This window comes from Homalodisca vitripennis, chromosome 2, assembly GCF_021130785.1.
Source record: "Homalodisca vitripennis isolate AUS2020 chromosome 2, UT_GWSS_2.1, whole genome shotgun sequence".
Classification (NCBI taxonomy): Eukaryota; Metazoa; Arthropoda; class Insecta; order Hemiptera; family Cicadellidae; genus Homalodisca; species Homalodisca vitripennis.
Genome location: NC_060208.1, coordinates 124,626,263 through 124,698,351, shown reverse-complemented (window position 1 = coordinate 124,698,351; position 72,089 = coordinate 124,626,263). Strand labels below are relative to the sequence as shown.

Sequence of the window (72,089 nt, the reverse complement as noted above, 5' to 3'; positions counted from 1 at the left end):
CACACACCACACACACACACACACACACACACACACACACACACACACACACACACACACACACACACACACACACACACACACACACACACACATATATATATATATATAATATATATATATATATAAATATATATATATATATATATATATATATATATATATATATATATATATATATATATATTACAGTCTCCTTAAACATTTCCTAATTATTTGACTTTCAGTTTAAAGAGCAGTGAATAAGACACCGAAATGAGAAAGAGAAACTGGATTTATATCTAATAGATCTTGCTGCAAAAACCCATGAAATTTGATACAATAGCTCTAATGATTCTGTAACTCTTGAGTTTTTGGGCTGATGTGACATATTAATTAGTCAAAGTTGAAAAGTGAATATAATGGATGTGTTATCTTTATCTTTTTCCTAATATAACAATTAGATCCTATTCAATATAGTGTTTACTCTGGTTCCCACTATATCCACTATACTCTTGTTGACGTACGTATTTATTTTGTTTGTAAAGTCTTTGATATGTTGTTAGTGATAAATTTGGTTATCAAAACCAATGATTGAAACGCTAAAATTTTGGAAACTAAATAAAAAGAGAACCACAATTACCACGATGTTGCGAGTAACTACGATACTTCATAAGCCATTATTAGGACAATGAAGGAGTACACTACACGTTGTGTCACGTAACAGGCTTCACTCTGGTTGCATGAAATATCTCAACACAATAAATTATTTTATTCGCGAGATATCTGGCAAACATATTGACAAATTATTATACACAGATTTTATTATTATAACTGTATCAGCCGAATTTAATGATGCTTCAACCATTTTGTGTATTTATAAATATGTTTCATATACGGTTTAAAGTCTGCTGGTGAGATCTGGAAACCAAATTGGCTACCAATATATTAAAATAAAACTAGTAAAATAAAACTAGTAAATTCCATATTGGAAAACTGTTTTAGTTAGGATTCATCAGGCAGACTTATCAGGCCGCGTATCAGTCAATAGTGTAACATATCTTATTCACTAAACTTTTATTGTAAAAATGGACTTTGGTTAACACCTTATTATAGCAAGTTCACTATCTAACTTCCAGTAATCTCCAGTAGCCCCTTATATCACACTAACTTTCAAACTACCATATCTGGTATAATCCGGCAATAATTAAACACCCTTCGGCTATAAGCTAATACAGAGCCTCTGGTTCGTGGATTTTGAATTCAATCTAATTGAAATAACGCTTAATTTCTACTCACTGTTTAGGTTTTATACCACAATACCTTTCTTATCTGGTATAATGTGTTGATAATTAAGCAAATTTCTGCTCTAAGCTGATAAAGAGCTTCTGGTTTGTGGTTATTCTTTTTACTATTCAACTTGTAGCAAAATATCTGTTAATGTCTACTTATTTTTGGTTTTTATACCAATATCCAATAAGTATATATTTTAAGGCGTTTAGTTACATATATTCACAGATGAAAAGTTTAATTGATACTATACTGTACAAAGTGCGAAGAGATAAAGCAACCAAGTGCACTATTTAAACAGAAAAGTTGTATCGCTATACCTCTCAATAACAGTAATTGATAATAATTACTTCTAAAAGATAAATTATTTATAATCCTATATACAATAAGCGTAAATATGTTCTAGAATGCATATTATGTACATCAATGTAAGGATGGAAATATATGCTAGTCCTACAATGCAGGCAGATGTACAACATTATAAAACCATCTAGCCATATAATAATTTATAAAATTCGCTCGAAATCATGAATTCATTTATAAGACCCAAATGTTAGTTAAAGTGTTTTAAAGGGAAAGGACATTTTACTGATTCAGCAAGAATAATTTTATGACAGTAAGAATTATTTGAGGAAACTGGAATAAAATCATTGATGATATCAGGTACAAGTGTCTGGAGACCTTTGCATACTATTAAATGTGTGCTTGTTGCAAAAATGGATTTTAAAACCGTTTATATATTTTTTTTATTCTAGAGATCAGTTTTAATAATAATGATTATATTACAGTTGATGCACAGTTCAAAAGATTTACAGAAGAATATTACAAAAATAAGTTTAATAATATTGACATCTAGTTCAAAGTAAACAACTTCTCCTAGTAGTGAATGTAAAATATATTTTTAAGTAAATAATACAATTTTAATTTTAATCTTGCACGTACAATATATACGTTTTGTATGAATAAATTTTAAATAGTTCTGAGGAATTAGGTAAGTCATTAATAAATATTTAAGCTATATAAGTGTATTAATATTTAGATTTTATTCAACTTTGCTTTTTAGTAACATTACTACATTCAGAGAAAACTTATTTACTTGCCACAACCAATAGTATAAAGCCTTAAAAAGGTTTGTTTTTGCAGCTAAGACAAACTAATCCACATAGGAGAAAAACAAATAAAAGTGCTATGTAAAGTGCCTGCGTTAGTACGGTGCCATATTGTGTCACGAGAGTGAGACATGAGAATTGAGATAAAGGAGCATTGGAATATCTGAAGGCGTAGTGTCAGCTGAAGACTTTCCTTTAACACCTCATTGACACACGTTCAAATTAAACCAGCTGTTATGTCTCATTCGTTTTATAATGCCAGAAATTCGTATATTTTTTGTTATCTTAGGAGAAGAAGCTAAAATATAGCACTTTTTCAAAAAACGGACCGTTGCGCTGCTTCTGAAGTGACGGAATATTTTTGATAGGTAAGATCCAGGAGGAAAGCTTTGAGGGCATTAATCTCAGTCTTGTGTCCTGGGAAAAAGGGCAAGCCGGTTTTGAACCAGACAGTAAAGTTAAAACAGGCAAGAGGCGGCTCGCCCTTGAGCTTATGTGTAGGCTTTCAACAGTCCTTAACATTTGGGTAGCCTCACTAACTCCAAAACTCACCTGCCGCAATAGAATACTCCTATCAAACTAATCTTAAACCCTGGAATATCTAAAGTGGTGTGACGTTCATGGAAATCCATTAGATGGTCCAGATTTAAATGACATTGTATCTCCATATATACATTGTAGGTTTTACTAGCAGCTGTAAACCAGCCAGAAGTGGAACCTCCTGGTATATTTTTATTAAAAGAAAAAAAACTATTTAAGATCTGGCAGGGTTCTGTCTTACACAAAATGTGTTGTACAAATACGGTATTCATATGAGCGTTATAGATAGTGAGACGCGCTACGTGGGTAAGTTTAGTTTTAACAATGTGTGTGTTTCAGATACAGGGCTATGGTCATCAGAACCGTATATGGCTTCCAATACAATTGGCGAAACTATAAAATGGTATTAGTATTGTTCTAATATGTGTAGTCTAGACAGTGACATGTGCTACGCAACTGAGTTTTATTTTAGCTATGTGTACCGGATATAACGCTGTTCATCAGTTCGTATAGTCCTTCCACTACAAGTTGCAACAACTATTACATGTTACTAGTATGTTCGTCAATTCCGTATAACACCAAAACTACTAAAAATTTGTACCTAATAATAATTTATTTACATATATTTTAATTTTTATTATTTAATTATGTAAATTATTCTTAATATATAATATTAATGTGAGAGATAAAGATTTGAAGATAAAGATGTGGAATAAATTATTTATTATTAATAATATACCCGACATTACATATTAAGCATTAACCATAAAACTGTTAACAGTCTAGTATTAGTTAGAACATTTAAGTTAGCACTATTTAAATACCAAGTGTAATTGTAATATTTCGTTGGCTAGTTGCCTGCTTGCTAACTCGTGATATAGTTTCAACCTATCAGTATTGTCATCAGTTTCGTGTGTTTCTCACATTACTGACAGTTTTACTCATAACATATGACAAATGGTGTCTATGAATACGTTCAATTAAATTTTTATAGACTAATCTAGTACATATTTAGGATTATATTATGAAGTCTTCTAGAAGTTTCTTCACTAATATTACTATTAATTCCTATTATTATTAATGAAATTAGGCTATAAATGTTTTTTCCACATGAATTGTAATACTATACCCTTCATATTTACACGGTTATTTCACTAATCTTTGTAAAATTATAAACTTATTTTACGGTTAAAAAAGCCAATATTTAGTCCCAAAATTTTGTAAGTCTTGCTAAAATTATTGTACCAAATGTGATGCTTCCCCTTATGTTAAGCATTTTAATTGTTTCTCGTAAAATAAAGTCTCCTATATGGTAATAAGTATTTTGTTATATAAACATGTATTCAAATAAACATCGTTGTTATATTAAATAATTTATTGTACGACAATTCCTCTTAATTAAAGTGGTGAGTTGCTGTTTTTTGAAATTGCATCCCAAAATTGTAATATATATATTGTTTAGTCTTATATCATGAACAATATTCCAAATTCGGTTTTTTCCCTGTAAATATCATATATCTAAGTAGTACGTAGAACCCAACCATCAATAAATTTATAATTGTCTATAATTTACCATTTATAAAGTAGCAATATATAATTTAGGTTGATTTAAAAACCTGAGATAAATAAAGTAGGAGATTTATTTCAAAGAATTCAGCGAAGAAAACGAGGCTTTCCTTTGAAAGCCCTGTGGACAGAGAAACAGCTTGTACATGTGCAGCGTATGGATTAGATAAGTCCAACAGGTTTATATTATGTAGGTCAGGTACAGAGAGTGTTGTAATGGTCATTGTCTTGAGCAGTTACATCTAGCGATAGTAATGACACTGTATAACAGTTTAACTATTCTTCATATACATTTACAGTTTAAATGTAGTTTTCTAACATAAATTTAGTATTTGTATATATGAACATGAAATAATAATAAGTTTTAATATGAGGCTCTATGAAACTCTGTATTTATGATACTGAATGAATAAGCCATAGCATTTTGGTCAATAGGATTCTGTAACATAATACAACTATGGAATAGTTCTTTAACTGAAAAGCTATAATATATTGCCAAATATTTCATAGTTTAAACAAATTAAATCGACATTTCCAAGTATTTAATTATAAATCAAGTGAAAGACAACAACAATATTGTAACATTCATTTAAAAATAATTCGTTTATTATTGTTTGTTAAAGGACTTCTAATAGTTTTAAATTGGCCTCTATTTTTAAATACGTAATGTTTTTTGTAATTATAATTTTAAATATATTATTATACAAATGTTGCAAAATCTATATTTAATATGTAACCAGTTATTAAAGTCTAGTAACGTAGTAATTGTATATAAAAATATATAAATTAAAATAAATAAATTATAATATATATTCAGTTTAAATTTACAAAATATAAGTTACATTACAATTAATAGGAATTTTCCATAGTACATAGGCATATTACTTCTATATAAATTTACGCTTTTAATGGGATTATAAAATATGTATGTATGTGCCTAGATATTTTTTATTTTCCAAATTTATATTCGAATGAACTGCTAGAAGTTTTGAAATATTTTATGCGTATTTAATATAGATTTGTGTGTGTGAAAGAAATACATCTAATTAGCAATAAATCGAAATTGATAGAATACTTACAATCGATCCCAATATTAATGTAAGCATACGTATACGTGATATACAAACATCTGATAAATAAATTGCTAATATCGATTAAAAATTTAATGTATATCCAGTGGTAGAACTATAAGCAATGGACTATAACATTTTGTATAGTATCTTCTGGAATAAAAAAAAAACAATCATTGAATTAGGTTTGTGGAGTTGTTGTGTGCGCGCGCAGAAATAATTATCAAGTGGTTCCGGAGCAACCCACTCTTCATGTAGGGATTTCTAAAGTTTTGAACCTTTCCAATTCCAAAAGATTTTAGATGTTCATGTTTTAGAATTCCAAAGATACGTAATGCTTATTATTATACCCAAAACTTATGCTTCACAAATGTGGGATACAAGGTCAGTTGTATATTCTAAAGAACAAAGCCTCGCATAAGTGTCAGCTTACAGTATATGAAGAGGTTGAGAATAGTGGGAAAGAACTATTTATATTTTATAATCCAAGAGTTCGTTTACAAACCAAAAACGAAATCCTGTTACATCCATATTACTGGTCGGATAATTTTTTATGTCCATTACCTTAGAATCATAATCATTACATATAGAATACATTTTTAAGTTCTTCCTGTAAAGTTTACACAATGTGAATTTGTTACGAAAGTGTGTCAGAGTTTTTTCTAAACAAAAATAATATACAAAATAAGACAAAATATTATAAATTTTTATTATAATTATAATGAGAGTGCTCTTATAGGGTCAAATGCAAGAAGTTCGATACCAAAACAGGTTGTTTTGAGTTTATAGCAAGTTACGTATTCCTATGATTGTATTTTGTACAAATACTTGTCATAAACTAATATACTATTATAATAAACAACACAAATAAAAATGTTTATATGGGTTTTCCCTTCTTTTATGTATAAATATATACGTTTTATTGAGAAATGAAATATATAACTTTTATCTAAAGGCGAGACATGTTCTTATAGGTAAATAAATCCAATATCAACACTCACGCTTTTATGAGACGATCCGTAGACTATTAAGATTTAAGAGTAGTTATAGAAAGTAGAAATGGTCGTCATATAGTCAGATTGTTACCGATAAAAATGTTAGGCGTAGACATAACAACAGGGGTTTTCTAATTTAATTGGTTATTTTGATTATCGAATACGGTTATAGATTTATTTATCCAGATGATTGTTTATATAATGTTGAAATACGTATATAAAACATACATTTTTGTTGTCTTGTGTAAGTTCTTGCTTAAATTATTAGAATAGTACACAGTTGTTTATTAATGCGACAAACAACTACAGGTTACTTAATAACATAAAATTTAAATAAAACCACACAATTGTGCAGGTATATGTTATCTTTTGCAATTGAAACCCACAGTTACCGACTGAAAGGTTAGATATTCAGCTGATTATACGTAAACGTAACACACTTATACAGACCGAGGCTACATACAATATTGATTTGTTAGTCATGATTGCCACATCAGAGACAGACAAATCTGAGCCTAAGGTACTATTAACAGCACCCAAATTGGTATTTCCAACAACGTGGCAAACCCGACAGTTATTCACGTCTAATCTATTAGTTCAGTCACGACCTGCTGTATTTTATTTACTCTTGTTCTAGAAACATAAAATTTGCGTTCTCCAAATACTTTCTGAATTTACGGTGTAGAATGAAATAATAAATTCTAAAATTTTTAAAGATATAAACTAAAATACAATGATATATACCTACATCTTTAAGTAAGATTATTAGCTAATTTCAAAATTACGCTTTTGATTATGAATTTTTGATTGGAAACCAATTTGGCTTTTGGAATGATAAAAACATAAATGATCATTTATAACATATATTTATAATGCAATTTTGCAACAATAAAAAATTACTTATAGTTTTCATGTCTTGTAAAACATTTGAAAACTGTTAAAAGTGAGGTATTGGAAAAATTGGATTTTAGAAATGTTATAAGTATGGCTTTGGAACTGTTCTGGCAATTAAATGTAATTAAAGAGGTTGAATATTGTGTTATTCAAGGCAGTACATTACGACCACTTTTTTATTCTTTCTTTAAAAATATTTGTAAAATTAACTTATTATATAGCCAGATCTTTCTATATGTATATTATTCCGCCATGTTGTTTGAGGGTTCCAGCTGGAGCGGCGGAGCGGAGGCTGTTCACTGTCAGACAATGGTTTGATCAAAATCAGCTCACAGTTAATTTACTTAAAACTAAGTGCATGGCAATACTACTGAGACTGATGGAGATACTGTAAATCTTACTAGGAAACTCCGTACTTGTGTAGACACAATGAATGTGGCTATTAAACTGTGTCAGATTACAACTATCTCGGTGTAATATTTGATGTAAGCTTATGTATTAACTGGAGTAGACACCTTATGTGCAATAGTTAAAGAACATACTGAGACATTTTATTTATATACTTTATGTTTTACATCAAATAATAAGAACACTATTAATCAACCCAGTCCATCGTGCGTTACTACAAATCGGTATTTCTGCTTGGGTTGGAAAACATAAAAGTATTCTTCTACCGTTTGTAAAGTTGTGGTGAGATCGTATATGCAACGTTTGATTGAGGGTTTACCAAGTCAGGTTTGGCTGTGAAATAAGATATATTACTAGCTAGGGCTATTGCGAGACGATTTAGTAAGTAGGTTACATCGGCAGTACAACACTTTCACTTACTTTACAGCTGCATATATTTTACTTATTCACTTTGAATTTTCCGCCTTATGAAGCCCCCGCCAGGCTCGCCTAACCACGCCCCTACCTAAACTTTCGATGGTAATTGGTTGGTACCAATATTTTTTTATCAGGATGGCTGCCTGTTCTTGAACGCTCTATACTTTATTTCTAGTCTGGGTAAATGGTTCAGCGTTGTTGTTGAAGACAATGTGGTAGTATTTCCTGTTTGTGTACCGGTGTCTGGAAGGACGCGGATATCCACTTATATCCGGAGGATGTTTGTTTCGATTTGTAATGCGGGACTTTCCTATGACGATCCGTTTTTTAACATCGATCTGTATGGATTTTTAACACTAATAATTATATTTCGCAGGCTTAATGACTGGCTCTACCAATGTAAAGAGCCTTTCTCTTCTAAATATGTTTTCCACTGTGTAATTTCATTCGTGTGCTGAAGTTTTAGAAATTAGACTTTGTTGAAGTGTCTGAAATAGAGGGCTAACAATGGAGTACGTTGAAAAGTAAAGTAAAGATTATTCAAGGGTAACTAAATGTGCAACATGAATTCCGTGTTGTCCACTATGCTGTTGTCGTCGTGTTTGAGCTAGAAGTGTTGTTGTATTTGTAGATTGTAAACGAAGTAGATGAGTCAAATTTTCATTTAAGACTTCGTTGAGTTGTTGCAATTCTTGTATCCTTTCTGTTTCGAGAGGCGATGCTGTCATAGATGGAAGTTTTGACCAAGATATGGGTAGGAAATATGTTATTTAGTTGTTTTGAGGGTTTTTGGAACTTTGTTATTACAGTGTTTACAGTCTTCGTAGGGTAGTGAACATTCGCCGGGTAGGATCATCTCTAATGTTTCTGTTTTGTTCGGTTTTTGGATGTAGTGTTGTTTCTTCTTACGTGAGCTCACTACTTTTAGGTTTGATTATTATTTGTTAAGACAAACTTGTTTTGTGAGACTTGGGGTTCGAATGGCACCGGATTTTCGTTGAAGCAGGTACATAATTAGGTAGCTTGTATAGGTAAGTTTTTATGTTGAGTATGCTGTGTAGACAATTACAGGCTAATCACTGTTAACTGTTTCCCCGGAAAGTAAGAAAAGTAGGAGTGTATGTTACAACCATGTTATTAATAGGGATAGCTGTCTTCTGTGCAGATGACGATGGATTTCTCGTGTGTAATATAACTTAGTTAGTCTTTCCAATGAAGAAGGATCGGTATGTTCTGAAATTAGCTTGTATGGAAGGATGGATTGTTTTAAGGGAACTTTGATATTTAGAAGGATGTACAGTGATAGTGCAGGTGTGAATTTTATGGCGTATTATAAAATAATTTGAATAGCTGGGATCACATGGTTGTGTATGGTTAAGTATTTTCAGGTCACTGGCGAGGTTACTTTGGGTTATTAGAAATTCCAGTATGTTGTAAGCAAGAAAACTTATTCGAACTTCTCCTATAAACGTGTTAATAATTGTAATAGATAGAACTCAAGTCCGTTGTTTCCAATCGTAGGTTTGTTTCAGAGTTGGGTTTGAAATTCTTTATAATTAGTTTTATTCGTTCTTTCATGATTTTTAAGCTGCTATGAACCTTGTCCGCTAATGTTGATACTTCATTAACCAATTACTTTATATTATTTTCAGTAAGTAGGAGATCTTAATAGTAGGTGTCCACTGTAGCCATAAATCTGTTAGTATGATGTGTAACCTATTTTACGTTGTCTACCATGTCATGTATTTGGCATTCTGTCGCAGTGTCACGACTTAATTCTAAGAAACCTCCGAGGTACATGAGGGATCTTCTGTTTCTGTCTGATTGTTGGTTTTGTATGAATGGGAGGTTTTCTGATATACTTTTATGGTGCCTCAGGGTTTATAATGTCGAAAAGTTGTTGTTTATCTGACCATAGGTTCGGGAGTTGTTGAGGTTTTAATGGCAGATATTTTTATAGAGCCCTCGTTTTCAGATAAACTTTCTGATTGTTAAAACAAGTTTCGTATATGATAGGGAATATTTTTATCAAAATTACTACACAAAGTGAAAACTCTCAGTCTATTCAGATTTTATTCATATAAGAAAATATTTAATATCTGGGTAATAGATATAGATTGAAGAGGTATTAATAATTAAGTCCACTTACAGGCCCACCTAACTGCTAGAGTATTTATATATCTTTAGGTATTTATACTTAGATGGTTTGTGTGTGTGTGTGTGTGTGTGTGTGTGTGTGTGTGTGCGCGCGCGCGCGCTTTGGTGAGCATGGTGGGATAATGAAAACGAATCTACACTAAACTTGTAAACTTTATGATTGTGTCTGCATTTGAAACCAAAATTTGTAAGATGTTTTATATTTATGAATATATTACGCAGAAAAAAAATATTTATTTTTCAATAGGCAAACATTTTTTTACGTATTTTTACCTTACTATAGATAGAGTTACAGTTTGTAAAGCAAGAGAAACTGTTTCTTTTGATCCCATTTGAATAAGATTTAATGTTTACATCTTGTAATAATTAATTAAATTATACCAATTAGTTAACTCATAGTCGACTAATCAAATTCGATTGTCGTACACAGGTTACGACGCGTACGATTATACTTTTCGAAAGATAGAGGTTATTGATGTTAAAGTAACTTTTGTGGCTGAAAATATGTATATTTTCTTTACTTCTTTCTTCGTTCTACGAAAATATCCTTCACGAATTGTTTGGTAAGTTTTAAATAAGATTATCATGGACATCATCTTCCCCAGAAAATTAGAATGAGAAAGGTAACTTTAACCTTTTTACATAAAGCTACGGAATCGCGAAGCTTTAAATTAAAACTGATTTCTGATTAACTAAGATCAACAACTGTATTATTTGATATATTTACTTAAATATCATGACTTTTTATTAGACGAATTATCATAAGAATAATAATGGAATCATTACATAAAAACTGATAATTCTCAAAGCATATACAAAATACACATATCATATACATTATATCAACTATATGATATGATAAGAATTGATATAGAAACTATTATTGTATGATCTTATTTGCTATTTTGTGGTGTTATATATAGTCTTGAGAAGTGATTGATGTGAAATTGGAAGCACTTATAAATGTACAGTATAATCATTGCACAAAAGACGATTTACAAACAATGACGATTTTTGGTTTAACAAAACATTTTATAAAATTTTTATTAGTGAACGTTGCAAAATGGTACGTTATGTATAGGTGATTTAGAATTATGGTGTGATAAGTATTTGTCATCGGTTATTTTATAGACCACTGCTAAAACTGTAATTTTAATGACACAGTGATGTATATTTTAGTAAAGAGATCATTCTCAAGCTGTATTATCCCCGATATTTAGCGTCGTTGCAACAATTCATGTATGATTAACTATATAAAATGCAATCATCGTTTGGAAAAATTAAGCTAGAAACTTAAGTAGGTCACAAAGGAAATAAATCAACAACGGATGTCACTGACACTATGAGCCAGGTTTGACAAATGATATCCGTGACTAAAAGTTGGAAGCCTCATTTGTGCCATGATCGTATCTATACCACCACCTGGATGTTCACATCTTTCGGTTTAAGTGGCAGTATACCACCACGTATTTCAAACGAAATATATAATACACGGCGTCTTGCGATACATTACTTCCAGTCCATAACTGTAATCTTAGATGACTCTTTTTATATAGATTTAAAATATGCCTTATGACATTCAAATAATACATTGTTGGCTGATAGGTAGAAAAATTGGTGGGTATTATTTTACAATACATTTTCGGCAGGATTTTTAAAAATTTCTTGCACCTTACATAATAAAGTCTATGAATTAATGAGTATTATTTAACTTAAGTAGTATATTAATAGTAAATGATAATATCTAAATTAATATTGTTATGCTATCTTGTTTAATACCAATCTGTACTTATTACACCATATTACTGCCACATGTTAGAGAGCTTTTTTAAAATACTAAAAAATTATAACTACATATACGTTGAAGTAACCCTTACGTTAGTTAAGCCATAGTTAGGTACGTTGTGGAATTTGGGCTAGTCAACGTTTCTTGTTCCACCGCTCTTTATGATCATGTCTTAGATATTGTAGTACTCTCAATGGTTTACATCATGTGAAAAAGCATACGTCTTCATAAAAATTACACTTTATCGTGTTTTGGTAAAAGTTTTCACACTTTCATATTACTCTTATTATTACCTATATTGTAACTTTTTTAACATTATATCTGCATGCATTTTCTTCTAGTTTTTAAATATCACAATGAAAACATTTATACGGAATTACACATAGCACTGGGTTGAGGGTTCAAGTCTAAAATTTCTAAAATACAAATACCTATGTTTTACTGAATAAAAAGAGTGTTTTAATTATTTTAAAAGTACGAGGGTCGTCAAGAAAGTAAAGAACGTTTTGTTATAAGTCAATAAAAACAAAAGATAAGAGCATGAAAATTTATTTATAAATACTTATAAACTTACTCTATTTTTCTACAAAATCGCCGGAACTTTCAAGGCACTTGTTGTAGCGTGGCACCAGTTTTTCTATACCGAAGTTATACTGTTCTGCCGCCAAGGAATGAAGCCACGTTTTTACTCCTTCTTTGAGGTCTTCGTCACCCAAAAAGTTTTTTCCGCCTAAAAACACTTTCAACTTTGGAAACAAGTGATAGTCACTCGGAGCCAGATCTGGACTATACGGAGGGTGTCCGAAGATTTGCCATTTGAAAGAATTGAGTTCTGCTTTGGTTCGTGCACTGCAATGAGGCCGAGCATTGTCGTGGATCAGCACCACTTTCGACGACAGTATTCCGCGTCGTTTGTTCTGAATAGCGCGGCGAAGCCGATGCAAGGTCTCGATGTAGGCCTCTGAGTTGATTGTTTCGCCTCTCGGCATGAACTCCACATGGATTAGGCGTTTTCGGTCCCAAAAAACTGTTGCCATCAATTTCCTGGTGTTCAAATTTGGTTTTTCTTTCCTGTTTTTTGTTGGTGAATTCGAGTGATGCCATTCCATTGACTGGAGCTTTGTCACCGTAAACTGCCTTAATTTGCCTATAAATTTCAATAGGTCGAACATTCTGTGCATTCAGAAACCGTATCACACTACGCAGTTCACACTTGGTGGGATTTTCAATTAACGCCGCCATTTTAAACTTTCACAGGAGACGCAAACGTGACCTCACGGTACCGCTACTCAGCTCACACTAAGGCAGAAGGTGTGGCTAACGAACAAGCTATCTACCGCGGTGGTGGGTGAACTGCGCCGCCCGTGATGCGCAATCGTTCTTTACTTTCTGGACGACCCTCGTACCATATGTGATATACTTTCCTTGTGCTTTCTTCAACTAAATCCTAAAACAACGTTTATAGAGTTATTTTATTTTATCACTCAGGTGGTTGGTAAACCTGACTGACCACCTGATAAAGTAACAAAAAAAATCCATCGACCAACATAAAAAATAACAAAAAAACCAACCACAAAAGAAAAACCAAAAAAGTACACATCAATTAGTATGTGTAGAAAACTAGATCGTACAATGAATTTAATATGAATATTCATAAAAAAATCAAATTATATGTTATTAATTTCAAAAGTTAAAAAATATACGCAAGGAACAGATTTGTAGTGAAAAATATAAGTATAACGACTTGGATTGTTGATAATAATATTCCAGAGTATTAATATTTAAATCATCAATAATACATCCAAGACGATATAAAATATTTTTTGATTAGTAAAGATTCTAGTGAATATTAAGTACAATGTATTACTAAATTTGTAAACTATTAAATATTATCTGGTTTATCTAAAATAAAAATCACTGTTCTAAAAAAAAATGGATTTATTTTTAACTGGCAAAATAATAAGTTCAACGTTTCAGAATTTTTATCACTCTATTTTCCACAAAGAATTGACAAGCCTTTTTGTAAATTTAAAAATTCCTTTGGCAAGAAATAAAAATATTAATCAAATATATCAAACTAAAAATCAGAGCTCTCTTCTAAAATAAAATAATAAAGTTTTAAAATAAGAATGAAATACCACTTGGAAATAATAAAAATAAAAATGTTCACTTCTAAGTTCACTCTAAATTCAAAATAAAAATTTCAACTTCTCTTTACACTATATGAACCTTAACTTTCAAGTCTCTGCAATTCAGATTACAAGTCTCTCTCTAACAATTATTAAAGTTCAATTAATTTTCAATTAATAATTCACAATAAAACAGTTCCAGTTAAATATTAATAAATTACTACCTTTTCAAATCTCAATTAAAGTTATTAACAAAGTTCAATTTTAATTCACTTCTCTAGCAAGCATGAACCAAATGTAACTTGTATGATTCTATTATGCTCTATTGTTCTTCGAAAATAAGTTATTCAGAATGCTCTGTAGTTTCTTTGAATTTAATTTTTTCTTATAAAAAAGACAACAAAATTAATTTAAAATCAGATCAGGATGACTATTTCAATAAAACGTACAATAAAGAGGTGCTTACCTCAAAATCACTCGCGGAAAAAATTTAAGAAAAACGGCGCACTGCAATTAACTTTACTCACGAAAATAACCAAAAGAAGGGCGAAAATTATGAGCGGGCGCTTAAATACTTCCCTTTCCAATCACCTTTGCAGGACATCCGTGGAGCTCTCTCATTGGTCCAGCTGTATCAAACCAGGAGAACAATACTCACAATAAGACAAGTTCTAATCAATTCAAGGCAGTCAACCTAACAATTTAAAACTACCAGTGCTAACTTGCCAAAGGATTACATGTTCGATTTTACCCTGACATTTCACAATCTAATCTAAAATTAAGTCCCAATATTTCGATCCCAAAATTTTTATTTAATTTCAGTTTTAATTTAAAAAAATTAATCAATGTAGCTTTAAAAACGCTACAATAAGGTAACATAATCGTTTGTACATTTTCTCGGCATTTTACTTGTTAATTTAAATATTTACCGAAATTTTTATAAAGTATTTTAATACTAGTTTCATGGTATCATGGTACATTATTCACTAGTTGAGTAAGCTTTTTACGGTAACAATCGAAAATTTATTTTTATCGATTTTTATCTATCTTATTTTATAACAGGTAAATGGACATTAACAGTGTTGTTTTTAAAGTTTCGCATTATAATGTTTCATGTGCCGAATAAAATACTCAGTTTATTATAAACACTACTAAGCATTTAAACAATTAAAACGATGCAGGAAAAAAACGTTTTCTAAAGATTTTTCATTTCCAGTTGTAGTTAACAACTAAATAGAAATCTTCTGATAATTTTATGTTTTCTGAGAAAATGGTTCATAAGTTAAAATTTGCGAGACACGTAAAATCTTACTACCTTATTTTTAACAAATAAGTGACAGTAATAGTTGCAGAAAAGTTAGATGAGATCTAACTTGAAGCTATCTATACATATTTGTATCCCGATCATTGTTCCTAGATATTGACACCAGCCAGCGCAATAGTTCCTATACACTCTCAGACGAGCTATTGCACTATGTTTTCTGAATGGTGACTAAAAGTCAAAATTCCTATTTTTTATACTCATTAAAATAGCTACTGCAGTTTTATTTAAGTATTAAATATACAATTTTAGATTGCTTTAAAGTGAAACATAACAATGTTTAATTATAGAGATGGTATATACAAGACGTGACTTATTTGTAAAAAAGGTTGCTGTTAAGGAAAAACTTGATAATATTATTTATATATTCCTTATTAACATTTTAATGTTAGACCATTAAAATGCTACAAAAGTATATGAAATAACCCTTTTAAGAGAATTCAAGTTCTTATGGGCGTAAAATAATTTAAATAATTATTAAGGTTAAATATTTTAACCAACGCGTTTAGCTATAAATGAACTACTAGACACCTATTACATTCCTCTAACCGTTCTAATATTTCATTCATGGTGGCCAGTAATTTAAAATGAAAATGATTACAATAAAATTATACCAAGATATCTGACAACTAAGAATGTAAAACACAAAAATCTTACAATAATAAACACATAACGACGAGACTTACGTCAAGTTTTACAAAGTTATATTACATTACAAGTACTTTTACGAAGAAACCTATGAACTTTGAATTCCTTTAAATTGGTTTGAAAAGTTGCTATTGAAATATTGGGAGCTATTGTATCAAATACAAGGAAAACATTATATTGCTTCATAAAAATACATGTATACAATTTTTTCATCTTTTTCTCTGAAATTCCAGTTATTCCTCCATTATCTTGTTATTCATAGTTCATAAGTTTAAACTAAATAAACACGCGAAACGTAATAAAATATTTATTATAGGTATGGATAATAAAACTGCACTATGTTTTGCCCAATCCAACAAAAAAAAAAATAAAACGTTTTTTTTCAATTCATAGATCTAATAAACGGGAGCTTTGAAGTGTAAATAGACTTACGAAGCTGTTAAAAAATAAAATTTTGTTTTACGTGATTACACAGGTCGAGGTGAAACCCAAATAATTGATTTTGAGTTCTTTTTTACTGTTACTAAGTGAATTTCTAAAAGTGTGTATTTGGGAAATGATTCGCTCTAATGATATTTTACGTCCTGAAAATACCAATATTTATATCACAACACAGTAATGCTGAATTATTTATTGGCGCCGGGTGCGTGAAAATGGAAAGTAGGGTATTTCCATCCTGTAATAAATAGACTGTATCAAAAGGCCCACAACAATCAACCTTTAGCATTCAGTTGAACATCGGTGATTTTAATTTATTTATTGTTCTTTGCTATATATTATATGATTTTACACCTCGGTCCAACATACTCAAAAAGAGAATATCTTCTAATAGGCCTAGGAGTCAGTGTTTACGATATAATATTTTGTCGGAATTATTTTCCTGTTATTATTCGATTTAATTTTTATAGTTTCCTACTATATAAAAATTTACTATAACTTAAAAAAAAGATTATATCAAAATTATTTGGTGTGATAATAATCAAAATATAAGTGTATTAAAATATATTTTAAGTAACTAATTAGCTTTAGTTTCATTTTTCTATGATATGGGTTCAAAATAAATTATATAAGCTCAAACTCAACTATGTTCACAACAGCTGTTACACGGTCAAACAAGTAAACTAAACTTTCGACAACTGCACGATTTACTTGATATTTGTTAACACTGAAGCATATTTATATGTATCCTATATTTCTAGATGTTCTAGTCAGATAGTTAATATTAATTCTACAAAACTGCTATATTTTTATTCGAGTTTCCAAAATAATATGATATTTTTAATTAAGATAAAGATATTATCGTTAGTAAGAATAACATTTTTATGCTGTTTAAAACTATTTTCTAATATTTCTTTCATTTTAACACTTTCACTGCCGCCTCCTAATTTTGACAACTTTCTTACACTGCCGCCCATTTTTAACGATTTTTAAATATATATAATTTTTTAACTAATTATAAGAAAACCATAGGACTTACATTTTTTTAAAGCTAAGTTCTTCCTCTTTCTACACAGATGCTCATGCATAAATATTTTCAAACAGAAAGTCTTGGTTGAAAACTTAAAAACATAACGTTTTTTGTAAAAAATAAAAAGTTGACCAAAAAACATCACCATGTACTAGTCTGTAGCATAATATATTTTTTATTATTTTTTTCTGTATTTAGAATTGTCATTACTAACACTATAGCTACACATGTTTACAATTAAAATTTACTTATGCTGAAATATTTTTTTTAGTGTGGAAAGTCTTGAATAATAAAAAATAAAAAATAAAAAATAAATAAAATAAAATAAACAATAAACTGTAAAATTCTGTAATAAACCAATTATTTACAAAACACAAGAATAAATGTTTTTATTACTAATTTGCTTATATTTGTTATTTGAGTAAAAAATACAATGTCAACAAACTTACTTGCATCTCCAAGAAGTCCATCAGTAGTAAAATCGGGATCATTATCTGTGTCATCTTGGAATAAATCATCACTTTCACTGTCACTTGAACATCTGAGTAACTCTTCTAGAACTTGATTGTCTTCAATACTGTTACGATTCATTGTATTTACTCACAAAACAATCATAAACAAACGTAATAGCAAGCAAAACAATAACGACGCAGACGACGAACTACGGTAGCAGAACGACAACAAATAGCCGACGCCCGACGCGAAGCGGTAAACAAACCACTTTTTTTCCGATGTTACAGATGACTGCCAACAACATTTCATAGATTATAATACATAGAGTAAGAAACAAAAACATCGAATTAGCGAATGACTATCAATGCCGAATTTCATAGTCGTTTAAATGAGTTTTTATTACTGTAAAAGTCGGCGCCGTCAAATGACGTTGTCGGCAGTCTATAGAACTCCTTGCGCGACGTCAAATTACGTTGTCGGCAGTGAAAGTGTTAAGGTTAATTCAAACAAGAAGTAATAAGAAATTCCTTTAAAACCAAATTAAATATATATGATAAATCATGTTATTCGTTGAAGTTGACGTTTTGTGAAATATCCATATAAAAACTGTGTCAATTATAAACCACATTTATATTTTCAATTAAAATTAAGACAGTGTATTTTAATTTTTTAAATCTAATGATACATACATTTAAATTATTATTTCTTTTTTAAGTTAATTTTGATATTTGTAAAACATAGTTTGTCGTATTCTCAAAAACATTTAGTAAATAGCATTTTTCTTCTAAATTAAATAAAAATCAAATGTGTTTCATCAAAATCTTTTTGATAAACTAGTTGACTAAGTTTTCCGCATCCAGTAGATTTTGAGGAAGCTTCACATGATCACAGGCAGTTTGGCAAATTGACCATGGAATATCGGTTGCTCATATGAACACATAACTTAGTAATGACTAAGTTAGCTACAACTTATGCGGCAAAAATCGTTGTAACCAATAAAACACACATATATACATTTATTCATATAGCTGAATAAATATAAATGTAAAAATATAAAAGATAACAATTTAAAAAACGTAAAATATAATTAAGGATAATTATACAGTATTGTAGAGTGGAATGTCTACACAATCGATACTGAGCATTACGTCTGACATTTTAAACATAGTATATAAAATCATAGAATCATATATTAACTAACTCAATCTTAAGACAACAATATTATTTTCCTCAGATACAATCGGTTAGTGTAAGTCATATAGCTAGCCATTAAAGTCAATTAAACCTATTAATTTTTTATATTGATTAGTTAAAATCGTTTAATTAAAGTGTATCAGACACTTTAAGCATTAAGATGGAGGTAGAATGCCTATGTTTTGGAAATCAATGGATTAGAAATAAAATATATTTTAAAGTTTGATATTTAAATATATTGAATTAATGCGTGCCTGAGAAACATAAAATATCATATTTTATAAAGTGGATTTTAAAAGAGAAGACGAGAATCTTTGCACATTTAATAAATATTGTAATATAACCTGTATTCAAAAGAATATAACGAATTCGTAAATACAATCACATAGTATGCAATATCTTGAAGTGAAGCATTTCAATACATGTCAATCAGCGTGTGTTTGAGAAAACCCCGATATTGGAACTGATATCGGTTATTTGCTTTGAATCAAGTTTGTGAAGTGACTTCGAATTGCAAATACTCTCCTACTCAGGCGACTAAAGGCAAGTAAAGATATAATTTATTTGATTCACGATATGCAAACTCCACTCTAGATATATTACATTTGGCCAATTATTCTAAATTATTGGATATGTCGACATAAATATGTATAAAAGATATTGATGCATCTCTGAATTTTTTTCAACTGGAAGAAATCATTTTATGGAATTTTAGAAATATTTATAATGTTATAATATTGTTTATTATTCTTAACTTGCTTTATAGATACTCTTTAAAAACTGTTATGCTAATGAGTTGAGTAAAAAAATGTGACTCATTTAATACCGTGATAATATATTATATTATATCTAGTTTGTTGAAATATAGTTTAAAAAATGTATTCAAGGTATGATTAGATTCTTGTATTTGATATTATAAGACATTTTCAGAATTAGATTACATTAAAGTATAATTCAGGTATAATTCTAGACGTAAAGTATATAATTATAGGACTCAAACTTATTAAGCTTGTCCTGTCCCGTCCTTACTGTGTGTCTAGATGTTATTAATAGGAAAAATAACCATACCTAATACTTTAAAAAAGAAATACTAGCAAATTTCATACATTAAGATGAGTAATGACTAGCTATTTCGTATCTTAACGAACCAGTTCGTGGTTCTAAGATCCTCAATGAACTTTTACTAAATGATTGTCCAGAAAAACATTGTCAACATTGATGAGTTTTCTATCAACCATTTTCATATGGTTTGTTAATTTAGGGTAGTATATGGTTCCATAAGCTGTATTATACTCAAGAACGTGCTTTTTGAGAATTTTTCCAGATTAGAAACGAGTTCATTGTGGTAAAACACAAGCAAGTGGCATTGTAATGACAATTATGAATTGAATAATGACTAGCTAAAGTGGTTTTAAGTCTTAAATCATTACTATACCAGCTTTGAAATGAATACTGTTAATTAAAGTCTGTAGGAAGAAACTGGGTATTACATAAGAGCACTACAGTTATTCATTTATCAACGTATCGCTTACTCTCTAATCAAAAAAGATACGTGTTAAGGTGAACACCAAACTACAAACAAATAGCTGTAATGATGCCAATTTAACCAAGGTTCCAGCACTGGCGGATGGACGGTTATTTGTTTATAATTTTCAATCCCCAATTGTATGGGAATAAAAGGTAGAGTTTCACACAAAATATGTACCCTCCAGGTCAACGCGTTTGACAGTCATTGTGCATACAGATATAGAGAAATAGTAACAGGGATTTAGCTAAAATTTTTGCTTATACAGTTATCCTAGTATGATTAAGAACTCTGTAGGATAAATAATATTGTTATAAGCTTAATTCCTTAATTTGCAGATTACGTATAATAATATAATATAATATAAAAAGTATAATATTCATTAAAATATTCTCGATTTAAATTTATATGTACCTAAGGATTTTTAATCCTTATAATGTAGTGTTGATGGATATTATAAAAGTGTGTAAATAAAAATGATACTAATCTTAATAATATCATGGAATTGTATAATTGATGGGAAACATAAGACATACCGTAGAAATTTTCAGATTTCCAACGTTAGAAGAGCTATTATCAAATAAAAAGTGTTCTATTACCATCTAATTGTTGGTTGAAAATCTAACAAATTAAATAAAACTATTTGTAAAGTTTAACGAAATGACGGCATTTAAGTTAGGAACTATAATATTTGGTAGAAGAGTCAGACCTGAACACTGCGATAAGGTCTCGAGGTTTTGAAATTTTGCATTTCCGGATCTCTAGGCCTATATTTGCTGAAAATTTTCAATCAGAGCTTAATTGTTTCGTTATAGTTAGAACACATAAAATAAAATGGTTGAAGTTAGTAGTATATTAAACCATAAAATCGGACATGGTACTTAAACCAATTTTGTTATAATTCAATTATTTGTATTTTAAAATACGTTTAAATTACATGATATAAAGATATATTACCTGTAGATAAATTAAGGATAATAATGCAAACAACTAATTAGTAACGTTCTTGTAAGTAAATCAACTCAGGATAGAGGCTCAGTAAGCAGCTTTCCAACATCCGTTGTAATAGGATTATAGGAAATACCTAATCTAGTGCTGCCTTGTAACATATAATATTGTAATGTATGTAATAATAAAACTATATGCAGTTAACATGTAGTAGTAGTACTTTTTAATATAAAATCTACTATCACGGAACTACCTCCAGTTCGGTAGTGAAAGACTTTTTGTTCTATTATTGAACATTTATAAATATATATAAATAATTTAAATTTGAACATTAACTTTAGTTAAGAAGACGACAAGATAAATTAAATAAATCAGTGATAACACTGTTTTTATATTGGTCATTTAGAGAAATTAACAAACCCCCTGCCCACATAACTAATATTTCAAAGATGTAGGCGTATTTGAATTAAACTAATAATAATAAGTATTTATTATTTTAAATTTAATTAACAATTAACTTTCACAAACAAATATTTAACCATAAGACATGATACTTGGTTGCTGCAGACATATATTATGCTATGTATTTATAACTTAACCATAACAACATATACTGTGTGTGTATGTATATATTCAAACAATTGTGTTTAGTGCTTTACTATTGCCATTTTTAAGTGTATTTCATATACAGTTGATGGAATAGACATTCATTCATATATATACATATATTCAAAAAACATTACATCCGCCGGGACTCGAACCCATATCTCTCACTTATATATAGATTAAATTGTATAAATGGCAATAGCCCTATTTAATTTCAATAAACATTTAATCAAAAAAGTACTTGCTCCGCCGGGAGGCGAACCCGGATCCCTCACTTGCCGGGTGAATATGCTACCATTACACCACAGAGCGCTTACTTTATATTTCCGATTCAATTATTTTGGATTTGGGCGTATCTGTCACATATGAGTTTCAATAAGCAAACTAACATATGATCGGAAGACCAAATACCAGTAAAACGACTTTTGATATTAATTAAATAAGGCTATTGCCATTTATATATGTATATGAGAGAGAAAGAGTGAGAGAGCAAAGTTTAGCCTTAAAAATAGCTTATTATAATTATAAGTAATATGACTTTGGACTTTAATGGTGGCCACTACAATAATACAAAGAGACGTTAATTAAGAGTAGAAAATCATAAATAAATTACTCCAATTAAGGTTAGAGCTTAAATTACAAGGCACAACATTGGAGCTGAGGCCTGGTTGTAGAATAAGCCACTGATGACCCGTCATAAATATCCCGCGTTATGTGGACAAAATATTCAGTCTCAAAATCGCACAATGGACTTATAATTAAATTCAATATAGATTGACTTATTAGTTGAAGTTGTCACTGGTCCCTAATGTAGGTTCAGTTAGCTGCTCAAGGTGCAAAGAGGTAAGCAGACGTCATGACTTGCATACCGGCAGATGGGCGCCGCAGATCATATGCCGACCTTTTTTCGTCAACTATAACACTTTACCTCCTCGTTCTTGAAATCTAAATAAACGCATACGAAAACATACAAGGTGTTTGAAAAGTCTGGGTACGGCTTAATATTTTACAAACCATAGGAGATAACATCTATAAACTTTGCGCAGTGTCATATGGCTATGTAAACTATTTTTCCTTGCTATGACCATGACATGCCAACCATGGGGGGACGGCCCACAGAGGAAAACATGGAAATCTTAAATGAAAGAATGGGTCGAGTGATGAAAGAGCTCACTTAGTAGAGTTGAATGCTGCAAACCGCATCTCAAAAGGTTTATCCAATCAGTTGTTTTAGGTACACATTGTGAAGTAAATTATGCGCAGCCATTTCTGACTGGATGGTTGTATTCTGATGCAGTAGGCGGCGTTTTTTTTTTTTAAATTGAAACATTTTTCATACCTGGGTACAAGCTTCTTAATACCTTCTTCATAGAAGTTTGCCGCCAGTGATTTGGGACTGATGTTTCGTTTCTGGGGTGTCGTACAGAACCCATGTCTCATCTCCTGTCACAATTGTGATCAAAAAATCTTCGCCATCAGCTTCATAACGGTTCAGAAAAGACGTTGCTGACGCCATTCGCCGAGCTTTGTGGTCATCAGACAACATCTTCGGCACCCATCGCGCACAAAGTTTTTTATAGCCTAACTTGTCAGTTACGATAGAGTATAGGGTTGACCTTGAAATCTCAGGAAACTGATTGGATAGCTCCGTAATCGTAAACCTTCGATTGCTTCTTACACTTTGGTCAACTCGATCAACGAGGTCTTCGTTTGCGACCGACTTTCGTCCTTGGCCCCCTTCATCATGAATGTCAACTCGTCCATATTTAAATTTCCTACACTAATCACGCACTGCACTGTCACTCATAAAGTTTTCACCGTATATTCGTTCCATTCTACGGTGAATTTCTGCTGCAGATAACCCTTAAGCTTGCAAGAAACGAATGACACGTCTCAACTCACACTTGGCGGGAGATTGTATCATGGTAGCCATGTTTATGTGTCGCTAGATAAATTGGAAATGGCGTCGGCCGTCCGAAAATGAGTGAAGTTGTAGTGGGAGATACCGCTCGCCCAGCCATCTAGCGGCACGATCGGAAGTTGAAAAAAAAAAACAGCCCTCGTATATTATTATTATTATAAATATATTAAATTTATTTCTATAACTGTTAACACGTATTGTTATTCAATCAAATTATTTAAGAATGATTGTTTCTTTTCTCTTAATTTGTTTACAGAAAATAGTAATAGTTTATTAAAAGGGTACTACATTTTTAAATACTGCTGGTTAGACGTAAATGTAAATTTTAAGGAGCAACATAAACCAACCACTATGAAACGTCTAATTTGGAATAGTTGATGTTTTCTTTCTACTAATATGGTAGATTAGTTATTACGTGAGATATTTATAAAAATATTGTTGCTAATGGTTTAAAGTATAATATTAGGTAATTAATACTCACATGGATATATTTCTTTCATTTATTGAATTTAAGGAAATTTTCAATTGTATTATATAAGTATATAAATTTCAACTAGCCAGTATTATGCCGTATTTTAATAGTGGAATTCAACAAGAACATTATCGAATCATGTAATGTCCAGTGCATCGACGATCATTATGTTCTGAGTGTACATGCATTGTTTATCCTAGCTGTACATGAAGCATCAAGCCTCAGCAAACATGGTCATATTAAACTCTACGTCGAACAAGCTAATCCTGCTTAAACATGCGTGTATGACGTCAAATAACTTTATGCAGTTTGCAAAGTATTATAATTTTTTTTGTTTTTTTATAATGTCTTCCGCACTGTTTTATTTTCAGAATATTAAACAAACATATACTACCATATGGAAAATACTTTAGCACTGATTTTATGTAAGATTATAAAATATGAAACTTAAACCTCGCATATTTGTAACACCTACATATAACTAAAATATTGCATTATATCTTAAAATAAAATAGAACCACAATGTTTCCATTTGGAATTTATTTCTTAAAACTTCTAAGTGTTATAACAAGAGTGAAAATTACTCTTTATCAGAGTTAAGTATTTTATAATTCTAAAAAGTAATATAAAATCTTATTCCATGTGTGTGTTTCAGCTTAGGTGACTTACGAAAAGACTTACTCCTATTTATATTAAAAATATGTTCTTCGACAATAACCTTAAGGCACTTTTACAGCAAATTACTTTGTCTCGTAGATAGTATTTTCCGTTATGATTCTCACCACTGTTATATTCCACCTTCAATTCTCAATCAGTTTTAAAACCCACGTAATGAAAAGTGTATCTATCTATATATGGAATAACCATACACACAAAAGTAACAAACACATTTTTACTATTGTTGAACATGAATCAAACTAGAGATAAGTATTCAGAGATATAGTTATATTTTTGTTTTTCATCTTCAGTGAAAACATAAAAATTGTATTTAGTTGTAACCAAAATGTTATGCATAAATACAATTCATTGTTCGTAACATTTGTTCATTGAGTTATATTTTCTTTAAAAATAAAAGTGAATGCATTAAAACAGCTTTTTATTCCAGTATTTTACTGAAATTATAAGCCTTAACCGAGACGCATGGATGATATATTATTGCGATTGTTTTGGATCAGTCAATTACGGCAGAGACAGTTTTATAGGCTGACGATTCTTTTTTTAATAATAATGGTGCATAAGCGCAGTGTAACTAAATAATTCCAATTTGTAAACAGTTATGTTTACCTAACACGTTCTTGTCTTAATTTGTAATAGTTTGATGTTTATATATAGGTACTTATTTGAATAAAAAAATTCCACCTTCTTAGGTTTCCTGAATTACTGTCTTCAAAACTATTGTTCTGGCCATAATAATTTCGTTTACGTTTTCATGTATTAGAAGAACATGTCTTTTTAGAAATGTCATGTGGACAGAAAAGAGAGAACAGTTTACGCCCGTCCCACGTTTTAATATAGATAAACAGTGTCAACCTTCTGGGAGATAGATAGGTTTCGAGGTCACTCTGCTAAATCCAATGGCTGGACATGCTACATAGTAGAAAGGAAAGTTTTCCAGCCCTACTAATGATAGGCTGCGCTTATTATCAACCTTAATTTTGAAAATTTCCTTAAATTCAATAAATGAAAAAAAATATAATTTAAATCTGTAGCGACAATATTAAAAAAAACTGAATAAATCAATAATTTTAATGTATTTGATAAACCTCCACAAACAGTCAATATTAAATACTTTTAAACTAGTAATAGATGTGCATATTAACTAATCTAAAACATTTTATTAAAATAGTAAGAGGTATTGGTTGGACTTTTGCTTTACTATAATTGGTTATCATTCCCTTTCAATTTGCTCGTTTTCACATATTCCTTAATAAATTACAAATGACTTTCGTTTACTTTGTAGCCAATATACTTACTCACATTCAAAGTAGTTAACTTATTGGTTAGATTGTTATCAATAATCACAATCCTCATTCAATTGCTAAGTTTGCTGAGATCCAAATTACTACTCCAAGTTGATTAAGTCCTACGTACACTTTTTGTTATCTCATGACTTATTGAATGCTTATAGAGATCTTCGAAGAAAGTACTGTAATCGAACCAAGTATTTAAATGAATGTTTGCATAATGTTTTGGAATTAATATATTTGTTTCTAATGGATTGCAAAAACAGCCTATTGATTTCATTAAATGTTGTTATTAAATGTAGGAAATACTTATAATTTTCTTAGAGTCTAACACACTTAAATTGCTCCGAGACAGATACTGCAAATTTATAAAGTTCGTAAGACAATATTATTTAAATTTATCGAAAGAAAGATTTTATATATATAAGCTACACTTTATACGAGAAAAGAAATATGACATGTTTTATCATAACAGTGTCGGTTATTCTGAGAACCACGTTACCATGTCTATGGTTGATGAGCATTACTTGAAATCCAATTCAATGTATGTAATTAAAGGAAATCTAAATATTTAATAGTGAAAATAGAAAACCGTTATAATATAGTATATCGCAAAACACTTGGTTCTTTATTTGTCTGTGTTAAGTTTTTTAAACAGAAAACATTTTGTTTTGAATTCGTATTTAAAAACAAAACTTTATTGACTCTTTTGACGTTCTTTGTCTTTACTTATCTTATCTTTTAGGCTTATTTGGTTGCGGTTATGTCTAAAATAGTGGGTTTCAGTTCATTTACAGTATAAACATCTAAAAATAAATCCACAACAAGGAGTACTACCTTCAGTAAACAACATTAAACAGAAACCGCCATCACTATTCATCCCTTTATAAATTTAACATAAAGGGGTGGGCGCTGTGTCGTAGTTGGCTAAAGCTTAACGAATCAACAGTCATTATGACGTCCTAGCAACCTATATGGCTTACAGGCAGTAACATAACACAGGTTACAAACCGTATTATTGTCTTTGCCAAATATATTTTCTCTTGACTATTTCACCTAATATACTTAACGAGTCGTATGGAATCTTTCTAGGAACTTTTTTCAAACTATCTTACATTTTGGTTACTAAAGATCAACAGTAGGCTAGTTACAAAACTAAATATGCAATAAAAATTTACAGTAATATGTTAATTGTAATTATTTTTACTAGTATGCAAGGGGAGTATTAAAACGTGCACAACCTAAATTTATACTTGTTTACTTTGTATTCTGCACACAGAAATGAATATGTAATCAACTAATGAGTGATATTACGAGAATACAACAGATAGTTTTTTATGTAATAATAAATAATAATTACCTTATATGTGTTACTGTAACCACTAATATAAATCAATCAATTTGTTGAAAAACTAAAGTTTAATGTATTAAACCAGTAACCAATTATGATAATATGATTTATATCAATAATGCTCTTGGTAGTAAACTAATTAGACACTTGTATTTGATTCATCATTGCTGATGGCTTTACCTCACGATGATATTTAGGAGTTATTATTAAAATTTTGCTTAAAACACACATACATCATTTAATGAATTCATACAAAATTAATATCTTGGTTCTATGGGATTTATCTTAATGAAATCTATATATTTTAAATTATCGCTAATTAGAAATATTTGGAATTGTATTACACACTGGATATTTTTTACTCTCACGGATTCTCACACAAAAGATAAATCCTTAAAAAAGTACTTAAGCATTCACATTTAAATATCTTAAGAAACATAACTATGTAAGATGGTTCGCTTGATTTTTACAAGTGTGTGTGTGTATGTGCGCGCACGTGTACGAGTGTAAAAAATTAAGTTTCCTCAGTAAGGTCAAGTAAAACAAAATTTTCTATGCCTAATATTTAAAACATTCTAAATTCGACATACTCCTGTGAAGTAAAAATTACAAGCATACAATTAACATAAAATGAAAGAACATGGATGTATAAACACATTGTGTAAACAAACATTTAACTTTTCGAATTAAATAAAACAATGTATGTAATTATATTAAACGGGACGAAGAAAACCTTTTATACTGAGATGAAACTAATTTATCATAAATCTAGTAAAATTGTTATTCAATTATGTCGCTGGGTCAAATAATTAAGTATTAATTGCAACTACCGTCTTCACTAAACCTAGTAGAGGGTTAAATTGGGGTACATTTAAACTTTATGACGTTAAAACTAACCCTTCGGTTCTTTAATTTTTAATTTATATCTTATCCAACTCGTATTCTTAGTAAATGTTAATAATTTCTAATAAAGTTTAAAATAAAATATATATTATATTGATTTCTCATGACTTTGTAAATTATACCAGGTTTTTTCAATCGGAATAAAAATACTGAAGTATACTGTTTGATATTTTAGGTAAAATTTTGCTGTTTTGAAGATAATGCACAACCTTATATTATACACAATCCCATACAATATTTATTCCGATAGAGAAAAACTGACTATCATTAACAAAGTCATGACAAGACATTATCCATTATATAATGGAATATGATTTAAAAACTATTTATCTAAGTCTTTTCCGTTTCAAACATAATATTTATTTCATTAGAGATAAGATATTTTTGTGATAAGACTAAAAAAATTAAACCACTAGGTTCCAATAGAGTGAGAATCAAAATGGATCTCATTCCTGAAGCTGAGTATCCTGAAAAAATGAAGCTCGATGGATTATCTTTTCCAGCAACACTTAGAACCAGTAAATATGCAAGCCACAGAACATAGAAAAACGCTTATTTAAGCTTGTGTATTTCTTATATATTTCGTAGTACTGTGATTGAATTGAATTGCTCACATAATATATATATATATATATATATATAAAATCGCTTACTTTTACTCCAATGATTAGTGTAAAAACTGTTATTTTTCTAAAAATGCAAAATTTTACAGGAGTTACCAAATTCTTGTGAACCTTCCTTCGTAAAAAACTTGCCGTGAGACACGTACAGTTTATTAGCTTCCTTATGATATTATTGGAGTTTTGGCCACGCCCTTTTTGTTGATTGTTTACATCACAACCAGCGAAAGATATTGTTCTAGTATAACATTAACATACGTGATATTTTAAACATGTTTCCAATACATAAATTAGCAAGTCATACATTATATTTTTATACGAATTATCGTAATCTATATCATAGGATAAGAACAATAAATTTGATACATATAACTATTATAAAAGGTTTAATATAGCAAAAAAATACATGAAACTCCAACCTTTTTAAGTTCGAGTATATGTTTATTTTCAATGAACAATCGTTCTTGTTAAATTCATAGTTTTTGAAATAACGTCCGTAAATACGTCAAATTATGTATATATTTTATTACCCATATACGCATTTAAGCTCACTTTAACCAGGCCCAAAAAACTATCTGAAGATAATTACGTGATATCTTACATTTCGTTTTCCGAAATTACTCCTTGAAGTTCGTATATTTGTAATGTTCCAATATTTGGTTTTTTAGGTAAATTGTACTAAAGAGCTTTGAATTTTACAATAAACATGCAGTATATTTTTCAAAACCCAGAATCGATCGCATGACTTTAATGAACAGTGGCTTCCTGATAACAGTATAATGGAAAACACAGTCCTAGTACAGCTCCATTCAAGAGTTGCCTTTATTATTACAGCTTCAAGATAACGCCTTTGAATCAAGACGGTAAAAAGGCAATAAGGTGTTTCCAAAGCTGCTACTTTTGTTGTCAATTTATGTGCTAAAACTTGCTCACTCACCTTCACAATCATAAGAACACTAATTAATATATACGATCTTGTTTGTGGTAATGTACTAAAGAATAAAACACTTTTGCGAAGCAACTTACTCATCAGCATATTTTTTTCATTTTTAATTGTATAGTGAAATACTTGGTTCTTGAAGAAGAGAACGGATAAGAATATTCTGATCGTCATGTTTGTTCTGCGTAACGTTGGCAAATATCTTGAGTATTTTTCTTCTTCCAAGTAATTGCTGTTAATGGACTATTTTAAAATATTATTATTCTTATATTGCCATTATATTTGTTGGCTGAGCGTAATGCTTGTTATTCTAAGGACTGGGCACATTTCATTCTTTCTTTCTGTACGTCTGTTTACACGATATTTCATTAAAGGTAAAACTGAAACCAATGAAATTTTGCATGCAGCTTAAAGTTTATATAAGCAACGATGTCTTACCTAAGTTTGCAAGAGTTTGAGGCCTATCGCCTGGTGTACCCCTGGTTATTTAAACCTTGCAGAACCAGATAAAAATTTCATCCAGGTATTCTATCCAATCAATCCATCGAGGTTCGAGTTTTTCCAAAAGAAGCCGGTGCCCATGTAGAAGCTTTGTTACTGAGATGCAGTGTTGTTTTTAAATATGGTATGTATTAGGCAAATTTAAAATGATTAATATTGAGACGAATTCGGAAAAAACCTGTGGTATATGCTTAAAAAAATTCGTCTTGACTATGAAGCGGAAGTCTAGAAAAAAGCTTAAAAATCCTAAAATACTACTTAAAGAGGGTTTAAAAATTTCTTTTTAAAGAAGAAGAAGCAACCTGTGGAACTGGATTTGTATTAACACTACAAGGCAATGCAAATTCACTTATTTTTATCTTTTGAAATAGTTATTTCTAAAAATGTAGTTTGATAATAATTATTTTTAGTATTCACATTATACCTTGCAATACAACAATAGAAAAAATATAATTCAAAACAACAACTATTCATACAAAACGTGTAAACAATTTTAAAACTGTACATATAAATAATTTTTTTACTTCCTTTTAATCCTGGTTATTATAAAAATAAGGATTTTTAAAATAGTTTAATTAGTATAGCAATGTTTATAAAAGTCGTGTTTACCTAAACCTGAAAGTTTCGAATTTACGAAATAGGGAGTTCCTATATACAGTATGACCTAAGCTGCCTATATCTCTGTAAACAATTAGGAGGTACATACTCATGATTTGATGTTTTCTTTCCGTGGGCTCAGTTTTTTTTACAAATCTACATATAAGTAATACTAAAGAAAATTGTTTTTCAGTTCAGACATTTTTATTAACATTCATCTGATTACAAGATAACTAAAGGGATTGTTTATATATTGGTGTTGATAATATGACAGTAAGAACACTTAGAGCTTAAGCAGTTAGAATTTAGTCTGGATCATTATTAAGGTATATCGCAGTATACTGATATAAATTGAAAAAAATATATTGCAAATAATATAGTTTATGTACTATACTATATCACTCGGATGTATGTGCTTAAGAGCATTCTTTAATAAAAAAGTTGGAGTTTTAAAACATAAGAAAAATTTGGATCTAAAAAGCAAAAAATATTTACGTAAAACTTAAATTACTCGAAAATCTATTAAACCATGTTTGAGTACAGTAATGTAAGGTCCAAATATGTTCTCATATAGCTAAAACAAAGATGGTAGTTATTAAAATTGGCTTTTAATTACAAATTGGTTAAAATGCATAAGGTAGTACAATGTATACGGGGCCGTTCAAACATAACTTTGATGAATAAAGTGATAGTAATTAAGTATTTACGAAGTATTAGGATATTGAAGAAAATTAATGATGGAGAATCTCAAAAAAAGAAGGAAAGCTTCACATCCTTAGACGAAATAGTGAGTGAAGACATCTATATACTCTAGCAGCTATTAACAAGCTCTTCCTTACTATCATTCTTGGTCAAGTACATCTACTGCTGGTCCGAATCCAGCCGCATAGCTCATTGCGTAGGGAATGACTGTTTGCTCATAGTTGCCGACCAGGAGATGGGCCCAAGGACCTCTAGCGAACACAGTGACGTCCTGTCCATCATGGGTCTCAGCCTTTAGGAGATTGATTGTCTGGAAGGTGTAGTGCGGATCGTCTGGAACACAAAGAAAGGTGAAACGATATAGTTAACGTATAATTTGACTGTCTTGAATGTTTTGTACTTGCATCGAATAACTGTCTCGGACCGGGTAAACTAACAATAACGTAGCTCAAATTAATTAAAACGTGTTTTTCAATGAAATGATCACTTTGTAAATTGACTTTAAACTAAATAATTCGAAAGGATTTAACAATCATGATAACAATAAAAATATATAGAACCTGAGAGACACTATTAGTACGTTCGACGTAACAGTATCGACGTACATTTGATATTTATGTGGAGGGAATATATGTTAATTTTTGGTTGCGTCTTTCACTCGCTGTGCTAAAAAATCAGATCTCTTATTAGTAGGTATATTGGAAAGTTTTTCAGGCGAGATCTGCGTAAAATTTCTTCTACTTTTAAAATATTATAATAGAAAATATTTAAAGACGAGCAAGCATGGTTGGAGTAAGTTGTTTTTAACGCTAAGAGCCATTTTTACCTAATAGAAAGAGTTCAGATTTCTACTGATTTTAAAAATACCATATGTTTTGTAATACTTTCCTAGTAATTTTCATTAAAAAAATAATACAAAACCGTTTGTTATAGTTTTATCACGTGAACTTTTATTTTACCGTTTGCGGCACTCTTACTAACTAGGCAGGTTACAATATTAATGATAGTTTTCACATTCTTGTTCCCTTAAGGGGAAAGGGGAGGGGTAACTAAAAGTTATCAAACTATCACTTATAGTCTTTTAAAATATCAATTTAAAGGTCTTAGTTATTCAATAAAAATACATTTAAAGTAATGAAATTAGACCACTCTAAAGATATGGCAGCCCTAAACGGAAATGATCATTAATTTGATTCGTAACATAGAGGCCTAATTTAACAAATAACAAAAATCAATTAAGACATAACTTGTATGGGAAATTGCAGATAAGTATTGTCGTATTAGAAATAAAGTAGTTGGAAAAACTGATACCCTCTTGTATGTGTGGTTCACTTATGAAATGGTTTTATCCAAGCAGTTTAACAAATGTCTAAAAGTTCGCTCGAAAGGTCCGACTTATTTAGTTGCCCAATACTGAGTTCCTACTGAGTTTAGTTTTTAATTCAGAGTATGAAGTAGGTACGTTATTATTAGGATAACACACAAAACGTAAAGTTTCAATGTGTAGTTTAGGAATTCCTTTTCTATAAGGAATCGAGATAGTTATATAAACAGCTGAGAATTTTTGGTCAGCTGAGCGTATGTTGGCATAATAAAGATACATACATAAACAGTGGAGCATTATTTGACAACTTAGAGTATGTTTGTGCTTCGTTCGATTGCAGTCTTTTGTAATGTTGTGTTGTTTTTTATATAAATCTACTTACCAATTGATATTGTGGTGTATTGAAGTCTTTCTTTAGCAAGGACGATAAGTAGTGCGTATAGTTTTAGTAATCGAGTTTCTTGGGTACTTAAAACCTGTTTTTTCTGTATAAGAACGTGTAGATCTCGTCCTACTCTATGGACAAGTAGGAACTTACATTGGTGCTATAGAAGCGTTTAATGAAATTCACCGTGGCCATACTATTAATAGCACAGCCGTCACTGAATTAATTCAGAAGTTTCAGCGAATTGTAACTGTTGCAGACGAGCCCAGAACAAGTTGACCCAATACAACTAAAGTAGTCGATGTAGGCGTTTTACCAGATTATTTTACCACCCCACGACAGTCAGCTAGAAGTGATATGCGTAAACACAACTTACCAGTTAGGTTAGTCACCAAGTTGAAGAAGGCATACAAGTGTAATACATTTTACCCTTATAATATCACTCTGGTCTGAATGGAGATGATTTAGATATAATGTTAGAATTTTGTGAGGTCATAACGCAGAGGCTCAAACCGAGGGCACAATATACTTTTTACTTCGGAAGCATAATTTAAACTTCATCTAAACTTCAAATCGACAAGTTAACTGACATAATTGCAGGTATTGGGCACAGGAGAACCCTCAGTGGTACTAGGAAGGTCATATCCAACACCGACTGAAATTAAACATGTGGGTCGGTATGATTGGTAGTTTATCTTGCGACCATTTGTTATAAATCGCAACTTGAATGGCGTAACCTACAATAACTTGCTAATTACACAGATTGTATTCATGTTTAAATATAAATTATTTTTTAAATAAGTTCGAGTCCTTTGCCATAATTTGACAGCCCCATGTAAGAGTTGTCAGGTATTCGTTAGACCAGCAATTCCCTAATCATTGGATTGGCCGGAGAATGAGTATCGAGTGGCCTGCTCGGTCACCTGACATAAACTAACTAGATTTTTTTGTGGGGCCATTTTAAATCAGTGGTATACAGCTCAAAGCCAGAATATGTTGAACAGTAAAAAGAGAGAATGGAGACTGAATGCAGAATAATTAGAAATGTAACATTTCTAAATGTCCGGATCATGTTTGAACATATACTGAATTACTGCATGGATTTCCATGGAGAGCAATTTTCAAACTTAATTTGAGGCATGGAAGTGATCATCTCAAAATTATTTAACAAAAATATTCATGATATAGTAGTCATAACCGATTTGATAAAAGATTAAACTTTTTCATTGTTTTGTTTCCATTTGAAATAATTTGTAAATAAATGTAAAAGGTATAAGAAAACATTAAAAAGTATCTTCTCCATGAAAGTGATCTCTGTAGTAAAAAAAGTATTGTTCTTGACTTGTTAGCCTTCCACTTCATATTCTGAATGATTGTAGTAAGATATGAAATTAAAGCAAATAATTTTTCAAGATTATACGTTTGGGGCTGCCATTTCATGGGGACAGATTCAAATTCTTTAAGTGTATGTTTTATTGACTAACCAAGTCTTTATAAATTAGATGTTACAAGATTTTATGTGGTATAAAAAAATTTGAACTACGACTCACCCCCCATTGAGGGTAACAAATTGAAAATATATCATTATTAGTGTATGCATTTGTAGCTAGTATGATTGACGAAAACGTGATTTTAGATATCTAAAGTAATAAATATCTCTCTCTCTCTCTCTCTCTCTCACTCTGTAGGTGTTCCACAGGGATCCACACTTTCTGCTTTGCTTTTTTCTTTATACATTAATAAGATTGGTAGTTATGTTATATTTTGTAAATATATGATGTATGCAGATGATATTCAGTTATATTTAAACAGTAGGCCTAATATTCAATGTGTAAATGATGCTGTTAACTGTATGAATGCGGATTTGGGTACATTACATACATGGTGTAAAGATCATGGATTACAGCTTAATATAACAAAGTGTAAGCCGGTATTGTTTGGATCCTCAAGGTTGCTACCTCACATTGATGTTAAGAGTTTGACACCTTTGATGATAAACAATGTACATTTAAATTTAGAGAGCTCAATTGTCAATTTAGGTTTAAGAATGTCTAATGATTTATCATGGCGTATACAAGTAAATTATATTGTTTGGAGGGTATTCCAGTGTTTGTATAAATTTAGAAAATTGAGCTTTAATCCTCCAATTTATATTAAGAAGCTTCTAGTAGCAACACTAGTATTACCTATTTTTGATTATGCAAATACTGCTTATTGTGACATAAATAATGAGTTAACTGATAAGTTACAGAAAGCGCAAAATGCATGCATAAGATATATCTATAATTTAAGGTGGGATCAACATGTAACACCATATTATAAAGACCTTGGTTTATTGAAAATTAAGGAGCGGATGGAATTGAATATAATGAAATTGGCAGTTAAAGTACTTAAAAATGAACAACCAGTGTATTTGTTTGAAAGACACAAAAGAATGACTGATGTACATGTTAGACATACTCGTTTTTCAGGGATAACTTTACAAATTCCGATTCATAGAACTGTTATCTACAGTAAGTCCTTCTTAGTGACATCTATTAGATTATTGAATGTACTAGAAAGAGAACTACGGGAAAGTGATAGGGAAAGCAATGCAGCTTTGTTAAGAAAATACAAAATGAAACTTTTAGAAAGATATGAATTATAAGTTCATAGTACATCAATACTGTGTAAATTATTCTTTCTTGTGTAAGATTAATTTTTTCTATACATATAGGAATTTAGAATTGAAACCATACAAAAAAAAGAAAAAAAAGAATGTTGGTATTGAATAAACATATAAAGTAAATAGTAAAACATAGAACTGTACTGTAAGTAGGGTATATTTAAGTGATAAGATTGTATATATATATATAGGATATATAATTTAAGTAACAATATTGTTGTAGATAAAAAAACAGATAGTTTTATAACACATACTAAAATAGAATAAGGTAATAGATATAAAGAAATGTAATTTGTAAAATCAGACTACTGCTCAAACATTGTATTACATATGAATATTTGTTGCCTTTCATGGTGGTGGAGTGGACCATTGGTCCAAACCATGGAAGGATAAATAAATAAAGTATCAAAGTATCAAGTCTCTCTCAATTCGGCACGAAGAAGCTCAAGAAGAATGGTAACATTGTTTTCACTTCGGATATACCTATAAAAAGGTGAAGTGGTAGTCTCATTGTCTTATCAGGTGCACGGTGCACTCAGCGAAGCCTGTTACTCAACACATGGTGAAGAGTACTCCTACCTTATTTCGTTGACAATAATATTATCTTTTGGGTAAGATAGACTTTTATAGTGTGTAAAAATGCAGTTATATAATTCTATATCCCTAATATTAATTATGGTATTCATAAGGTATCTATTTATGTCATCGACCTATTACTATAAACTATTTTATTATTTGTTGCCTTATAATCACTTCCCATCCAAATAATTTTCTATCTTACGTTAGTTTAATATGTAGGAAGGAATCGTTACCTACAGCGTTATTCACCGACTGTTGACTAAGGGACTAGATTCCTAGCTCATAATGTTTTTAAATACATCTGTTATAACTTTTGTATCTATGAATGTTGCATAACAAATATGGCAGTAGGAATATTCAACTCTATTTATAATCATATGTATACATACATATATATATATATATATGTAATTTCAATAAACATTCAATCACAAAAAGTACTTGCTCCGCCGGGAGTCGAACCCGGATCTCTCACTTGCCGGGTGAATGTGCTACCATTACACCACAGAGCGCTTACTTTTTCGAATAGAGCAAGTACTTTTTGTGATTCAATGTTTATTGAAATTATATAAGGCTATTGCCATTTATACAATTTAACGAAAATAAAGGTCGTTTGACAGGTATTTGGTCTTCCGATCTCATATATATATATAAATTTATCAGAATAGCTCTTTCTCACTCTCTCTCTCTCTCTCTCTCTCTCTCTCTCTCTCTCTCTCTCTCTCTCTCTCTCTCTCTCTCTCTCTCTCTCTCTCTCTCTCTCTCTCTCTCTCTCTCTCTCCCCTCCCTCTCTCTCTCTCCCCCTCCCTCTCTCCCCCTCCCCCTCCCCCCCTCTCTCTCTCCCTCTCTCTCTCTCTCTCCCTCTCCCTCTCTCTCTCCCTCTCTCTCTCCCTCTCTCTCTCTCTCTCTCCTTTCCCCTATCTTTCTTTTTGTATGTCTGTCCATGGAGTGATCGTGGTGAAAACCATAGAATTTAACTAGACAGTATCAAATATATTTTATTGTTGTTATTGAAATACAATATAACAGGAAACGTTTAGGAGAAATAAAGAAATTATTTGACTAAAGTCAAACAACTAGAACTACCAGAACTTCAAATTATAGCTTTTTAACAACAAAAAATATATTTATGTACACAGTAATATATACATACATAAACGCAAGCTTTCATCATTACTTACGTGAAAAATCTACTTTATTTACGTAAATTATAGTCAAAGGTTACAATTTTAAACGTGATCTTACTAATTCTTCACGAATCAGTGTTAAACATAATATACAAAATCGTATTCAACGTATCACTGTAATAAGAAATTTTAACATATACATTTATTATTACAGTGATGAAATAAAACAAAAAGTTATTTACATGTACCAAACTAAAGACATGTTACTATTTCATGTATCAAATTATTGTATTAAACTTTTGTTATATCTTTTCTTGTTGAATATATCAGTATGTCAATACAGAAAAGAAATCAGCGTGATCGCAAAGATTAAAGATTGGTGTTCCATTTTTGTAAAATCCGGAAAGTGTTTAGTTACCTATTGTACTGTAAAGTCATTCATCGCTAATCAAATACAATAATCCGTCATTGAGTCAAATATTTTATTTTTTCAGTTAATGAACGTGCAACCTACGTTCTGCTCCTTTTCGTATACCTTTTGATAATAAAAAGTCAATAATATCTAAGATACTTCAAAACCGAATTTTACTGTCACGAAAAATGAAGGAAAATAGAAATTTGTAAGGGTGAATTTTATTTTAAAATTTATTATGTATTTAAAAATAAATTAGGTTTTAATTTATCACTTTCCGACAAGTTTCAATTTAACCTTTACTGTGTCTGACTCTATGATTACTGTGTCATCTAATCTATTACTTATTAAGTTAATTGACCCCTATCGCATACGGTTGGGATTGAAATCATGCTATGATTACAAGAGGTCAGTGTTTCCAAGATATTTTATTGTTAAGTACATCGATTGTTGTTTATTATGCCCAAATATTTAGGAAAAAATGTAATAAAGTTATTATAATTATTTTTATACTTATGAATTTTGCCAATAATATTTGTGAAAATATTTAAACTATTTTATCAATTCAATTTACTAATTATATTTATTATACATAAATACACACACACACACACACACACACACACAAACACACACACACACACATATACATGTGTATATCCTGTTCGCACTATAATAACATGCTTTAAAAATTAAATAATTCGTAGTTTTCATAAATATTGTAAAAGTCTTATCTTTTTCTATCCTTAAGGGGTAAAGCTAAAATAGGCCAATACATCTGGCACATAACTATAAAAATATTTTTAAATAAAATACAAACAAACTGTTCGCTGTATTTCTATTATTTATGTTGTTGCATTATGTATTTATCAAATTCAGGAACTTTGTATAAAAAATGCTACATCATTGATTTTAACAAATATTATAATGTCTTATACAGTGTAAGATCATTAAGACGTAATTTAAGTAAACATAAGGACAAAACATCTTATTATGTCAGGAAAATGGTATTATCGACGCCAATGGTGAGTTAAACTTGCTACCAATATAACTCAACCATGATATACGCTATAACTCAGCTATGGTGTCGATAATACAAGAAGTGCTCACAAACGTGCATAGCCTTAAATAAAATCTATACGCAATTTTTCTTTACAACTGAAGCTCTTAGCTACGGACACTGTAATAATATGTACCAATTATAAGCATAGTTCCGTTAAAAAAAACTTTGAACCCCACCACTATATTACTTCATATTTATGTAAACTCATAGGCTAAGGACGTGGGCTAAAGTTATTCATTTGCTACTTACATAATTGGATCTATTTAATTAGACCGTCACAAATTAGACATACATTTGACTCATTAGAGAGGTACCTAAAATCCCTTTACTCTCCGAGCTCATAGTACCAAAAAATTAGTTTTAAAATTTAAATCTTATATTTAACTGGAGGTTTTATATATATATATATATATATATATATATATATATATATATATATATATCACTTATGTTGTTATATATCATCATTGACTATCACTTATATCAGGAGAGTTAACAATGCCATTTATTTTAGAAATATGGCGAAGTTTGCCCTGTTTTCCAGTCGGAAATTGCATTCTAAGCATGGTTAACTCCTGACGTATATTTTACGTTATTCTCTACAGACGTAACAGGTAATCTCATAGCCTAATAAACAGTTTCCTTTAGAACCAGTAATACTCACACCAAATATAATTTAATAGTGGATTTCTGATCACACGTTTCTTAAAACAATAATTTCCCAAAAATAATAAGAGTAAATTAAAACAAATTTGATTCAATTAACTCAATAATGTTTAAGTACGAGTTATTAAAACCCATGAGAATTTAATTTGTGGTTTAATATAACGACATTGATATACGTAATAAATGTATAAAAATATGTATAAAACATGTGGTAAAACATTGCGTGACCTCTCCGATTTCACTTTCTGAATAAACTTCAGCATGGAAACTATAATGAAAAAAGTATTTTCCTTTGGATTCTGTGAGTTTTTATATTTTATAAAAATAGATTTAACGTATATTACGTGTGGTAAAATACCTCAAAAATACTTTAGTAGTTACTTATACTTACCACCTGAATACGAAATATCATATTTACATTCAAATTAGTGTACCTTATTGCTTATGATTTTGGTTTACATGATTATTCCATCTATGTATATCAAATAACATATATGAAGCCATCTTTACTGTACGGTACTAATAGTTATTTTACATACCTCTTTTATCAGTGAAAATATCGTGCTGCCCGTTCCCCTCTTCGTTGAAGCGTGGGGTATTAGGTCCGTTGGCATACGACAAAGTAGAGTACGACAATTGGTCTTCGGTGCCTTGAATATAGGTAAGGATATCACCACCTCTTTGGGGGTAACCGTTAATGTTCATTGTATGTGCGTGGTCTGCGGTCACCACAATGAGCGTTTCTTCTTCATCTGTCATACTGACAGCTCTCTGCAGCATGGTAAAGCATGACAAGTTTAGGTTATTAGATCGAAGGGTAACCTACTTAATATCTTAGAAAGAATTTAGATCAAGTTATTTTATTTGAAAAATGGAAACAGCCACTGAAATATAAATACCTCGACAGCTTTATGCAGCTCCACAGTCTCATCTAGTGCTAAGTGAGCCTTGTTCTCGTGGTGAGCAACGTCTATCCTACCGCCCTCTACAAACAGCACAAAGCCTTTGGCTTCTTTTTGCAACATCTTAATTGCCAACTCCGTCATTTCAGCAAGTGTCGGTTGCTGCGCTTTATTTGAAAGCTTATGGTAATCCATGTTACCCGGTTGGAACAATCCTGTCAACAATAATTACTGTAAATAGATCAATGTACCATAGAATAAAGACTAAATAAAACTCGTCTTTATTCCCATAATCTCATTAAATCTTCAGTATGTAATAAATGTGTTAGCCATAGCTTAAGCCATATCGTACCAAGAACATAGTCGGTTTTATTTACATCCAGCCCTAGCAGTTGATCTCTGTTGCTTATGTAAGACGCAGACTTTTTCATATTTTCCTTAGATTTTTTCCACGTCTGGATCAAGTTTTTGCCATCACCTCTGGAACCTGTCATACTGGGGTCATGTTTTTCTGTATTGGGCAGAAACGCATCCCGACCACCTCCCAAAATCACCTAAAAAATATACAGTTATCTATTTACAAGGCCTAGATTACATTAAGAAATTAAATTATAAATGAGAAAAGTAGTGTTTTGACAATATATCGTTATTTATTATGTGATTTTTTTGCATACACCAGATTTGGCTCACAGGAATATATTAGAGTAAATCCAGTTTTTTTAATTAAAAACTGTTGGTAGTCAGTTTCACCTTGAGTATTATGGGCATTGTCATTAGAATTACGTACATTAATTCCAGTAGGGCTGTAACTGGATAGGATCATAAAGGGTGGTGTTAAAATACAACCGTGGATAGAATGCCATAATTCTTTACATATTTAATTATACTATATTTTCGGGTCAAATTCGAGAATGTAAAATATCTGTGTTGTTTTGTTTTTGGTATAGAACATCCTGTATTGACGTATTTATAGTGTTAAATTTTAAATAAGCCTGAATTTTAGGTTAAATTTACCTTAAATCCTGTGCCAGGACTATTTTCCATCAACTGCGAAGCTATATCCTTCACTCCTGTAGCATTGGTTGCCCTATAATCTGGGTCATTTTTAATATCCAAGTCTGTCTGCCATAACCTAGAAAACCATAAAATCGTTTTTGGAAATAGCATGGTGCCTGTGACTTGCTAAACATTTTTCTACATTAAAATGCAAGATGGATCATAACAATAACGTAAATGTATATAATTAAATCAGTTTTTTTTTAAATTTTATAATACGAGAAAGAGTTACTGAGAAACGGCTACTGCAGTCTGCACCCTTGTGAAAAAACCACACTCGTAACAATTGTGCAAAATATTTTGAAACGCCTGTCACTTTTTAAATACTGATTTGAAAAATAAAATAAAAGAGTGCTGTTTTAAAGATTTAATCAATTAGGAACTCATATGTTCATGAAATAATCATAACCGATCTTAACACACGTTTATAAGTGTTTTTTATATACATTGCATTTATAAAGCTAAATAAGAAATTTTTTTAAAATATAATCTTACAGAAAACTAATATCCTGTAACATGTAGAAATTTACGTAACTGGATGTAAAATGTCCTAGAAGCCAAATCTGTTTGTAGTAAATAAGTAGTAAAGTTAATTTATTAGTCTTTTAAACCATCTGTAAACTAATCGATATATAATGTTTAAACATTTACTTGATATAAATAAGGTTATGTTTCAATCATTAAACACCTCACGCTTAATTACGCAGTAACATATAATAATAAACACAAAGAAGCGTACGACAAACATTCCCAAATATCCATGCTTAGTTTCAATCCGTTCTAAATATATAGCCAAAATTACGCATATACTTATCAAAGTACACAAATATTATTATAAAATAAATAATAATAACAGGAAAATATACGGATATTGATTAATCCAATCTAAACTAATAAAAGGATTTTAACAAATGCAATACTTTGGCTAATCATGGGCTCATACTAGGCTAATATATCGAAATTTGAACTGGGAGGTTTCCCACATGTGAATGAAACATCAAAATTTACTTCACACAGTGTAAATTCAACTGGTGGGTTTAATGTATCTAGAAGTGACCATTATGTACACTATCTAATGTTGAACTGCCTTATACCATCAACAAGACACGATTCAAAAACTGTAAAAATATGTGCCAAATAGAAACACGTATTCTAGTGATTACCATAAACATTAACTATAAAATTTGTATATATATATATATACAAATATATATATATATATATATATATATATATACTTTTGTACGGAATGAAACGTGTAAAATATAACGAAGCCTGTAAACAAACATCAGTTCTCTATAAACAGATTTATTGTAAATGCTTTCAATTACTAATTGAACTAAAATACACAGGGGAATTCATAATGGGTTATTTGTTTCACTGTTAAAAGATAAATGAGAATTGAGCGTTGTAAATTCTTCTAGTGGAAGTGGACACCTCCTGTGAAATTGCTACTGTATTTATAAACAGTGTGAAAAACTGATCTAACACTGAATCTGGAATGATATATGTTTAATGATATTCTGAGATGTATGATGTTTTGTGTTGACATAGAGTGCTGTATACGTTGTTTTGTGCTGTTATATGTTTTATTGTGTTGAATGCTGCATAATGTATAATACAGAGTGATTTTATATTCTATATAACTGTTATATTTTAAAATGTTGTCTGCTTCATCATTGTTGTGTGTTATGTGATACGCTTTTGTGCATGATGATGTGTTATTTGTAAAAATTAATTTCTATATCTTTGATACCTGGTAAGATTATTTTAAAAATTACACTTATTATTTTAGTTTTAAATATTACACTTAAAAATTTAATGTATACGACTATTTTTAGTACGGTAATTTGAATTTAAACATACTTATATTACTGATATTAGGTTATTTGTGGTTTTATATATTGAAAGGAAACCTCTTGTTAGTATTATTTATTTTCTTTTTGTAATCTATAAAAATTCATATTGCCAATTTTTCAATATTCTTGCTTAAAACATTTTTGTACTATAATTCACAGTATCATATACACCATAAGATTGACCGAAACATACTTTGGAACTATAACAAATAGCCGTAAATATCTATATAATTGTATTACTGCATAAATTATTAACTAACATTCCACATGTTTTGATAATCTTTATACCTGTAAGCGGAATGGGCGTACGTGGCAGCGGGAGAGGCGTCTGTAATCCTGGAGGTGGATATTATTCCAGTGCCCTTGCCCGCGTCTTGAGCCCACTTTAAGATGGAAGTGGTGTGGTACGATTCATTCTTCATGTTTCGCCAGTCCCTGAGGCCAACAGACGACGTAACTCCTACCGTGTAGATATTGCCTTTCACGCCCGTCAGATAAGCGGTCGCTGAGCAAGCAGAGTCCGCAACTTGTGAGTCTGCGCAGTACGTCTGACACAACCAAGGAAAATATTAATGAATTCTATTGAAGACTTAGGCACTCTCAATTAATTAAGTAAAATTACTAAGGTGTTCTAAATTCTCTCGGTACGTGTAATGATATTTTCTGGATATATCACATCGTCCGTACCGCCCAGTACTGACTGTTCTCAGGGAAATCGGAAAATGATCAATAATATGATCATTTATATACTTCAAAGAAGATTTTTACAATATTTATTTATATGTAGGTATTTAACTGACAACAATGTTAATACAGGTTTAATAACAACAATTCATTTAGTACAGTATTACAAATAATAAAGCTGTAACATTGCTTAATTTTATTATTGTATGATTTTAATGAACATTTAATAAATTTCAGTTGGAAAGGAACTGTGCATATCGATGTATAAAACCTGTTTTATATGTTGATACCCAATTTGTTCGAGCTTACACTCAGTGCCTGATTTGTGATCGCCTATACAATAAAATTAACGATTACACTGTTGTAGCTAATTAGAAAAGAAATGTGATATGGCTTTGTATTAGAGTGATAAATATGGTATGATAGTTACTTAACGATATGTTATTTTGTATTACCTTTTTATCTATTATTTAATGCATTCCTTTTTCTTTAAGTATTTTAAATCGCATCTACATCCTCAGGTTTTCAGTATAGATTGTTTGATGCTATTTAAAACCCTTGTTATCAATTATTTTTAGTTTTTAAGGTACAATATTTTATAATTTATGGGTAAATAAAATAAAAATCCATAATTATAGTTCTAGTTGGTTAATGTACGCTTAATTCTAAGATATTTTACGAAATTTTCCTTTTTTTCGTCCTTTGCTTATTATTTAAACTTCATACAGAGAATTTTCTAAGGACATTGTACGCATACTCTAAGTTTTTTTCTTGGTAGAGTACATGATTCTTAACACTAAAATTACAAGTCTTCATAACTTACGTTACCGGTATTCTTCGCTTAGGAGACTACATTAATACATTCATTTTTCTCATTAAAGTTAAAAAAAAATACTTAATTTTTGACAAAACTTTAAATACTAGCCACTGATTTTATAAGATAATTATTGAGAAAGGATCCTAAATTAAAATATCCTCATATAATTTTATAGTTATTTAATTTTTGCTTTACATTTTGTAACATTTGTTTTTATGTAACTCTTGAGTAAAAGTCTAATTCTATGATATTGTATTTCTTTTATTTGTTATCTGTTGTTTGTTGTATGCAAGATGTTTTGTTCATTAAAAGTAAAAATGTACAATGCAACTAAACAACTACCTTGGCCAGTCCAGTGTAAGGAAACTTCTCGAAACTTAAGAACGTGTTTTCTCCCGCTTCTTTCTTGAGCTGCCCAAGATATATCCTTGCCGCTGTGAGGGTAGCAATAGACATTCCGTCTCCCAAGAACAGTATAAGGTTTCTGGCTACTCCTTTCTTTTGGGTTGTATGCAACTTTTCTCGTAACACATCCACGCTCAATTCGCGCCAATATTTTGAGGCTAAAAAACCAAGAACTCTATACATAGGTAGTTCATTAGCTTATGTGTATAAATATTTACATGTTTTTAATCATTTATGTTTTTAAAACGCTTATAAGGTATACTATAAGTATATATTTGTACTACCATTGTTCATTATTGATACTAACATACACCGTGAGCTACATAGTTTTAAAGGAATATTTTCGTAGATATAATACATACTAGTTTACCAACCATACAAATACCCGCTTAAAAAAATTAATAGTAAATTCAATACATTATACATGAATAAAATAATATGGGTGCATCACTTACGTTAGTTATATTTATTGTTCATAAAATTGTTTACTTTGATCACCGAAATCTTTTGCTTGCTGAATTAATTTTCAGATTCCTATAAACCAATGACTTCACATATTTAGTTTTAATGTTTTATCGAACTTTTCCTACAATTCTAAACAGCAATAATATAATTGATATAACAATTAGGTTTGAGAAATAAATCTAAATATTTCACATGAAAGACAAGAACTAATTAGTACTCTATATTAACATGACGATTTCCTTATGAAATCAATTGAAAAATATCTCCTTAGAGAAGATTCGATTGTAAAGATGAGTAAAGTAAAAATTAAGGATGGAAGTTTTCGGGGACCATTATGTTTATTTATACACAGCTAACACATTGTAACTCGCTCTGTTACCAACTTGACTAAATATATACCGCTCTGTACATCTAGAAACAGTAATTAGTGTCATTTATCATTTTTATTCGCCTTGTACCATATGTCAAACTAAACAATATAATCCATAAAAACTTTTCAACTTAGAAAATCTTTACCATATAGATAACTATCTATTTCTTTAATGCCAAAAATATTTTCATTACTGATACTCTTCATTATTAGAAAGACATGATGGAATATACTGGAAAAAACAAGATAATACATTTGTAGTTTAAATTTTTACTAACCAATCGTCCATTTAGTCGGAAGAATGGACGATTTCGCATCTAGAAATTTCCAACTATACATGCATTAGTAGTTTTTATGTTTGTTTACCATAATGTTGTAAGAGTAATAACAATCAAAGTTGGTATGTTAACGTATTGAATAACTTTCAAGATCCTTACAATACTGTACCGATTGTATTAAATTGTAATTCTGGGGTAACTGGATTACCGGTGGAAGGAGTAGGCCCTAGAATGATAAGGGATCTGGACAGTAATAATAATAATAATAATAATAATGTTGTCTTTATTTTCATCAAGCGTTTCTCAGTTACATACAGCTTTTCACAACAACTATATACAACATATATATGAAAATGAAATACAAATAAATAAAGAAAATCTATACATTAAGCACATTCTGCATCATCTTATTCTTAAATGTAGCTATTGAACATTGTTTCACGTTTGGTGGGAGGTTGTTATACAATTTCGGGCCAAAATAAGAGAAGCTCCTTCTTCCCAACTCCAGCCTAACTTTGGGAAAGTGAAGAGGATTCCCATGGCGGGTTCTGCGCTGAAAGACCTCATCCCGAAATGAGAGCTTCTCACTAAGGTACTGAGGCTCCTGATTAACAAGAGCCTTGTGGACCATGCAGCACGTCATGACCCTGCAGACGGTCTTTACCGACATCATCCCAACGGCATATCTGTAAGGAGAGACATGCTCAAATCGTTGAAAATTTAAAATTAAACGGATTGCAGAGTTTTGCAACTTTTGAATACGATGCATGTCCTCTCCAGAAATGCTATTCCCGTAGGCTGGGAAACAGTAGGCGAAAACGGACAGGACTAGTGACTTCATGATACGTAGTTTTCGCAGACTCAGGCAGAAGATCTCTAAATCTGTAGAGTTCCCTCAATCTACCGAGTGCTCGTTGACAGGCATGCGTGAAATGGTCAGAGAACCTGAGGCAGCTGTCTAGCACAACGCCAAGAGTCCTCGCCCTATCAAATACAGCCAAACTCTGGCCATCAAGCCTCACCATCACTCCTCTTTTACTGAGGGACTACAAACTGTTGTGTGGCGCCGTATGCAACACAGTGCACTTGCCTGTGTTTAGTTTCAGCCCAATCGCCATTGACCACCCCAATATTTTTTCAAGGTTGACATTGATCATATCAATGGCTGACACCAACTGCAAAGGCTCATAAGACAAGTCCAGCTGCGAGTCGTCAGCACACAAATGAACTGTGCAATTTTGCACACAGCTTGGCATATCGGCTGTGTACATATTGAACAGAATAGGTCCTAGACAACTACCTTGAGGAATGCCTCGATACTTCACAAGCGGGGTTTGACGTTTCACTCCCTAAACGCGTCACCTGCAGCCTGGAGTCTAAGTATGACCTTATCCAATTGACTACGCTCCATTCAAAGCCATAATAGCTCATCTTCGCTGAAAGCATCTCATGGTCCATTGAATCAAAGGCCTTAGAATAATCCAACATAACAACGGAGTTTTATTTACCCATGTCTTTAGCGTCAATCATATCACTGAAAAGATTTGTCAGGGCTGTGCATGTACTATGATTGCGCCTGAAGCCGATTGCAGCTTCGGTAAAATATCCGATGTTTTCAAAAAAACTGTCTATTTGTCGAATGGCAATATTTTCCAGTATCTTAGACATGGCTGGGAGTATTGAAATTGGCCTTAGCTGGTCTACTTGATTGGCAGCTTGCCCTTTCGGTATTGGCCGAACAATACTTGTTTTCCATGACTTTGGAAACACGCTGCCAACCAGGGAAACGTTTACCAGGTGTGTAATGGCTTTGACTGCGTAGGGGCTCACTGACTTGATCATGCCAATCGAAATTTTCATCGCTGTCCACAGCTTTAGATTTTATTTCATTCATTGCCGAAATAACGTCTCTTTTATTGACGGCATAAAACTTAAATTTATCTCTGATTTCTTCTCGGCCATTGGTTACAAAAAAAATCCCATACGCTTTTATCAATCTTCGGGCCAGCTACCATGTTTATAAAGTATTTATTGATCTCATGCTTTAAGTTCAGGTGGAATGTTCGAGGCAAACCCTTGTTTCTACAATATCATTTTTCTTAAGGCATGTCCAGAACTCCTTTGGATGTTTTGAAGAGGAAAGCTTATCAGAAAAAAATCTCTTTTTTGCCATTCTGATCATATTATTCAGTCGGTTTCTTATTTCTTTGTACCTCTCCCGGTCATCTATATGCCTGTACTTCCAATTATATTTAACCTTCGTCATCTTTCGGATGTCATCGTTTCGCCATGGGGCTTTTTTCTTGGACACTTTCTTACATACTACAGGGGCATTTTTGTCATATACTTTCCTAATATTATTTGTTATCCATGCCTCCATAATATCAACGTCTTGTTCGTTCAATATATCATCCCAGTCACAAGCCGCTATCTCGCTTACAACTTTTTCTCGGTCAAAGCTGCTAAAATCTCTATATTTAATAAATTTGTGTTCTATTTTGTTCTTTGTAACCCCAACAATACAATAGGTTAACTTGTGAACTGTAATGCTTACACCCCTATGATCCTTAATACTCGAGACATCCACGACGCCGTTCCTCTTGACCTCAACCGACCTGTCCACAATGATGTGGTCTAACAATGTGGCTAAGGTTGTTGTCACTCTAGTGGGCTCATTGACAATCTGTGACGTATTGGATTCTTTCAAGAGTCGGCTGTAATATCGAGATACGTTGCTTGTTTTTGACAAGAGATCAACATTCATATCTCCTAAACATATCACACCCCCTCACTTCGATCGCAAGGTCCACGAACATAGAGTGAAACAAAGAAGCGAGACAGTGGTGGGGGGGGGGGGGGGTGGGGGGGGGGGGGGGTGGGGGGGGGGGGGGGTGGGGGGGGGGGGGGGTGGGGGGGGGGGGGGGTGGGGGGGGGGGGGGGTATTCAAAGCCATTAGAAGTTTGAGAAATAACATCACTTTTTGAATACGAAATAGTTCCTTTAATTGTGCTTAATTGGCCACAGTTTTCGACTTCTTCTATCAATTTATTGTGTTTTTCTTACTTCAATCTTAGAAAATAAAAACGGTATAAAATTATCGATTAATCTAACATTATCAGTTCCAAGATATGCTTGACCATCTTGTTTTGTTAAAGTTCCAGAAATATAAAACTGGAAGTTAGACGAGCAAGAGTTATCTCCAAAATCAATATTAAACTCAGTTCTTTTATTTCGGTTCATTCAAATGCTGTTTACTAATTGGATAGAAATTTTTGAACTCCGCCCTTTCAATATCACTAGCATATTTTCTGTAGTCCGCCATTTAATAAGAGAAAATTTAGAAATTTTAAACATCATGTATAAGAAAGATATCATTTTTTCATCGATCTAATGTACGTTTTTATAAGAAAAGATATAAATTTTAGTCATTTTTAATGATCTACTTCGTCATATTCGGGATTCTCTTCCTTAAATTTTGCGATTCTCGGTCACATATTTCAATAAAATTTGCACAGGATAGTAACCGCTATCTATTAATATTGTTCCAATCAACTGTATCTTTATTTTCATCCAAAAACTTTATACTCAAGTGTTGATAGAGGCAAAGAACAGACATATGATCTTTTAATTGATAATGTATATTTTCTTGAATGAACTCTGGGGACAGATTTTGATATTTTGCAATGTTATACCAATTCAATTTGTTTACGTATAATCTCATCATATCTTCGGATAATTCATATTTTTGAGAAATATCATCCCAATGTTCTTTTTTCAAATCTCTTTCGTGTTGCATTATAAAAAGATCGAAAGCACTGTAATGTCCCGCCATCTCTATTTATTAAGAAACAATTTCAAGTTTTTATAAATTGGCTCTTTTTAGCGTTACATTCAGCACATTTTCCAGAAATTCTTTTAACTCCATTGATATTTGCGTAATATTTTATATCATTTGTTGCAGTTTTTTTCTTTACATCTCACACAGTATATGAGCGCCATTTATATAAGGAAATTTTATCATGCATAAAACCCTACGAGAATACCTATTTCAGTAAGATCTTTCCTCGAACTTATTAAGTTTTTCTTCTAATTTTTTAAATTTATCAGCATTTGAATCATTGTATTCAACAAATTTATGACCAATATTCTCAAAAGTTTTCGTAGCATACTAAACTAAACTTATCAAAAGACTCTTTAAATCTAGTAAGTTTTTCATTAATTTCACCAACATCGTCTACTGATCTTTTACTTCTTTCATCAAGTTTTTCATAGACTTCTGTTGTAAAATCTTTTAACATGCTGTTTATGATTCTCATAATTTTGTTTTAGGTTTCATTAAACATTTTAATAGGATCTTCTAATTGAATCATTACAAACAAACATCAAATGGATTAATTCCTTTACTAACACTGCTAATTCTTTTTCCTTTAAAATCTAAGGCATTTTTAACATTCGGATCATGTAAATCAACAATATCGATGTTTTCTGATAATTTTAGAGGTTTTAAAAATTTGTTCTTTAACAACAACATCATGTTTGTCAATACCAGGTCGAACACCGACAATTCTTTTTTTATTAGCCAAACTAACATAATTCTTTTCAACTTTGATTCGCTTCAGTAATTTTATCAGCTTTTTCGATATGAGACATTAAATTGGTAAATATTTTTTTTGCACCATCTTCAAATTCTTTTTTCAATGTTTTTATTTTATCAGCAACTTCACTTGAACTCATGAAATTTGCAAGTTTGTTATCATATTTCTGCTTTAAAATCTTCAATCTCGACAGCAAACATATCTGAATCTGGAAGGTTTTGTAATAAATTTTTCTAACTTGTTATCAAACTCATTTCTCAAACTATCAAAATTCAAACTATTATCTACATTTTTGAATAATTTTGTGTTCCAAATAAGTCAAAAATATTTTGTGAATCCATATTTATTAAGTAATAATTTGTTAACAACTTCTTTAAAAATCTTTACCATCACTCAGTTCATTCAACACAAAAACACATAAATGACCACAAATTGGGGGATCTTTATAGTCTTGAATCTGAGAATCATTGTAGTAGACGCTTGATTTTTTCAAATATTTAATCAATTCTATAGGTGTTTTGTCCTCAATTCTTCCATACGAATCAAAATAACATGCATTCTTATCATTTTTATAATAACAAATCCAATGCGTTCCACTTCCCATAATCGAATCTAAATTCACAATTTCCACATTCAAATTTCTTATACTTTTTCAGGTAATGTATCTCCTCATGAAGATTCCTCTAAAATGTTTAATATTTTTGCAGATTTCCTTCCAATTCCCCGAATGTTAAAGGTTTTGATTTCAAATTTTTTTTAATGTTTGATTTCACGTAATTCAAAGTTTTTTCATTTAATCCAGATCCTGTAACATCTTCCAACTCTTTATCTAACCAATTTAAAATGTTTCGAACAATAGGAATCACATCCTTTTTAACGATTGGAGCAGCTTTACGAACATAAGGAACAACCATTTTTAACAACTGGAATATTTTCTCCAAAATCTAATAAATCTTTCAAAAGTCCACCATTTTTAAGTTCTTTCAACTGATTATAAGAAAATTCTATTCTGGTTCCTTTATTGTTTTTCTTATGTTTTTCAAATTTATTGTATTGTCTATTTGTTAAAAATATCTTATCTTCGCCATTTTTTAGTTGATCTATTTTAAATTGAATACTAACGGGTATTTTTCTTCTTAAAAGCGGATTTTATTTTTTCTTTCTGATTTTTGCTGAAATTTACATTCACCTCCATTTATATAGTTAAAATTTCAAGTTCTCTTCGATTCCCATTCCTAGTTTTCTCTTCAAAAACATTGCTCCAGCTGTTGGAAGCGCAACAAATCTTTCACCTAAACTAGCAATCTTTTGATAAAAAATCTATCCATTGCCTTATCTTGCAAAACTTTATCTGCTATATGTCTGGAATTTGTGTCTCTATGTTTTGAATAAAAAAATATCGTGTTCCATAGCAGCTTGATCTAATTTATTCACACCAGGATCTCCTCTTTTTAGTCTTTTTCGAGTTTTTGTGCCAGGCCCCAGATACTGATAAGTTTGGTACGTGTAATTCAAAAAGGTAAATTGTTGATAAAATCATTCAAAAGTCCACTACCCTCAATCATAGATGAACTTATTGCCGGCAAAATTCGTTTTAAATATTTAATTCCATCAGGTTTTTCAATCATTTCGTCAAGTTTGTTCGAAATAAAATCTTTAATTGCTTTCTTTTCATTCAAAAAAATTGTTATTTCCAGCCTTCTCTTGAGCATAAATATAATTAATAATTCCATCGAGTTTTGTCAAATCGTCGATATATCTGTATTCAATCTTATTATCACTGTATTTTCTCACACCTGATCCTTCGATTCGTTTTTCCCAAATTGGTTTAATCAAATTGAGATATTTTTTACCTTTACTTGGACTTTGGTTTCTTAGTTGATGGATCATTATTTTTGTAAATTGAATCAGATTTCCATAAAATTTCTGTATACTTTTTCAAGTCTTCTTCAGAATATAAACCGTCTTTTGGAACATCAGTGCCTGTTAATAATCTCCATAAACCCTGAGTACCTTCGTACATGTTTTCATTAATAACTATGTCATTATGCTCAAAATTCACGGGCAAATTTCCAATCATAAAACTTTTCTTTTTTCTGTCCCAATACAAACCAAATTTATCATCCTTTGCTCTAGGAAGAAATTTTTTACCAATTTCACCAATTATTATATCCGTTGTTCCAGGACTTATTGGTTCAACTATGGTAGAGTCTTCAATGATTCGAGGTCTAAATGGTGTTGAAGATGGTAATTTTGGCAATTCAAACTCAGATTCTGGAATTGAAATATCGGCAAATTGTCGTACAAACTGGAACCAAATTCATCAAATTTTGATTATCACTTAAAACATTTTCAATTTTGCCCTCAACGTTTTTTATTGCAGAAGTTACAGGTTGATTGATTTTTTGAATAAATTTCTTGTTCTTTTTTCATCAATTCGAATCTGTTCTTTAAATTCTTTGATTAATTTCTTTTCGATTTGATCAAGTTTTTTCGCTTCTTCAGAAGTTACGTTCACCATTTAATTAGAAAAATTTTGAAAACGTGAACGTGGAACGTAAAACGTGAACGTGGAACGTAAACACGAACGATAAAACATGAACGTGAAACGTAAACACGAACGTGAAACATGAACGTGAACGTGGAACGTGAACAGATTTACCGTTTTTCTGTTATTTTCATAATGTAAATTAAAAAGTAAAGATAATGTAAAAATAATTGTAACTAATATTTTATCGAGTAGATTTGTCAGACCACTGAGCAGCATTTATGTTAGAAAATTTATTCAAATATTTTTCTTTTTAGGCTTCAAAGTTAGATTAATAGTTAAAAAACCGTAGTCTTCTTTCCAAATTTTTATCACACAACTCAATAAAGTGGTTAAAACTCATATCAGATCCCACATAATTGTTGTAAATCTTTCTCGAATAGTGATCGTCTTGCTTAAAAACACACAACATATTCAAATTATTTCTAATAACTTGTTTATCAACCTGTGAAAAGCATTGGGAAAGATAGATACAAGATATGTTTTTGTGACGAGACATTACGAAATATTCCTTAAATAACGTCCTGATTTTCCAAAATACAATCATCAAAAACGATTAACGAATTGGGTTTTACATTTGCTTAAACGGAACTATGTCCTCAGAAGCATTATAAAAATGTGATATTTTTTTGTTTAAGTTTTTATCAATATTTTCAAATCTTTCTTGTAATTTTTTTATAGGCGTCTTGTTCTAAAGATTTACTAAAAACATACAAATTGGAATAAGGAATCAACCTATTGTAGATAAAATTCAATAATAAAGTTGTTTTTTCCACATCCACTTGAACCAACAATTAACAATCTGATTGGTTGATCTTTCTTATTTTCTTCAAACGTTTGAAGTTTTTATCTGATCTTTTTGCTTTAAAAATTTCTCCATTTAAATAGCGAAAAATGAAGCTGTTCAAGTTGACTTCAGAAAGCTCTCAATTATTTTTAAACTTGGAACATCCTATTCATTTAGAGGAAGAATCAAATTATTTCATCGGTTTAAGCGGTTTTTATTCTGACAATTTTGTAATAAATATTAGTGAAAGTTCTCCTTATTGTATAGGATTTAGTGAGAAGAACATAACAAAATATTATGGTTTAAACAAAGGATATTATACCTTCGATCAAATAAAAAATTCCCTTAAAAAATTATCTGAAAACATTCAAACAATCAGATAAATCTTTAAACTTTGACGAAAACAAGTTTGAAATGCAAAAAAATTATCTCTCTAATAAAATTTCAAATAAAATCACCAGTAAGAATAATGTTTTCAGCAATTATAGTAGATTTATTAGGGTTTGTTCAAGAAACTATTGAGCCAAATCAGGTATATTTAGGAAATAAAACGCCAAAAATTTAGACCGTTCGATGTAATTGAAGTACATTGTAATCTCGTTGAACCTAGTTTTGAAAATCATACCGAACATCTTCACAAAGAATCGGAAATTTTGTACACTTTTCTTTCCAAATGTTGCTTATGGATCAAAAATTAGTGAAAAAACCGAATGAAATAGACTATATTCCAATTAGAAAAAATATGAAAAGAAATTCAAAAAAATCGTCTTAACTGTTCAAGACTCTGAAGGAAATTTATTGAAAAATGAGAGTAAAACTACAATTTACTTAAGATTGTTGAAGCAACGGACATGAATCAAGGGGGTCTATTGAATAGACTACCTTTAAAACTTTCAAGAAAAGACTAGAAGATATACATTTTCAAGAGTATCGAATCGCGACTCTTACAAAAATTACATCCAGACACTATTTTCGACCTTTAAACTCAAAATTAATAATTGCTTGTTAAATTTTTTTTTCTATCTAAATGGACGTCAGTCATAGATCTAAGAAATAATCAACTTACATTCGATAACACGAATATCTTAACGATTGTAGACGAAAACAATGTGATCTGGTTTAAGGCTAAAGATGTTGCAGAAATTTTACAATATGAAAATACTAGACAAGCTATCATAAATAATATTGATAATGACGAGAAAATAGCCTTTTAAATATATAAATTACAAGAGTATATGCCATAGACCCTTTCAAAATCTTCATCCTGACACTATTTTCGTTAATGAATCTGGCCTTTATTCTCGAAATAAAACTTACTAGTTAAATTTCTTTTCTATCTAAATGGATTCAGTTGTGAATCTACTCAAATTCAATAATAAAGAAATTTTAACATTTGTTGACGAAAATAATGAATTTTGGTTTAAAGCAAAAGAATATTGCAGAAATATTGGAATTTAAAAATACGATGAAAGCGATTAGAGATCACGTTAAAGACAAATATAAAAAAAACTACGATAACATAGATTCAGAAGGGGGGAACGAATCGTTCTTACCTTCAAACTTTCAAAAAAACACTATTTTCATTAATGAACCGGGCATATATTCTTTAATACTGAAATCAAAAACGAAGATAGCAGAAATGTTTCAAGATTGGGTTTTAGAAGAAGTTTTGCCAAGTATTCGTAAATTTGGTGAGTACAAACTTGAAAACAAGATTAAATATTTAGAGGACGAAGTTAAACACTTGCAAATTAAAGATGAAATCAAAACGGAAATAATCGCAAAACAAAGTGTAAAAAATTGACTTAATGAAACCAGACCTTGTTTGTAAAGATTTTTGATAAGAAAAAACACCATGTTTTTGTGTTAATTAAGAAGAATCACATGTGGGAATGGCCTTATTACGTTATCAGAGCTCAGAAACGAGAAATACCGAACCGATTAAAACATCCTAAAAATTAAATGATCCTGAATTAGAGATTTTGTTCATTGATGACGAACCAAATTCTATCAATCTGTATAACCAAATGAAAGAATCTTTGAATATTTTATACAACGGAAATCATTTTTACTACAAATATGGCAGAATCTCGACTGATTAATAGAATATCTAAATTACACGATGGAAATGTTAAACTCTCGAATTATGATATTTTGTCTGTAAATGTTTTTGAAGATGAGGTAACCATTGAATGATTCGTTTCCACACTCGCAAAGAGTCGGTTTCTTTTGACTTTTTTGAATAATTCTTTTAGCACAATCTTTTACAATGTGCATGTTTTTTATTTTTTACTATAATGCCAATCGTAAAATTTGGAAATATCCTTAATTTCTTTACAAACGCAACATTTTTTCTCTTCTAACGTTAATTTTTCTATTTTATCGTATAATTCTCTGTTATATTTACTACGACAATCCTTACAATAATAGTATAATCCATCTTTTCTAGTCTTATCTTGAGAAAACTTCGTCAAATCTTTAAATTCTTGACACTTTATACATTTCTTTTCAGCCTCCATTTATATAGAAAAAATTAAAGCTTTGACTTTCTCAATTCATATTCATAAAACTTTCCGGTTATTTCTTCATTATTTAAATCTTTTATACTATAAGTTACAGGATCTGTGTTATTAATTTGATAAATCACAAAGATTTCTATTGACCAATTGTTCTTATATTTGTTCGAAAATGTTTGTTTTTTACTAACAATTCCTTACATGTTCATTGACTTTAAATTTAGTTTTCGTGTGAATTTCTGGTGGAACATACTTGAAAAACGGTCTCTAATAACTCCTTTTCTGCATCTTTATCTACGACTTTGGGCTTCATTTTGATTGTGCTGTGAACTGTATCGTTATAATTGTTTACGATTTTTTGAAGAATATCGATCCATTTAAAGTTTTTATTAATCTCAAAAATTACTTTCATTCTCTCATTTTGAGTTCTGTTATATCTCTCTACGATACTTGATTTCTCTTCGTTTTCAGTATGATAAATCTTAATGTTTGTATTTCCTCAAAACATCGTTAAATTCTTTATTTTTGAACTCTAAACCCTTATCTGTATGAAGTAAATTTGGAGGTTTATGCCTGATTTTTATCGCGTCTTTTACTATAATCTTCGAAAGCTTTTGAAACATCCTTGCCGTTTTTTCTTTTGATAGCTCTTGACCAAGCATATTTTGAGAAAGTATCAATAACATTTAACATATACTTAAATCCATCATTTTGATCTGAATAGTTAGACATTATAACTAAATCTGCTGCCCATAAATTGTCAATTCCTAGTGTTATAATTTTTCTCTTTTTTAAACTTTTTTCGTACTGGTGCATGAATTTCTCTAGCTTCAAATCTCTATTTCTTCTTTATTCTTTAATTCTTTCTTTACTTGTTTTTCATTTTGGATTCTTTATAAATTGACTCTTATTTGTCTTACATTTGGAACATTTTGCAGCAATTCTATACAACCCGTTTTGAGTTTGAACGATTTTAGAATCTATATTTTTCGTTTTTTTCTCTGCATTTGTGGCAGTGAATCAAATCATCTTCCATTTACATGTCAAAGTTTCCAAGTTTATTTAACTCATCTAATATATCAGATTTTGCTTCATTTTTATAGCCATAAGGTACTGTATCGATCTTATTTTCTAGGACAATAAATTCTCTTATCATCTTTAGCGTTCAGTGCCAGCTTGTTTATGGTAACTGTGTACAACTCATGTTTATAGCTTTTGATTACTGTCATCTCCCTAAATTCTTCTTTATCTTCGAACAAACATCTCTTCAAGTTTTCGATATTTATTGTTTTATTTACAAACGCTTCTCTTAATTCCTTTACACCTAACTGGATTTTTGTCTAGATATTTGTACGAGTACATCTTTGATCTTAAACCACAAAATTCTTCTAAAACTTAAAACTTCGCTATTTAATTCATCTTTGAATTTCCCTATTACCTTTCTTATTTTTATTAGTGAAACATTCGTGGATCTTTTGGATAATCGCTCGTATCAAAGTCATCTATATTTTCTTTAATTAATTTTAAAAGGATCTCGTTTCAATTCTACGAAATAACTGTCTGTATCCATGTAACACAGATTCAAATCTGGATCATAGTTCTTTAATTTGTTGTAATAAAACTCGTTACATTAGCAGTTTTTGAGAGGTCGGGAACTGAAAATCCTATGTAGATCCGGCTTGTTAAATTTTACTTTCTGTTTGTACATGTGACTCGCTATACAGTTGTCGTCAAAGATATTAAAGCATTTAAAGTTTGTTTTCTTGGCTTGTTTCATTGGAAAATTCTTCATTTCCTAGTCTAATATCACATCTATTTCGCACATTTTCCATACTTTTTCCAAAAACAGAGTTGTTCATCAGCTTATAAAAGTCCTTTTCGAAGTCACTTGTAGCTTTGGTTCTCATGTTTGTGTTAAAATCAATGTACTTTTTCATAAAAGGCTTCTGATTGAATGCAATAACTCTATTCACATGTTTCAAAATCATACCTTGTTCCAAATAGAACTTCAAATTTTCTCGAATGAACAACGTATTCAGTTTTATCCAGTAGAGTTGTGCAAAGTTTGTTTTTAAAATGTTCTGGTGCAAGAGGTAAATCCTTGTGATGTTCGTGTAAATTTGTTGGATATTCTAGATCGACTTCAAGAATATAGCCATAAATCTTCGGTCGCCAGTGAGTTCCAAAATTGTTTCTTGCCATTCTGCTGTTGTATATGTTTTCGGGTTCATCCACTTTATTTCGTTATATGGTAAATTTTGCATGAGGCCATACCCATAAAAGGTTGTTTTGCATCGACGTACAACAGATAGTTTTCAGGCTTTGTCTTATCAAAATCTTTCAAATATTTGTTATTTGCTTTAACATATCGTTTTAATACATTGAGAAATGCCTCCGCGAATACCTTTTTCGATCATCAAATACATGTTATAATCACTAATCAATTGTAATTCTATTTTCGTTAATTTTAACATAGCGTCCCATGCGAGACTTGGAGCTGTTAGATAATGTGCTGGATCAAGTTTATAGCAATTTAAGCAAATATTTCTGAAATTTTCGAATATATCAGCGAGCAATAATACATCTTGGATATTGTACAAATCAGAGTAATTTCCTAGATTTTTCTCTTTTAATTTGTTCCAAACGCTCAAATAGTGTTGATAATCTTTCTCAGATATGCTCTCGTCTGTCAAAAGTGAATAGAAATCTTGAATTTTCAGGTCTTCTGTGTAATCAAGTTTTTCAATACTATCGATAAATTCGTAAGGAAATATGCCTTTTTCCAGATAGAATTTTAAAGATTTCTTCTTCGTCATTTGGTTGTCTATCTAGAATTGCGTTCAATATTCTTCCATCTTGTATAAAATGATTTGTATGCTTGAAATCATCTTTTTTGAGGTTTTTTAGCTAACTTTTCTATAGACGAGGCCATGAATCTAAATGTGTCTACGAAAGAGAATTTTATGAACTTTCTAGGTTTGTCACCATCAAACTCATACCCGTATCCAGAATTTACAGAGTAATTTATATATTTTTCTTCTGAGTTTGAGATCAAATCAACGTTTCCATATTTCTTAGCTAATTCTTTTATGTACAAATGTGTGTCATAGTTACTCATATTGTGACAGAAAACTGGAATGTTTTGTGGAAATTTCAAATTCAGATTGCAACATGCATGAGCTGCGCCTCGAAACTTGCCGGTTAAATGACAATGATCTCTCACTTTATTATAACTCTTATCTTTCCAACTATCAGGAGTAAAACCATACTGAACTGACCCAACATCATAAGCAGACCATTCACAGATATGACAAACGTTTGCATTTTGGTACGCTAATTCTTCTTCTTCAGTCAATTTCATAGGTTTTTTGTTCTTAGAATTATATTTTGTAGCTATTTATTTTGATATTTTATTGAGTTCTTCAAACAATTTTGCAGGAACATTTGGCAAATCTTCTTCATTTTTGGCTCTATAACATATAGGTTTTACATGCGATTTGTCACATTTGACACTAAATATAGAGTAAAACCATAAGGAATATGCTTCTGAATCTTGGTTGTAGTCGATCTTTGTGGATTGTTCTTGCATGTCGGAATTTTTTCTAATATGCTCTCAAAATCCATATAAATAACGTACGGATGGCTAAACTTCTTTTGATAATTAGTAAATGATGTTGTTTGACCTGGAAATGGCATAATTGGTTTACAAACTTCATGTTGCTGGCAAATTTCTAAATGATCTGTTAAATCTCCAGATTTGTAGAAATGGCTTAAACATCTTCTGCATAGAAATTTTTTGTGTTCATGCTTAGATAACTGAGAGAAAACGAGCTTATTTAAATCTGTTATCAAAACATAATGAGATTTGTCATCTTGTTTAACATACAATAAATCGATTTCTAAGTCGGCATCATAAATTTCTGAAATTTGTAACGGAACAATATTAATTTTTTCATCATAAGTATAGATATTTATAGACATTTTTGGATATTTTTACTTGGAATTGGAGCTGCGTTTCTCGAATAATTGTATATCTTTTAAGGACATTGGATACTCGAAACCTGAAAATTATCTCGTCATTTACAAATTTCTCGTATTGCTTTACACGTTCAGGATGAAATTTGGATTTTTCAATTGCACATCGGATAGAGTAAATAAAGCAATAGTCATCTTCATTTTTGATATTTACACAAGCTTTCTTTACCTTTATTTCTTGTGGTAAATCGATATATGATGTGTTTATTAATGCTCAAAACTAGTTGTTTACAGCTTTTGAATGTCCATCCAGAACCTTTATTTGGATGATTTGTCTGTTCTCGATGTGTTAATTTATTAAATTGTTTAGTAATAAAGTCGTTTACGTCAAATATTTCGTCTGATTTTATAGTAAAATACATTGGGCAAGTTTGTGGTTCACCGTTTACTAAAGTTCGTTCATATTCACATTCCAAAGAGAGATATCCTTTCATATTTTTAACATTCTCTTGAAATTTTTCTATTGAACTTTTAATTTCTGGCCTCATAATTGATAGATATTTGTAAATTGACATGGAATTATCGTTTAAATTTGTTAAAATGTATTGCTTGAAAAGACCGTGTATAGAGGATAAAACTTCTACATCAATGATATTTTCGGATTTTACTTTAAGAGTTTTTGTCAATTTCTTCGATCATTTCAGACTTAGTTTTATCGTTTGTTTCTATGGACAATTTTTCAGCGATTGATTAAATTTTTTCATCTTTAAATAGATTGAGATCTTTTTTATCTTCCTTAAAGTTTTTCTTTAATTCACGCAATTTTTCTATATTATACATGTTTTGGTGATCGGCAATTTGATTTTCTTTAGCCCAATTCCTCAAATAATTTAGTTCTTTTTCATAAATGTCTTTGTTTTTTAGATGATTTTTCGACTTATAATGTCGGGTATAATGATGTTCGAAAATGTATTTTTTGCAGTACGGGCAGGATATCTTTTTCCTATCCATTTAAATAGGGAAAATTTGAATCTGCCAAGTTTTACTATTTAGTAAAATATCTTTTTATTAAGCTGAAAAATAGCAATAATTCAGTAGATTTCTAAGGATTTTTATCAAAATTTGATAAAAATTAGCACAATTTATGTAGAAACAGCGTTAAATGTTTCTATTTATATAGGAAAAATTTAAAGATTTTGATACAAATCAGCAGAATTTATGATTTAACAGCGTTAGATTCTTCTATTTATATAGGGAAAATTTGTATAACTCAGACTTTGAAAAGTGGAGAATTTTACTAGAATTTGACACAAATCAGCACAAATTGTAGTAAAACAGCTGTAGATTCTTCTATTTAGATAGGAAAAGAATTTATTTAGAGATTTTCTAAATTTCAAATTTTTAGTGATTTTTTCGAGAAATTTCGTTCAAATTATCAACTTTTAAGCTAAAAATCCGCAATAATTAGAGATATTTCAGTAGATTTTCAGGATTTAAAAAAAAAACTCTAGTATGTATGCACCTTAAGAGCTGTGGTTTTGACCCTAAAAACACGTTTTTAGGGTTAAAACCCCGGTTTTTTGTGTATTTTGGAAGTATAGTGTTGATTTTTCACCTTAAAAGTGTAGAAGTATTAATTTTTTTCTATGTAAATGGCACTGTTACAAGAGTTGAATAAGGTTGGTGATTTAAAGTTCAAAGAATACAAGAGATTAATAGAATTAGAAGAAAATAAGAAATACAAAATTGTGAATTTGGAGAAAATGAAAGATAAATTCGGGTTTACAATAATTGCCGAGTTGGAAGATTGTAAAGTACACTTGGCAAACAGATTTTTGACTGTTTTGGATGAAAAAAAAGATTAAAGAATTGAACAAAAATGAAAAATTACACTTGGTTGTTACTGGAAAGAAGACTATTAAAGATAAAGACTGTGTTACAATTAACTTCGTGGAATAAAGATTTCGAAGATTTCTGGATTTTTTCATTAAAACAGCTTAAGAAATTAGAAGCCTACAATGAACAGTAAAACAGATATAGATTCAGTTATTTAACATTCGTGATTTCCTGTTTGATTTCTCAGATTTGTTTATGGTTCAATGGACAGTATTTTACATTGATTTTCTGACTGTCCCAAAAGTGTCCTAGGACCGCCATATTCATATCTACTTATATATATATATATATATATATATATATATATTATAATAAATTTTTCCTTAGTATTTATTATTGTTAATAGAGTTTTCGATGGTTACATATTATTTGTCCGTTTAAGACTATTAAGTCCAATATTTAACAAACACAAAGATATGTTGCATTAATATCCACTTTCCGTGATAAATCACGAAGAAGGCATTTTCTTGTATATATATATATATATATATATATATATATATATATATATATAAATCCAGAAAGTGGATATTAATATAACGTTTCATCGTTTCTGTCATATATATATTGGTTCTTATAGCAGTTTCATAACATATAAATAAAAATTCCAATAAAATTATTAACAGACTCAAATATTATTACTTTATTAAGATTTTAGTGTTCCGATTCTTTATTTGATAAAGTTATATATGTATTTAATTATAATATGTTGGCAATAAGAGGCTTAATAAATGTTGACTAATTTATTAGGAATAGATAATTAGAGTGAGAATGAATATTTTTTTTAAGTTGTTTGTTTCGTATACCCAGTTTGTCAGCTTTATAGAATATATTTTGAGTTTTTGTGCAACCTTCAATAATAGAGTTAAAGCTGCCTTCAGGATTTATTTTTTTTTGCATGTCTGTAAAGTATTGTGTAATAAGTTTTGGGCGATTATTTGGAAATTTATAATATTGTTAGCTAATGAAATCCATATGTTTTTATATCCACTAAATGTTGATAAGCTGTAAGTTTATATTATGTTGTTTTGGGTTATGTATGAGTTTTTTACGTAAAAAGAAATTCTTTATATAAATAACCTGTTTTGGTTTCAATAAAACTTAGACATTGGGTAAACATTTAAAACTAAGGATAGCGTTAGATATTTCTTAATTTATTTTGAGGATATTTAAAAAACTCTTATAGTTACTCATATTTACAAATTCAGTCAATTAAATATTAAATAATTTTCTTTGCACCTTGGTGTGTTTGTCATACTGGAAAACCTTTAGTGGCAGAGTGTTTAGCGAAGGCATTCCGGTCAGTTGTTGATAAATATTGTGGGCTACGGTCTATTCCGCACTACTTTTACACTTAAGATTTTTAATAAATAACAGATCAAACATTTTATTTCATCCAATCTGGTCAAGGGTTAAACCCAATCCGCTCGTTTAGGACGGCTCGGAAAAAACTATCTCGAATGTCATTTTTACATCATACTTTGTACACACTGAGCTGAAATAATGTTGAATAAATGCACTAGCATTTTCCTTACCGCTATTTATCTGACGATTATCATATGCCGTTACTAATAAATTATTTCTAAGTTATTTTTATATTTGTACAAAGTTCCAATATTTATTACAGTCTGAAGCAATAATGTTTTCTAAATTGTTAATGTAATTACTGTAAGTTTCCCTAATGATTCGTTTACTAGTGCTCTGAGATTTTTAAAATGTCCAAAGTCTGATTTTATACTGAAATTTTTTAAATTCCTAAGAAATTCGTCCTTTGGTTCAATAATATTATTGTTATTTTTTATTTTTGGTTTTTGGGACGAGTTACATAAAAAACCATAACATTTATATCCTGAATATGGTTAAGATGATTCCAGTCAATTGTTGCTAAGCCTTGATAAAGTTCAAAGAAAGTGGCCCTTTCAAAGCAGTAGCCCGGCACCTCATTCTGTCTTGGTCGACATGATAACGGAGCACCAACAACGATGCCCACCTCAATCGCCGGATGATAAGAATCCTCCTTAATATATGTATAATCAAAACGTAAAACTTAAAACGTGAAGCCTGTGTCAGTCTCATCAATTCTATATTAGCCTGAGTCAACGACATAATAATATAAACAGAGTTGATGATACAATATCCCAAGACCGAGGCTCTTAGGTTGCGCTCATCTGGCGTGATAAGAACACGTTTCGGTCAATTCGGCTGACAAATTAATTATGATGGGCCGCGGAATTTTTGATCTGGGTTGGCCCATCCGGTTCACTGCATCTATGAATCTTATTGACCAATGGGGAAAATGTATGGTGTACAATCATTAATAGACTCAATCATTTGGTTTTATTGTTCCAGATACGGTAATAAAATAAAAAACTATAACAGTAATAAACGTAACAATACTACATCTCTTATTGATAATTATATTAATATGTGTTTTAAATTATTTCATTAAGTTACAGAAAATTCCAAAGATACATTCAAGATTCAGATTAATAATACAAGAACCAAAAGTATTTATGAACAAAAACTTAACATCATACAGTTTAAATCCACCCCAATTCAATCTTCCGCAAGATTTGGTGAAGCCGGTAATTGCAATTAGCATTTAATTATTTGACTCAGTGATAAAGTAAAAAAGTTCAGATGGTTTAAGTTGAATCTGATTCATCTTTATGAGACCTTCTTTTAATACCTTTTAATACAAGAGCATGCATTATTTTATACGAATTTTTATTGTTCTTGTTGTTAATGTAACATTTATGTGTATTCAATATAAAATTGATTACTGTTTCTATATTCATTGCGTGCTGTATTTTCATACTGCATATTATTTTGACAAATATAGAACATCGTAAACGTTTGGGACGGAAAATTTTGAATTTAAAGTCATAAGAAAAATGAATTTTTAAAAAAGGTTTGATGAACATGTATAAAAGGTAATCATGAGAGAAAATAAAACCGACGACTTATGTTTCAATATATAACATTGATATGTAATCTTTCTACAATTCACGAATGATTTTACGAGTTTTATCCTGTGAAACAAATTTCATTGCTGCAATGTTCAAATTTAACGATTTTTAAATGATTAGAATATTAGACAAATCAATTCTTTTGCAATGCTTACCTTACGGTGCTATTAAGATGACTCTATATCGTTCTAGATATAGTTTAGGTAAAGGTGTTAACTACTATTTTTACAGCTAAACAGTAATTCTCTAATGGTTTAATAAAGATTTTCATGTGCATTTAAAGCATGCATCTAACATTTTTAAGTAATAAAGGTATTTATCTTTTTTTTTGCTTTCACAATAAGCAGATTTTAAACCAGGTGTTTCCCTGCATTGCGTAGAAACAATACAGTAAGTGAAATTTACAGAGTTGAATTTGTGAAACTGTTGGTATATAATATATAACAGTCCGATTACATGTGATTTATTATATTCTACTGGCATGAAAACATGTGTGTTAACTTACATGCACTAAATGTAAGAAAAGAATAAATTTATCCTTTAAAAGTGACTACACATAGTCTCCTCGTATATCAATCAGGTGAGAACAGGTGTACGGGTAACGTATGAATTTCTGAAAGCATCTGTTTACGTATCTTCTACTGCTGAATAGATTTGGTGAAATATGTTTTTGAACATAGTGCTGTAAGTAAATTCAATTTTTATAAATGACAATAGACTGATATAACTTCATACTATTTAATTTTATATGTCTAAAAAAATATCGCAAAATCGTTAAAATCAAAGAAAAACATTGATTTTAATTTATTATAATTTATTCTGCAGAAAAACTCGTCATTACTAAACGACTAATTGACAAAATAAACGTGACATAAATTAATATTAATATAATACAAAAATATTTTTAATTTTTTTATTACCTCATAAATACAATTTTATATATATATATATATATATATATATATATATATATATATATATATATATATATATATATATATACACACATATATTATGGTATTTATTGGTTCAAGTTTTATCTATTTAATTAACATTGAATAGGACAATTTACTTGCACCACTGGTACTTGGTAACATGCTCGACCGGTAAGTAAGAGACTCGAGTTCTAATACCGGCGAGCAAGTACTTTTTGCTATTCAATGTTTACTGAAATTAAATCAGTCTATTGCCATTCGTCAATACAAGGACAGGCGATAAAAGTGTAGGCGAATATATATTGTTACCAGAAAAGCTAGTGGTGCTGGTAACACATTTATGCATTTTCTAAGCATTATCTGGGCATATTAAAATACTGATTTTAGTATGACCAATTATTACAAAAATGTGTATTTTCATTTATTTGGTATAGCTTTGTATCGAAAATAATTTTTAAATATTTTAAGTCGTACCAAACGGTTTAAATTTAGGTCCTTTCATCGTGAGGAATATATATTATGAGTTTCAAATGTATTAAACGATTGAAGTTGTATTTAAGTCCGCTGGACTTTTATTAGTTTAGCGTTTTAAGATAAGGATAGAAAATAAAAACGAGACGTATTAGAACATCAATTCAAATAATGTTAGATAATCTTCTGATTGGATAATAAGAGAGATGTGTCAGAATGTTTAAAAACCTTTTATTGTTTTACGTTAAAAAGTCAAAGATCCTCGCTTTAATGATATATGAGTGCTTCAGCCAATTTTCTTTGAAACAAAAAATTACATGGAACAAACTATTTACCAGGTTTTATTTTGTATTTATCAGTCTCCGTGTCGAAGTGCGAAGCACTGTGAGGCACAAAACAACAAGACTAATGGATGCCATCCATCACACCAACGTGATCAATAAGGCTTGAGTTGAGTAGAAAAGAGATTTTGAAATCCTTCAACACTTTATACAATCTACCTTTCAGTAATCTTGCGGATATATGAGTACGGTATTATTATTTGTCAGTAGAGACTACTTTTCAGTGTAATATATTGTAGTTTATAAAGGCTTAAAAACGTTTTATTTTGCATGAGAAATAAACGATTAAACATAACTTTTCCTATTTGAATAAGTAGTAAAATCAGTAAATTGTTCTAATTCAATCCTTACTCTGTCAACATACTCTGTCCATTTGTTCCAAATACGCTTAATTACTCTGATCTGATCATTTGCTTCTTAGTTACTATGTGATTTCATTTAAACGCAGTCATTCATGAGACTTACAGGGTAGATGCTACATGGCATACAGTTATTGATGCCGAAGTTCATCCTGTTTGGCTCCAAACGTGCTTATAAACTAACATTTATTAAACATGTTACTTACAATACCCATCAAAATATGTCCTAATTCATTCAGGTCTAAATTGGGAAAAGTATAGGCGTTTATAATAGGTGTACCCAATCTTTTGGCTTAACACACAATACCGGGCATAGGTTATCAGAGATGTCATGACGTAACTCCTGCGTCGCATACGGTTCTGGTCACTTAGCAACTCTGTATACGCGCTCGTAGAAGAACTGGACAGTGATGATCTTCCTGATGATGTACTGTTTGGTGAGATGATAGTAGGCAGGTAAAGGTCATAAGCAATTTTCCATCCTGCTAGACTCACTTGAACATTTTGTAGTAGAAACATAGAAGTCCTACATTATAAAACACATTAGTTATTGAATCTTTCTTTACCCAAACCATTGAACATTTACAAATGTTTAACACTTCTTTGATAGGAATATAAAACCTTTACCTAAATTACTGCTCATTAATCTGATCGTTTATACAATGTTGTAATTATTTTATAAACATCTGGAGAAACTAACTCTCGCTAATTTTATTTGTCCTAACACAATCTTTGTGAAGCCCTACTTATTAAGTGGAAAACAAAGATTATTTATATAACACAATTAGTCTTAAAGACGATATTAATAATATATTAAGTAATTTAAGATCTTTTAAACTTTAATTTTTATTTCTGGAAACCCCTTTTGTTAATATTGATTTCAGTGAAGTCTGTCTTGTTAAACTATCGATAATATAAAATAAGCCAACTGTACAGATGGAACTATTGGAACTAAATAGGATGGAATGAAATGGCTAACAATAATGGACTGTTCAACAATTGAGATATGGAAAATTTTTTCAGAGAAACCTATAAAAAAACGGGTGTGAAACAAGATTTTTGGACCTCATTTGAATTTAAATCATTGAACTTAACTCTAAAAAAATTAAATATTAAACCTTAATATTATATTTTTATCGTATTATAACATCAAAAGAATTATCATATAATTTTGCAGCAGCGATTTTGAAAAATAAAAACTACATAACCAAAAACAAACAAAACTAAATTCTCTTTTAATTCACAAGTATGATCTATCGCGTATTTTGGGTACCACTGTATGTTATTTAATGACCTATTGATCTGCATTCAAAGATCCATTATAGATTTCATTAAAGGCAAGGTTTCAATAATTCGTACTGATTGCTATATGTTTTAAATAAACAGATTGTATTAAAAGTAAAATTTTAATTAAAATTTATACCTTGCCTCGTATCTTATTACACTTAAACTATCAAGTGCAATTTTTCAGAATAAGCGTTATATTAATTTTTCTATTTCCTTACGCATCATATCAATGGTATGCAAGGAAGAACAGATTCTAAAGGTCATAATCTTATGACTTAAACACTGGAACAATGAAAATAACAAAATTAAGCGTAAAAGAAACATTAAACAAGAAGTTAGTTGAACAGTTGTTTTGGAAAAATTAAATTTTTATACTATATTTTATAGTAACCTAGAAACAGTTTTTACAAAATTTATTACATAAAAGACACTAGTGTATAATTATAAGTACAATAACATCCAGTAACATTTATAGTATAACATTTATATATATATATATATATATATATATATATATATATATAATAAAAACATAAAATATATCGTTCTGTAGTATATATGTAATAGTTTTATATATATATATATATATATATATATATAACTATTAAATATATACTACAGAACGATATATTTTATGTTTGTACAGTTATATTTGTATTCAAATTTAACATTTATTTATATCATCAATGCCTACAACACAGTAAATCCTCAGCAAAATCCTGAAATACTGGAAGAATAACGTTGACTTTAATACGTATTGATTTCAATGAATATATAAATTGTTAAACAATCAACAAGATACTACCATTAACTCTTAAGAACTATTAGCTCCCAGCCTCTGCCAGCTGCCTGTTTTTATTGGATCCAAGACACAAACATATCTCAGTATCCAGGAAGTCATGACATCTTAAAGCTAATAGCCTCTTGGAGCGTTCGAAATATAAGTGTTCCCTGCTCCTTACAATCTCAGCCTGTAGAAGCCTTTAACTACGTGGTGTCATGGAGCTGTTGTCCTCTGACCGCATTCGAACTCCATGCGGGAACTCCCTTCGTGCTGTACCTGTTCCGATCTCTTGGACTCCCCGATCAGTCTTCGGTCAGCTCACAACCTATAGCAGTTACGTTAGAGTTGTGATCAAATCTAAACACAACGATTATTTCCAACTACCGTCACAACTAGATTCTAACACATGTATGCTTCTAACACTTTGAGTAGCTGCAGTAATATAGACATTGAATAGAGCGAAAGTAACTGTGATGTCCAACGTTGCTAGCGGCTACATATATTTACTCTTTATACTTATAACGTTATAACTTCATCCTCACACACAAATCTATAATGTAGAAGATTTTTATTATATAGTGCTAAATTTTATTTATTAGCTACTAACTATTAAATTAATTTCAGTTAACTAATATTTACATAGTTAGTTTATTTACAGTTATGATTTGTAATATTTAATTTTTAACTAGTAAATTATTTTCTTTTGAAGTTTCCTTCTTGCTGTAGGGTGGCACTTCATTAACCGTTATACTACTATCAAATAATATTGCAGCCAGTGATTCACATCAAGATACGGAAATAACACCAATGATTACCTCATTTCCTAATCTTTAATAAAAGAGGCTAAACCTTGGGAAAGTCTTCAGGGAAATAATAATAGTCGACTTCATGTTTAAAAATAAATAGGAGTTATATATGATATGTTATTAAAAAATAAATTAATGAACTGTGTGTAAAGCTTTATTATAGATTTTATTGTGAAAGTCGATAATTCCCTTGTATTGATGAATTTAACTTCAGGTTTATTTTTTTAAGTTTGTTGCTATTATAAACAAGAAAACAGAAGTATGGTTTGACATTTAAACAACGCCTCTG

General features: G+C 30.3%; 1 protein-coding gene across 1 annotated transcript; it reads right to left on the bottom strand.

Moving 5' to 3' along the window:
• Positions 1 to 31,950: 31,950 nt before the first annotated feature.
• On the bottom strand, positions 31,951 to 49,425 carry LOC124355797 (membrane-bound alkaline phosphatase-like). Its single transcript, XM_046806950.1, has 8 exons — positions 49,326 to 49,425; positions 46,356 to 46,576; positions 44,801 to 45,060; positions 42,612 to 42,729; positions 41,950 to 42,151; positions 41,595 to 41,812; positions 41,235 to 41,466; positions 31,951 to 32,807 (listed from the first exon to the last, which is right to left on the bottom strand). The coding sequence occupies exons 1-8, from the start codon at positions 49,423 to 49,425 to the stop codon at positions 32,614 to 32,616; spliced, it is 1,545 nt and encodes a 514-aa protein (XP_046662906.1). The 3' UTR covers positions 31,951 to 32,613.
• Positions 49,426 to 72,089: the final 22,664 nt, after the last annotated feature.

Coding starts and splice junctions, on each gene's coding strand:
- LOC124355797 (XM_046806950.1), bottom strand. CDS start 49,425: ATGAATGAAATAAAATCTAAAGCTGTGGACAGCGATGAAAATTTCGAT. Junction 42,730..44,800: donor TACGCCCATTCCGCTTACAG/GTATAAAGATTA, acceptor ATGGTTTTCTAG/GTTATGGCAGACAGACTTGG. Junction 42,152..42,611: donor GTCCTGGCACAGGATTTAAG/GTAAATTTAACC, acceptor TATATTTTTTAG/GTGATTTTGGGAGGTGGTCG.